The sequence below is a fragment of the Blennius ocellaris genome (assembly GCF_963422515.1).
Source record: "Blennius ocellaris genome assembly, chromosome: 2".
Taxonomy (NCBI): domain Eukaryota; kingdom Metazoa; phylum Chordata; class Actinopteri; order Blenniiformes; family Blenniidae; genus Blennius; species Blennius ocellaris.
Window position 1 is genome coordinate 2,948,289 of NC_137651.1, and position 72,089 is coordinate 3,020,377.

Consider the following 72,089-nt stretch of genomic DNA (forward strand, 5'->3'; position numbering starts at 1 on the left):
TCTGCAGGCGTTCAAAGGCCGAAGTCATGAGGGGTAGTGGGTAGCGGTTTTTAATAGTTATCTCATTGAGGCCCCTGGAGTCAATGCACGGCCGAAGAGTCTTGTCCTTCTTTGCCACAAAGAAAAATCCCGCCCCTGCAGGGGAGGACGAGGGTCTGATTATCCCAGCCTTTAAGGCAGACTCAATGTAATCTTTCATGGCCTGATTCTCGGGTTGTGAGAGAGAGTAAATGCGACCCTTGGGAGGAGTGGTACCTGGCAATAACTCAATGGCACAGTCATAAGGACGATTCGGTGGCAGGGATGTTGCCTTCCCTTTGTTGAACACCTCTTTTAGATCATGGTAGCAGCTGGGAACTCGCTCGAGGTCCGGATACACAGGAACCTCCACAGCTGCCACCTTAACTCCCAACGCTGACCGACAATGCTCAGCACAGTCCCTTCCCCAACTCAAAATAACCCCCGACTCCCAGTCAATATGGGGCTTGTGCAAACATAACCAAGGAAACCCCAGGATAACTGGGTAGGACGGACTTAAACCTAAATGAAAAGAAATATCCTCAACATGGGAGGGACCGAACAATAACTGAACAGAAAGTGTCTTTTTATCAATAGAAAATATTTTGCGCCCATCTAAAGCAAAAGCCTTTAAGGGCACTGAAAACAATTCAGTGGGGATCTTGTGTCTCTCAGCCCACTTAAGGTCCATAAAGTTCTCATCTGCACCAGAGTCAATGAAAACATCAATGTCCAAGGTGGTGTCGGCATACCTCAGTTGAGCCGGCGTGAGTCTTCTTAAAGGCGCAGTAGAGGAGTGCTTAAGACTCACCGGGGCCCTCCTTAACCCAGGTGCGCCTGTCCCTTTAAGAGGACACGCTGCAGCTCTGTGCCCGTGCTGACCACGGTACAGACACAGGCCGCTGGTCAGTCGCCGATGCCGCTCCTGTGTGGAGATGCTGGTGCGGCCAAGCTGCATCGGCTCCTCCGGAGGTTGTGCAGCACTCGGAACTTGCTCCTGCTGGGAGGCGGGGCGGAGAGGGGCATGCTCCTCCCGTGCTCTCCTGGATTCTCCTCCCTGCGAGTCAGTCTGCCTCAAGCGATCACGGACCGTCAGACGATTAATCTTGACCGTCAGGGCAATGAGGGAGTCCAAGTCGTCGGGGAGATCCACCAGGAAGAGCTGGTCGTGAACCGGGCTGGCCAGCCCGTAGAGGAAGGTGTCCCGCAGTGACGCATCGTTCCAGGTGCAGTCTGCGGAGAGAGTGCGGAACTCAATTGCGTAATCGATCACCGACCTCCCTCCTTGACGCAGCGCTGCCAACGCTCGAGCCGCCTCCTGTCCGCCGGGACGCAGATCGAAGGTCTTCGACAGCGCCTCTGGGAACTTGTCCACCGAGTCACACAGCCGAGATTGGCGGTTCCACTCAGCGGTGGCCCAAGCCTCCGCTCTGCCGGACAGGTGGGAGATGATGTACGCGACTCTTGACCTCTCTATTGGAAACGCGCCCGGCTGCATCTCGAAGTGGAGATCACACTGGACCAGGAAGGGTCGCGAATCCCCGGAGTCCCCCGAGAAGCGCGCTGGGCTTGAGAGCGGTGACGGCGGCATCACGACGGGGGCAGCAGCCGGCGGCACCGCGGCGGCAGCAGCAGCAGCCCGAACCTCTGGGACCGAGAGACGAGTGATGAGCTGCTGGAGGTGACCGGTGAGTTGGTTCAGGTGAATCTCCACTGACGTGTGTCGATGAGACAGGTTGTGGAGACCCGCCGTTAAACTAGCCAACTGCTCATCATGTGCCGTGAGCCGGCTTCCCTGCTGACCAACTGCTCCTAGCAGCAGGTGACCAGAGTCCGCTGGGTCCATAATGGCTGGTTTGTTCTGTCAGGGATACGGACAGGACCCAAGTGCAGGACTCTGGAGGCAGGCTGGGTTCAAACAAGTCTTTTATTTGAGGACAGCACAGACCGATGAATCGCAGGTTGCTCCTTGACACGAGGAGCACAGCAGACGTGACTCCAATGCCCTGGACAGACCGGATGAGACATGGACGACTAACACTGGACCGGACGGACGGGACATCGATAACAAACAAACCAGCACTGAACAAACACACAGACAGGACATATATAGAGCAGGGTGATCATCGAAAGTAGCCACAGGTGCGGTGCTGGAGCGCCCAGACCTCTGGCCCGCCCACTCTTAAAGGAGACCTCAAGCCTAGTTCCTGACAAAGGGGAAGCAGGAGAGAGGGAAGAAAGAGAAATAGGAAAATGAAGGAGTGTATGAATATAATCGGGTGCCCAGTTTCTGAAAAAGATAAAAGGTATGCATAATGCTTTCATGTCATCTTTATGGCAAATTGACTATTATGTATGCAATGAAACAGATAGCCATAACTCCATGAATTAGTGCTTATTCGCCTCTTGTTATGTTGCTAGCAATTGTATGGTAATTTATTGTTTAAACAAGCTCTGATGAAAACAAAGAGTGTCAAATACATTTTCCCCAGAGGAAAATCTTACTGCTCAAAGCTTGCTCTTCTCCAGCTCCAGAGACAAATTTGAGATTCTCATTTCAGCCTCGTTTTAGTTTCCATTTTGTTTAAAATGGTTCTTATACGCTTGTTTCTGGGTGGTGGTCCCTCTCTTCAAGAAGGTGGATCGGAGGGTGTGTTCCAACTACAGAGGGATCGCGCTCCTCAGCCTCCCCGGGAAAGTCTGTTCCAAGGTGCTGGAGAGGAGGATCCGGCCGTTTGTCGGGCCTCGGATCCAGGAGGTACAGTGCGGTTTTCGTCCTGGTTGTGGAACACTGGCCCGGCTCTATGCCCTCCACCAGGTGCTTGGGAGTTCATGGGAGTTTGCCCAAGCTGTCCACGTGTGTTTTGTGGATCTGGAGGGGGCGTCCTGTGGGGGGGTGCTCCGGGAGTATGGAGTCCGGGGCCCTTTGTTAAGGGCTGCTCGGTCCTTGTATTCCCGGAGCAGGAGTTTGGTTCGCATTGCCGGCAGTGAGTCAGACCTGTTCCCGGTGCGCGTTGGCCTCCGGCAGGGCTGTCCTTTGTCACCGATTCTGTTCCTCATATATATGGACAGAATTTCTGGGCACAGCCTCGGGGCAGACCCAAGACACGCTGGAGGGACTATGTCTCTCGGCTGGCCTGGGAACTCCTTGGGGTGCCACGGAAGAGCTGGAGGAAGTGTCTGGGGTGAGGGAAGTCTGGGCAACTCTGCTCGGACTGCTGCCTCCGCGACCCAGCCCCGGATAAGCGGCAGAAAATGGATGGATGGATGGATGGATATGCTTCTCCTAGGAGAAATTCGAGGGAGTCATACTTGAGACTTGTGGGAGATACCTTGCTAATCTCAATTTAATGCTTTTAATGGCTCCTTTGTTTCTCCTTTGGAAAGAAAATGACTAATGTGTCATGACCTCCATCTCTGGCTCTGCCTAGTGGCAGCATTTTTCCCTTCCCCCTCCCTCCTTTCCTTTTTTCGAGATGGGCGTGTGCTGCATGCTGTGTGAGGTGTGGAGGAGTGCAGTCGCTGATTACCTGAGTGCACTCACCTGCGGCAGGGCATGGCTTCACCAAACAGTGCACCTCTCTCCCTATAAAGCTGGCAACAACAAACTACCTACAGTTAGTGGTACCCTGCTCTGCCTTGCCTCAGTCTGTGTTAAATCTACGCGGCTCCGGAACACGGGAGCCTTGAGCTTTCTGCTCAGCCACTCCACTCAGGGGCTGATCGCGGTCCGGCAGCTCCGCACTGGAACACTGAGGCTCCGAGCTCAGGTGCGGGCATGTCGCCGGAGCGTTCGCTCTCTCAGAACAAACACGGAAGTTGCGGCTGCAGCTCTGCGGGTTTAGTTACCGGTAACTAAACCAGTGCAAAGTGGAGGATGTAAACAACAGAGGATTCATAAAATCTAGATCTGCAGCCAAGCTGAGACGACTGGTGTAACATCACATATCTGCAGAGCTCTTAAGCCCCGCCCACTTTTTAAGCTCCTCTCTGCGGTGGAAATGGGTACCGGAGCCGAGCTCCGGTTTCGCTTTGCCGTATCGCTCCGTTCCGTCCTCGCACGTGGTCTTTAGTTCTTTCTCGTTAGAGTTCTGCTTTCTTGTGTATTTGGTTTGAGTTCTTTGCCATGTCGCTTATCAATAAAGTGTTTTGAGAGCATTTCTGATTGCCATTGTTGGGATTTATGGTTGGTAATTAGCATGAATCATTACTGTAAGTAATGGATTACTGAAAGTAATTGATTACTGAAAGTAATTTGGGAAAAATTGGAATTACTAATGAAGTAAACGGTTAGTTACTCATCAGCAACTCCTAGAGTAATTGAGTAATTACTCAAAAGTTAATAAATTATCAAAAATAATTTATTAATGAAAAATTATTAATTTGAATAAATTGATTATTTATCAAATAATAATTGAATCGGGGCACCACCAGCTAAGCTGGAAATAGCTAATACCAAATTTCAGTCTCGCTTGTCAAAAGGTTATTTAAGTAAGTTAATATTTCTGTGTAAATATAACAATCTTAAACAACAAGGAAGGTGTGAGATTCGAGCACAGACTGTTACAAACCAGTGAATTGTCAACACTAAATACACAATGATTACCAAGAATCGATCAATTCAGTTAAAATGCGTTTATTAACAAAAAGGTAATTATTCAAAAATAATTCAGAAATTATTTATTCAAACAACACAATTAAGTAATAAACATCAAACACGGAGATCTAATCTATTAAACAGCAAACACTGTGTACAAAGAAAGAGTGTGTGTGTGTGTGTGTGTGTGTGTGTGTGTGTGTGTGTGTGTGTGTGTGTGTGGAAGCCTGAGTGGGGGTGTAATGACCACGAGTGTCCACCAGGTGGCGGCGGACCTTGGAGGGTCAGTGTCAGTGGATGTAATGACCTCGAACGTCCACCAGGTGGCGGCGGACCTTGGAGGGTCAGTGTGAGTGGGTGCAATGACCTCGAACGGACACCAGGTGGCGGCAGGCGTCTGGTTCGAGGCAGTGACCGTAACAACCACTAGGGGCGCGGCGGCGCACGGAGGGAGAATGCAATGACTCGACGTGTCCACCGAGTGGCGACCTTTCAAGAGACTGCAATCACCCACGCGGCCACCAGAGGCGCTCGGCGCACTCTTTCTGGACGGCGTGACGTCACTGTGCTCGTGCACAGCTCGTGAGCCTGCTTGGAGCGCGCCTGGGGGCTCGTGTCCGATAATTCCCAGGGACCATGAACTACACACGGTCTCAGATGCGCATGGGGGAGAGCTGTTGCTGAGCTGCGATCGTTTGTGAGGAGAGGAGAAGAGAAGAAGGAGGGGGAGAAAGGAGGACATATCCTACTGTGTGTCCAGCTCTGCACACTGTCTCGGCCTGCACAAGCGTCTAAAAATGGTCTGTGCAGGTTGAGAGAGAGAGAGAGAGAGAGAGAGAGAGAGAGAGAGAGAGAGCGAGCTGCACAGAGCGGAGATTCGCGTGGATGTAAATCCAACGCGCAGACACAGATTGGTTGAAACATGGGATCGGCGTCCCTGAGTTCAAACACAATAATAAAACACACAGCAATATTAAAGTCACGTTATTCTAACTACCTGCCCAAACTCTAAGCCTTACTCAGTTGGACGAGGGTGAACGTGCTTCGGCGGCCGGGGAATGTCCGTTGATTTCCCGGCTGCCGGCTGGTTTCTCTGGTGTCCCAGGGAAACAAGCTCAACTGATCTGTGGACAGGGAAAAGTCCACAGGATGATCCGAGGATGATCAAGCGCTTCTTTTGAGGAGGGGGGAGAAGAAGCGGCTTCAGGTCTGTATGCGTGAGGAGTGTGCGCTGCCACTGCACACTCAGATTCGGTGAAGAAGAGGAAAAAAAAGGAAAAACGAAAAACGAAAGTATTTCCACGTTGGTTCTCGGCTCATCCAGCAAGGTGAGGAATTCCGGCCCGGTCAGCGTTAACACATGCAGTACTTTTTCTCCGTGCGAAGAGGTGCGTCCGGCTCGGAGCACATTCGGCTTGGAAGAGGGAGTTTACCTTCGCCGGTGGGTTTTTATACCTCTTGTTTTGGTTCCGGTTTGCGCTGGGGTCAGGGCCATATGGACCAATCCTGAAGGAGGGCCCGCCCCGGACATTCCAGCTGGTGAGGGAGCTCTCAGGCTCCCCTGCTGTTGGCCTCCAGTGTTGCACCTTGAAAGGGGGGGGGGGGGGGGGGGGGGGGGCCCGGGGGAGGGTCACATGACCAATGGCGAACTTTTCCAGTTCTGACCATGTGGTCTCTTTGTTCTCAAAACGTGGACCCCCTCCCACCTTCCATGAGGTTGAGTGGCCCAACACCGTGTTTCTGTCCACACCTGAGTCTGAGTGTGAATCGTGACATAATGTGCACACGCACACACACATGAAGGAATTTCCTTTTGGGATGAGTAAAATAATCTGAACAGATTGATTCTGAATCTTTATTGAAATTCAAAACGGCAGTACTCAATAGTTACTTACAATGACTGAGTAGTTGAAGTAGCTGTAATAATAATGATAGTTAACTCTAGGGTGGGGTCAAAAGTGGGTGGGACCCAGCTAATTAGCTAGCAATCTCTAACCCTAGCCCAAGGTAGGCCATCCTCCAAATATCGGCTCAATCGACCAAACTATGTTGGCATGCGAACTAGCATACTAAACATGGTACCCATTATCTAGCATACTACCTATTATCTTCCTGAAAATGACACGGGTTACTCCCCAGGGGTTGCTGACCTGGAATCTGGTCTTATCACAGATGCTAATCTGCTTAGCTAACTAGCATGGCATTAGCAGTCCAAAGCATTGAGAGCATTAGCTTTAAACTAACCAACGAACCTATAATTGAGCTAATCTCTAAATATTGTTAGTATTGTATTTCTTTTAATAAAAAGCGGACCTTAGCATGTTAGCAAGTTTATGTAGCACATGATAGCACATTAGCTAGTTCACTACTCCACAAACTATAGTTTGTGGAGTAGTGAACAAGCTAATGTGCTAATATGTTAATGTGTATACACATTAACATATTAGATTATTTATGTCACAGTGCACATTAGCATGTTGGCTAGTCATCAAACCACACATTAGCATATTAGCTTCTTTATGTAGGACACAATAGCATGTTAGCTAATCCACAAATCACACGTTAGCATGTTAGCTTGTTTATGTAGCTCATGATAGGACTTTCATGGTATTGCGCAATCCTGGGTGTGAATGATGCAACAGTGTTCTGACCACCTGCAGTTAATGATGTCATCAGAGTAGGTGAGAGGATGGATTTTACCAATATATTTTGGAAACGACTCCTCAGTATCCGTGGTTTTTGGGAAAATATTTTGATAAAATTATCATTTCTTGAGAGGAAAATTTATTGTCTTTCAGTCTGTGTGGGTTCTGAAGCAGTCAGACGTAAACTTTAGACACTAGGAGGCATAATTTGATGCAGACGCATGATTTTGTTCCATCTGACTCAGTGATAAATGTCCCTTGATATCGCGGGTGAAAAGAAAAATGACACTCTCTCATCAAAAAGGTAATGTTTTATGGAATTTCCCCCCATGTTTTACATCGTCCTGTTTCGCAGGTTCTTGTCGCGATGATCTGCTCGTTTTGTCACTCAGAGTCACGGTTTTGCCACAGTCGCCACTTGCTCAGGGTTTTCTGTCATGGCTGTTTTTGAGGAGACATTTTGGTTTTCCCATGTATTTGAATGAGAGGATGGAGGAGGAGGGTGGAGGGAGGAGGAGAGAGGAGGCGGGTGGAGGCGTTTAGAACTTTGACGGCTAATAATATGAAAACCGCTCGACTGCTCAAAAAAGTGAACAGAATTATTAAGCAGGAGAGTCTCTTCAGTCAATTTAATCTTGTTTTGAAGCCGACACGATATTCGCCCTCAGAGGAGATACCGTTTGCAAATCTTATTTTGAAACGCAAATTGCAGACTTCCTGTTGGATTTAGGCCAGGGGTATCTTTGATTTTTAGGTCTTGAGGAGACGAACACTGGAGTTTTGGTTTGATCTCTCTGTGAGATTCCTATGGACCGTGGTGGCATTTTTAGTGTTTTTTTCTAGGTGGCGCTAAAGAGCACATTTGGGCACCCTGGGGTTAATTTTTAGATTCCTTACTTTTTGGGGTCAAATTTGGGCTCAAAGCCGCTGCCTCAGGTGCCTAACATACGAAACACAATAGGGTCCGGGCCCTTTGTGCTCAGTCCCTAATAAATTCACTGTCATCTGTTTTATATGTGCAATGCCAACGCTTAACAGTCAGTAATAAACTAAATTATAGAACCCTATTTTCTTTCTCAAAAGAAAATAAAAAAGCAATGTGACATTCTCACCAACTGCACCAAAGTAAAATTAGTCAGATTCAAACTTACCTCACTGTTCAAGATTTAAGAGATCACAGATTTTTCTTGAAAACTAGAATTAAATGAAATCAATAATACCAGTTTAAGATACTGAACCTATTTGGAAATATTCAAAAAATTATGATGAAATGGATGAGCGTGAGTCACTGGCCATACTTGACATTTGAACCAACCACAGGGGCGAACAAGCTTTGCATCACTGATCAGAATCAGTAAAGGAGAACACAGCATGATTCCCAACACAGTTTTGTGTGATAATATTTTATTGATGTAACATCTTCACCAGCATTTCCTCCAATGCAGCTTTTGACAAAACACTTGGCAAATGAAACCCCTAAAATCTAAAAGTAAATCATGAAATCGGGGAGGTAAAAATCTCTATACACGTACAGCGGAAACTGCTCAGTGTGTGTTGCTTCACTCCTGCGAGGCAGTCACGATGTTAGAAAGATGTTAATGAGAAACTAATGCGGGAGTATATTTGTCAGGACCTTTTCATGCACTCTCTCCACACCATTTTGTTCCATCTACAAATCAAGTAAAACCAAATTTTTTTTCTCCAACGTTTCAGTTTAGAAATGTAGCTTTTTTTTGTGTTGCATCCTGCAAAAAATTGCAATCAAAAAAGTAAGCATTTAAGAACAGCAACAGATTGTCACACATTTGACAATAAATTCTAAATGCCTTCATGTGGAGGCAATACAATAAATACATAAATTATAACAGAAGGCTTTGCTTCATTTGGGATGTGGTGCTAAATAAAATGCTTTCATTGTTCAGATACAGTTACTTCTCATTTATTGTAAAGCTTTTTTCTGAACAATTGCAAGTAACCTCATTCACAACGCTCCCTTTGTTTAATCTTTAGAGGACATTTTTTCAATCATATGATGGTTGTGAAAAATAAAGGTTGGCCACTCCTTAAATAGTCTCATTGTAGCAGCCTCGATCTTAATAATAAGTACAGTTTTATGTCTAAAACTCAGTGCCTGACAGCATCCTTGAATATCCCCCATCCTACTCTTGTTCTGCAACTCTACTGATGAGTTTCAGAAAATATACAGCGTTGTCCTATTTTTTTTTTTTTTTTATTGTTGTTTTTTTTTTTTGCAGTTTACAGTCAACACATAAATATAAAAGAAATTAGCAGCAGGTCGGCCTAAATGTTCAAGAGCAGAAGGTCACAGGTTTGATCCCCACAGCAAAAAAAAAAAAAAAAAGTGTCCTGTTCACACACTATTTCTGGGAAACAGCACCAACTAAATGCATCATTATATCAAAAATCTGTGGCAAGAATTGAGAAATAGCCTATAATCTCAAAAAGCTTATGCTTGTCCTTGAAGACAGACAAAATGATTTAGTAGATCAAAAAAATCCGTTCTACTCCTGACTCAGATAAATATGATGCTAATTACATTTGAATTGAAGGGATTATTCAGAAAAAGCAATTGTATACTTATATTTACAAAACTATTACTCTGGCCTGTATTATGTTGAAGAACAAGTGAGGACATTTGTGTTCAGAGTGATTATTTCTTTGTTGTTCCATCGCTTCTTGGAATAGTATATTACAAATGTAACAATTATCAAGACCATGCATTTGTGGGACAAGCTGACTGTGTCTGTTGCCAAATTTAAAAAAAAATGTGTAAAACGGCAAACGGATTTTCATTGCCCTTGCGACTGACTTTTGTTCTAAGTATTTTCCAGCTTTCCGATAAGAACTGGAACTAAAGAATTAAACATCTTCCAAACACTAAATCCCCTTACAATTGTGTTCTATTTATTCTGAACGTCATGGTCTGATCCATGATGCTGATGTGACTCATTCTAGCCTGTTTTCAAAACACACAAACAACAGATAGTAACGAAGCAACCCAACATGTCTACATTCAGAGGAAAAGCTTTAAAAACCAAACAAAGTCAAATAAAATATCTCAGACCCAAACTAACAAAACTCAAAATACAGTAGCAAAAGAATAATGACATGTAAATTGAAAAAAATAAGTAAATATTACTCTGTTGCTGTAATATTGACAGTCATTTTGATTGATGATGAAACGTCATCACATTCATACCTCACTTATTAAAATATAAAAGACTTTTACTTGGCAGAGGTTTGCCAGGTTGCAGGCGTAGCTCACAATGACACTGCAACCTCAAAACAACTAAACAAAAGAGAAGTTAAAAGACAATGAAGTCATTGTTACAGCATCCTCAGTAGTTAAAAGTCAGTCAGCTGGCGAGTGGCGGTTGTTTTTGTCGTTGTCGTGGAGGCTTCACCTGTCCGTGTTTCCTTGGTGACCAGTTGCTGGGTGACCCTGGTGGTCTTGGTGACCATGGTAACAGTTCCCTCCTCGCTGGAGGAGACTCGGTGCTCTTCGGACGTTTGCTGGGTGGTGAAGTCGAGTCCTGACGTGTGGAGGCAGAAAGACCCCGAAACATCGACCTCACCTCCCACCTCGCCCCCTCGCCGGGCCTGGGGAGAACCCTCAGGGGTGATCTGCAAGAAGCCTGGGGGAAGAGGAGGAGGAAGAGGAGAAAAGATGAGGCAAACAAGGAGGTTGGGGGAATCCAGAGGGAAAAGGAACTCAGTTTTATACAGGAAAGACAAAAAATAAGAGATTTCATATTTTTAATCTGTTGAACAAAAACAAGGCTAAACAAGTAAAAAGCTTTAGTGCCAATTCTGTTTATGACATGATATAATGATATAATGAAAAAAAAAAAAAAAGGTAAAACATTTAAAGAAGGTCCCACGTCCCCAAATCACAATTTCTTTCAGCTCAGGTTCATGAGCTTCTTTATCAATGGTCCCTTACAATATTTTTTTTAAAACATGTTGCAATTTCTTAGTGTTTGACATTTTGATCAAAAACAATGTTGTTGTGTTAAAATGTCAAAAACAAAATTGGGATTTGGAGGTCAAGTTGAGACCAAAGACAAATATGTACATAATATGCTATGTTATTCCAAATTAACGAGATATTAATGTAATGATTTCGAGAGAAACAATTCTCCAAAAAATAAAAAGTAAAAATTTTTTTCTAAAAAAAAAGCTGCTTTTTGTTGTCCTTTAAAAAAATGTATTAGGTTTTTAACAAAATGCACACATACTTGCCTCATATATACATTCTGATAAACAGTCAAGGTCAAACAAATGTCAGGCTCAGGATATATATATATATATATATATATATATATATATATATATATATATATAAAACTGCAATATAAAAACTGCATCAATATAGAAAGTGTGAGTGAATGCAAAATGAAAAAAGAACAAATAAAAAAAAGAACAATAACAATCTGTGTCTATAGCACAAGGCCTCTTGTAAGAATAATGCAAATATTTAGTCCAATACCTGCCAGAAAGGGTTCATCATCATCTTTGGAGTGTAGCTTATATGTTAATTAGTCCAGTGGAATATAATCAATTATGACTCTCTACCATTGTACCAGCTCTGTTTTTTCACTTAACAAGATCATTTTTTTCTGAAAAACATCTGCTGATTGCATCTAGGAATAAACTTAAACAAATATATATAAAAAAATATATATATATTTTCGGAGAGATTAAACAACAGGTGTCTCAATGGAGGTAAAAAAAAAAATGGAAATATTCCATTTCACCTCTAATCAAACCATTTATAATGGAGAACAAAGAACATATGTTTGGGTGTGCCCCGCTAATCAAGATTCAGCTCACATTAGTGATGTTAAAACAACAGCTTGGGGAAGGAAGACACTTGGTACTGTAATTATAAAAGTAAAAATGTGATCCGTCTCATATCATACACAGTTCCTATGAAACTTAAATAGAATATCTTGTGGTGAAGTTATTTCTCTGCGTTATTAAAATAAAGATGGCCTCGGTCTGATTATCAGTGCAAATATTTCAAGTCATGTTGATTTATTTGCTCATTTTTAAATGGATTGTAATTGCAATGTTATTTATTTCCTCCTTACCTGTAGAGTGTGGCTTCAGGTACCGAGGGACCTTGAACCAAGGGGCGGACTCTCTTTCTTCAGACTCCTGACTTGTGTCCGCTACTTCACTCCATGAATGAACCTGCATTGAGCTGAAGTCCAAACTGTAACCGGAAGGAGACTCTGAGCTGTCCCGGTCCAGCATTTCTGTTCTAGCATGAGACGACACCACTTCTTTGGAAGACTCCTCATTGAAACCAGCAGGTTTGCCTGGAGATAACTCCTTTCCCAGTTTCACATTTGTTTCTGACTGTTCCTGTCCTGTTGTCATCTTGCCGTACGGACTGGTTAACTCCACTTTTGGAAGTTTGATTTTACCACCCAATGTCCCTTTATCGTCCTTGGTGCCCTTGTGAAGACTTGTGTCTTTTTCACTGTTGAGGATTGAGGTTGAACCTTCATCCTTGAGAGACACATGAATTGACCCAGACTTGCCTGGTGAAAATGACATTTTGGGCATTTTCAGCTTCTCAGCCTTCTCCTCTTCTCTGTCCTCACTTGCAGCTGCTGATTTGTCTTTGGACTTTCCAAAGCTTTGCTTGATTTGGATTTTGGGCATCTTCACTCTTACATCTTCCTTATGTTCAGCCTCATTGGCTGTCTCACCTTTTGGGTGGCTTGTATCTGCAGCAAGTTCATCAGTTGGAGGATTCACCAGAACAAAAACAGCTTTTTTGACTTTGGGCATTTTAGGTCCCTCATATTCAATGTCTGCACCATAGATCCTTCGTTCAGGAGAAGAGACTGATGGTAATGGGACACCAAATTTAGGAATTATTCCCTTTTTTCCCTTTTCTGCTTTGTCATCATCTTCATCTTGAGATGTGCCAATGTCAAAATCAATGTCCGGTATCCTGGGGACTTTAATGTCTGCCGTTATGGTTCCAGAACTACCACTTGGTGGACCAATCTCAGGAACAGGGATGTTCATGTGACCTTTGCCATCTTTATATCCATTGTGAGCTCCAACTTCAGCATTCTCTGATGTTCCTTTGGCTTTGCACTGGTGTTTGATGTTGCCCCCTAATGCCTCATGGCAAGTTTTGCATGTTCTTGCTTCTGCACCAACATCACCACTAATGTTCTTTTTTGGCATTCCGATGTTAAATTTAGTTCCTTTGACTTTAGGCCCTTTCACTTTGCCGCTTATTGCTGCTTTGTCAAGATCTACAGCAGGTGCCTCAACCATTTTCTTGTCTTTTTTGGCAAATCCTCTATGAAGCCCTAAATCAAGCTCAATGTCTGCTTTTGGACCTTTGATTTCTAAAGTTGGCATTTTGAGTTTGAGACCTTTGTTCTCTCCCTTCCCATGCAAATCGACTTCTCCATGAGCCCCTATGTCCTGATCTGGTATTGTGACTTGTGGTACTTTGGTTGCACCAGCTGATAAACTAATCTCTGTTCCAGCTGATGTATGTGCTGGCTTTAATAGTTTTTCCTCAGGATATTTGACATCTGGACCAGTGACCTCCATCTCGATAGAAGGTGTTTCAATACCTTTACTTTTGCCTTTAGGAAAAGCTATGTTCACTTTTGGCATCTTGAACTTTCCCCCCTCCCCCTTGATTTCAGCTTGGGGGCCTCCAACTGTTCCATGTGGAAGTAGAACATCTACTGATGGCAATGTCGTATGTAACTTTTTAGCATTGCTTCCCTCCCCCTCAAACTCCAGCTCAGGTCCTTGAATTTTGCCAGATGTTCCTTTTGGTAGGGTGATGTCTACATGTGGCATTTTCATACGAGGCATTTCAAAATGTCCTCCTTTTTCTATTGCTACATCTGGACCTTCAACTTTTCCTTTTGGCAAAGAGAGATCGATGTCAGGCATTTCCGTCTGAGGCACTTTGATTTTTCCTCGAGCATCTCCTTTTATATCCACATCTGGACCTTCAACCTTTCCTTTTGGGAGTGAGATATCAACTGAGGGCATACTGATATTTGGCATCTTGAATTTTCCTCCTACTCCTTTAATGTCCACATCTGGACCTTCAAGTTTTCCTTTTGGCAGTGAGATATCAACTGAGGGCGTGCCAAATTGAGGCGTCTTGAATTTCCCGCCTTCACCTGTAATATCAACATCTAGACCTTCAATTTTACCTGTCGGCAAATCTGGCAACTTCATGTGAGGCATTTTGAATTTTCCACCAACATCTCCCTTCATGTCCACATCTGGACCTTCAACCTTTCCTTTTGGGAGCGAGATATCAACTGAAGGCATACTGAAATGAGGCATCTTGAATTTGCCCCCTTCTCCTTTAATGTCCACATCTGGACCTTCAATTTTACCTTTAGGCAAAGAGAGATCAATGTCTGGCATTTTCAAGTGAGGCATTTTAATTTTTCCACCAACATCTCCTTTAATGTCCACATCTGGACCGTCAATCTTTCCCCTTGGCAGTGAAATATCAACTGAAGGCATACTGATATTTGGCATCTTGAATTTTCCACTTTCTCCTTTAAAATCCACATCTGGACTTTCAACATGTCCTTTGGGAAGAGAGATGTCAAAATCTGGCATTTTCATATGAGGCATCTTGAATTTGCTCCCTTCTCCTTTAATGTCCACATCTGGACCTTCAAGTTTACCTTTCGGCAAAGATATGTTAAAATCTGGCATCTTCATGTGAGGCATTTTGAATTTTCCACCAACATCTCCCTTCATGTCCACATCTGGACCTTCAACCTTTCCTTTTGGGAGCGAGATATCAACTGAAGGCATACTGAAATGAGGCATCTTGAATTTGCCCCCTTCTCCTTTAATGTCCACATCTGGACCTTCAATTTTACCTTTAGGCAAAGAGAGATCAATGTCTGGCATCTTCATGTGAGGCATTTTAATTTTTCCACCAACATCTCCTTTCATTTCCACATCTGGACCTTCAATCTTTCCCTTTGGCAGTGAAATATCAACTGAAGGCATACTGATATTTGGCATCTTGAATTTTCCACTTTCTCCTTTAATATCCACATCTGGACCTTCAACATGTCCTTTGGGAAGAGAGATGTCAAAATCTGGCATTTTCATATGAGGCATCTTGAATTTGCTCCCTTCTCCTTTAATATCCACATCTGGACCTTCAAGTTTACCTTTCGGCAAAGATATGTTAAAATCTGGCATCTTCATGTGAGGCATTTTGAATTTTCCACCAACATCCCCCTTCATGTCCACATCTGGACCTTCAACCTTTCCTTTTGGGAGCGAGATATCAACTGAAGGCATACTGAAGTGAGGCATCTTGAATTTGCCCCCTTCTCCTTTAATGTCCACATCTGGACCTTCAATTTTACCTTTAGGCAAAGAGAGATCAATGTCTGGCATTTTCAAGTGAGGCATTTTGATTTTTCCACCAACATCTCCTTTAATGTCCACATCTGGACCGTCAATCTTTCCCTTTGGCAGTGAAATATCAACTGAAGGCATACTGATATTTGGCATCTTGAATTTTCCACTTTCTCCTTTAATATCCACATCTGGACCTTCAACATGTCCTTTGGGAAGAGAGATGTCAAAATCTGGCATTTTCATATGAGGCATCTTGAATTTGCTCCCTTCTCCTTTAATGTCCACATCTGGACCTTCAATTTTACCTTTAGGCAAAGAGAGATCAATGTCTGGCATCTTCATGTGAGGCATTTTGATTTTTCCACCAACATCTCTTTTCATTTCTACATCTGGACCGTCAATCTTTCCCTTTGGCAGTGAAATATCAACTGAAGGCATACTGATTTTTGGCATCTTGAGTTTTCCACTTTCTCCTTTTATCTCAATGTCTGGCCCTTGAACATTTCCTTTGGGAAGAGAGATGTCAAAATCTGGCATCTTCATGTGAGGCATTTTGAATTTTCCACCAACATCTCCCTTCATGTCCACATCTGGACCTTCAATCTTTCCTTTAGGGAGCGAGATATCAACTGAAGGCATACTGAAATGAGGCATCTTGAATTTGCCCCCTTCTCCTTTAATATCCACATCTGGACCTTCAACATGTCCTTTGGGAAGAGAGATGTCAAAATCCGGCATTTTCATGTGAGGCATCTTGAATTTGCTCCCTTCTCCTTTAATGTCCACATCTGGACCTTCAAGTTTACCTTTCGGCAAAGATATGTTAAAATCTGGCATCTTCATGTGAGGCATTTTGAATTTTCCACCAACATCCCCCTTCATGTCCACATCTGGACCTTCAACGTGTCCTTTGGGAAGAGAAATGTCAAAATCTGGCATTTTCATGTGAGGCATCTTGAATTTGCTCCCTTCTCCTTTAATGTCCACATCTGGACCTTCAATTTTACCTTTAGGCAAAGAGAGATCAATGTCTGGCATCTTCATGTGAGGCATTTTGAATTTTCCACCAACATCACCCTTCATGTCCACATCTGGACCTTCAACCTTTCCTTTTGGGAGCGAGATATCAACTGAAGGCATACTGAAATGAGGCATCTTGAATTTGCCCCCTTCTCCTTTAATGTCCACATCTGGACCTTCAATTTTACCTTTAGGCAAAGAGAGATCAATGTCTGGCATCATCATGTGAGGCATTTTGATTTTTCCACCAACATCTCCTTTAATGTCCACATCTGGACCGTCAATCTTTCCCTTTGGCAGTGAAATATCAACTGAAGGCATACTGATATTTGGCATCTTGAATTTTCCACTTTCTCCTTTAATATCCACATCTGGACCTTCAACATGTCCTTTGGGAAGAGAGATGTCAAAATCTGGCATTTTCATATGAGGCATCTTGAATTTGCTCCCTTCTCCTTTAATGTCCACATCTGGACCTTCAAGTTTACCTTTCGGCAAAGATATGTTAAAATCTGGCATCTTCATGTGAGGCATTTTGAATTTTCCACCAACATCTCCCTTCATGTCCACATCTGGACCTTCAACCTTTCCTTTTGGGAGCGAGATATCAACTGAAGGCATACTGAAGTGAGGCATCTTGAATTTGCCCCCTTCTCCTTTAATGTCCACATCTGGACCTTCAATTTTACCTTTAGGCAAAGAGAGATCAATGTCTGGCATTTTCAAGTGAGGCATTTTGATTTTTCCACCAACATCTCCTTTAATGTCCACATCTGGACTGTCAATCTTTCCCTTTGGCAGTGAAATATCAACTGAAGGCATACTGATATTTGGCATCTTGAATTTTCCACTTTCTCCTTTAATATCCACATCTGGACCTTCAACATGTCCTTTGGGAAGAGAGATGTCAAAATCTGGCATTTTCATATGAGGCATCTTGAATTTGCTCCCTTCTCCTTTAATGTCCACATCTGGACCTTCAAGTTTACCTTTCGGCAAAGATATGTTAAAATCTGGCATCTTCATGTGAGGCATTTTGAATTTTCCACCAACATCTCCCTTCATGTCCACATCTGGACCTTCAACCTTTCCTTTTGGGAGCGAGATATCAACTGAAGGCATACTGAAATGAGGCATCTTGAATTTGCCCCCTTCTCCTTTAATGTCCACATCTGGACCTTCAATTTTACCTTTAGGCAAAGAGAGATCAATGTCTGGCATTTTCATGTGAGGCATTTTGATTTTTCCACCAACATCTCCTTTCATTTCCACATCTGGACCTTCAATCTTTCCCTTTGGCAGTGAAATATCAACTGAAGGCATACTGATATTTGGCATCTTGAATTTTCCACTTTCTCCTTTGATATCCACATCTGGACTTTCAACATGTCCTTTGGGAAGAGAGATGTCAAAATCTGTCATTTTCATATGAGGCATCTTGAATTTGCTCCCTTCTCCTTTAATGTCCACATCTGGACCTTCAAGTTTACCTTTCGGCAAAGATATGTTAAAATCTGGCATCTTCATGTGAGGCATTTTGAATTTTCCACCAACATCCCCCTTCATGTCCACATCTGGACCTTCAATTTTACCTTTAGGCAAAGAGAGATCAATGTCTGGCATTTTCAAGTGAGGCATTTTGATTTTTCCACCAACATCTCTTTTAATGTCCACATCTGGACCTTCAATCTTTCCCTTTGGCAGTGAAATATCAACTGAAGGCATACTGATATTTGGCATCTTGAATTTTCCACTTTCTCCTTTAATATCCACATCTGGACCTTCAACATGTCCTTTGGGAAGAGAGATGTCAAAATCTGGCATTTTCATATGAGGCATCTTGAATTTGCTCCCTTCTCCTTTGATGTCCACATCTGGACCTTCAAGTTTACCTTTAGGCAAAGAGAGATCAATGTCTGGCATTTTCAAGTGAGGCATTTTGATTTTTCCACCAACATCTCCTTTAATGTCCACATCTGGACCGTCAATCTTTCCCTTTGGCAGTGAAATATCAACTGAAGGCATACTGATATTTGGCATCTTGAATTTTCCACTTTCTCCTTTAATATCCACATCTGGACCTTCAACATGTCCTTTGGGAAGAGAGATGTCAAAATCTGGCATTTTCATATGAGGCATCTTGAATTTGCTCCCTTCTCCTTTAATGTCCACATCTGGACCTTCAAGTTTACCTTTCGGCAAAGATATGTTAAAATCTGGCATCTTCATGTGAGGCATTTTGAATTTTCCACCAACATCTCCCTTCATGTCCACATCTGGACCTTCAACCTTTCCTTTTGGGAGCGAGATATCAACTGAAGGCATACTGAAATGAGGCATCTTGAATTTGCCCCCTTCTCCTTTAATGTCCACATCTGGACCTTCAATTTTACCTTTAGGCAAAGAGAGATCAATGTCTGGCATCTTCATGTGAGGCATTTTGATTTTTCCACCAACATCTCCTTTCATTTCCACATCTGGACCTTCAATCTTTCCCTTTGGCAGTGAAATATCAACTGAAGGCATACTGATATTTGACATCTTGAATTTTCCACTTTCCCCTTTAATGTCCACATCTGGACCTTCAACATGTCCTTTGGGAAGAGAGATGTCAAAATCTGGCATTTTCATATGAGGCATCTTGAATTTGCTCCCTTCTCCTTTAATGTCCACATCTGGACCTTCAACATGTCCTTTGGGAAGAGAGATGTCAAAATCTGGCATTTTCATGTGAGGCATCTTGAATTTGCTCCCTTCTCCTTTAATGTCCACATCTGGACCTTCAAGTTTACCTTTAGGCAAAGAGAGATCAATGTCTGGCATCTTGATGTGAGGCATTTTGAATTTTCCACCAACATCTCCCTTCATGTCCACATCTGGACCTTCAACCTTTCCTTTTGGGAGCGAGATATCAACTGAAGGCATACTGAAATGAGGCATCTTGCATTTTCCACTTTCTCCTTTAATGTCCACATCTGGACCTTCAACATGTCCTTTGGGGAGAGAGATGTCAAAATTTGGCATTTTCATGTGAGGCATCTTGAATTTTCCACCTCCTTTAAGAGCTACATCAGGGCCTTCAGTTTTTCCTTTCGGCAAAGAGATGTCAATATCAGGCATTTTCATCTGGGGCATTTTGAATTTTCCTCCAGTATCTCCTTTTACATCCACATCTGGACCAGTAACTTTTCCCTTTGGAAGTGAAATATCAATTGAGGGCATACTGGCATGAGGCATCTTGAATATCCCTCCTCCTTTAATGTCTACACCTGGGCCTTCAACTTTACCCTTTGGCAAAGAGAGATCAATGTCTGGCATTTTCACCTGGGGCATTTTCAATTTACCTCCAGAGTCTCCTTTTATATCCATATCTGGACCTTCAACTTTTCCTTTTGGTAGTGAAATATCAAATGAGGGCATACTTATGTGAGGTATCTTGAATTTTCCCCCTTCTGCTTTAATGTCCACATCTGGACCTTCAATTTTACCTTTAGACAAAGAGAGATCAATGTCTGGCATTTTCATGTGTGGCATTTTGATTTTTCCTTCAGCCTCTCCTTTTATATCAACATCTGGACATGCAACTTTTCCCTTTGGCAGTGAGATATCAATTGAGGGCATATTGATGTTGGGCAATTTATATTTCCCCTCTCCTCCTTTAATGTCAACTTCTGAACCCTCAAATTGTCCCTTTGGAAGCGAAATGTCAATATTAGGCATTTTCATATGAGGCATTTTGAATTTACCTCCTTCGCCTTTGATGTCAACCTCTGGACCTTTAATCTGTCCTTTGGGCAAAGGAATGTTAATATCTGTCATTTTTATATGAGGTGATTTAATTTTTCCATCACCTCCCTTCAGCTCCACTTCTGGACCTTCGGTCTTTGGGGACTTTCCTTTTGGCAAGGACACATCTAGATCTATTTTAGGAATGGAAAGATCAATTGTTGGCATTTTTGGTTTTTTGAGGGTGCCTTCATAGCCCTTTATGTCAGCTTCTGAAATATTAACTTCCACATTTGGTAGAAGTACCTCAGTTTCTGGTGTTTTAGCTGCTGGTAGTGATAGCTCAATTGATGGCATTTTAACCTTGCCCTTTGCTTCAATGTCACCACTTGGCATCCCTAAATCTTTTTCTTTTGAACCAAATCCTGGAATGGAAAACTTTGGGAGTTTGAGAGTGACATCCGGTGCATGGAAGCCACTTTTCCCTTCAACATGTGCCTCCAATTTAGCATCAGATTCCCCCTCTGGTAGTTGACCCTTTGGTGAAGACATTTTGAATTTGGGGAACTTTACTTTATATTTAGATTTGTCCTCTGGGAATTCAACATCAATTTGTGGTTTAGGAATGTCAATTTTCCCCTTTTTTACATTGATGTCCACATCAGGACAAGAGATTGATGCATCTGTAGTCTTCTTGGATAATCCAAATGAAGGCATCTTGAATTTGGGCTTTTTCATTTTTACTTTTCCATCTCCATCAAACTCTACTGATGGTGCCCTCATCTCTCCTTCTAGTTGTGGGAGACTGAGTTTAATATCTCCCTTTGGACCAGATGCTTCAAATTCACCACACTTTGACTTCGCTCCAAACCGAGGGAGAGTGAAACTTGGAGCTTTGAGGGAGATGTCAGGTAGGTCAAAGCTGACCCCTGAAGAAGGTCTGCCACCTTCAGCTTTCAGAAGCTGCACTTCCACATCATCGTGTTTTGGTTTGTTCAGGCCAAAGTCTAGATCCACCTTTGGTGCTGAGATATCAACTGTCGGTAGTTTGACCATGGGGACTTTGAGGGATGCACCTGGTCCTTCAACACTGCCTGTCTCAATTTTAGGTACCTCAAATTTTCCCTTCCCAGATGGCCCTTCAATATTAAGATCTCCCTCTACTTTTCCCACTGGAACTGAAATGTCAACAGCTGGCATTGTGAGCTTTCCACCCTTCATTTCTGGTCTTTCAACTTTTATATCTGCCTGCGGCAGGTTTATTTTTGGAAGAGAAACATCTACTCCAGGCATATGGAATTTTCCTCCTTTCACCTCTGGACCCTTAATACTGAAATCGCCTTCAATCTTTCCTTTGGGGAGTGAAAGGTCAGTGTCTGGCATGTTGATTTTTCCTCCTTTAATTTCAGGGCCTTCAATATTCATCTCTGGTTCCTTTGTTTTAATTTTCGGCAGAGAGATATCAATAGAGGGCATATGGAATTTTCCTCCTTTGCCAACATGTCCTTCAAGTTCAATGTCTCCTTTGGCTTTTCCTTTGGGGAGTGAAATATCAATGTCTGGCATTTCAATCTTCCCAACTTTGATATCAGGGCTTTTTAACTTCACATCACCCTCTGGTAGACTCACTTTTGGTAACGAGACATCAAATTTGGGCACTTTAAACTTTCCACCCTTAAGCGCAGGGCCCGCGACATCGAGGTCACCCTCAATTTTTCCCTCAGGGAGTGAGATGTCTACAGTTGGGAGGTTCAACTGGCCCCCTTTGACCTCAGGACCTTTGAGAGTCACACCTACCTCTGGAGATTTAATTTTAGGGAGCTGTATGTCACCTTTGACTTCAGGTCCTTGAACGTCTACATCGCCACCTTTTCCTTTGATTTTTGGAAGAGAGAGATTAACTGAAGGCATGTGAAACTTGCCTCCTTTGCCAGAATGTCCATCAACGTCAATGTCCACACCTGCCTTTCCTTTTGGAAGAGGAATATCAGCAGTGGGCATTTCCATTGTTCCTTTCATATCTGGACCCTCTACATTGACATCAACCTTTGGCAGGTTCACTTTAGGCAGTGAAACGTCAATCTTAGGCATTTTGAACTTTCCTCCTTTCATATCAGGCCCTTCAAAACTGATATCACTCTCAACTTTTCCTTTGGGAAGTGAAACATCAACTGTTGGGACTTTGATATCTCCTCCTTCAATTTTAGGGCCCTGGAGTCTGACATCCACATCAGGTGTTTTTAACTTGGGAAGAGAAATATCAAATGATGGCATGCTTAGTTTTCCACCTTTGACATCAGGACCCTCAACATTTATCTCTGCACCCTTGGTTTTCATTTTAGGTAATGAAATATCAAAAGATGGCATTTGAAACTTGGCTGTACGTCCTTCAATGTCACAGCCCACTTTCTCTTTGGGGAGTGAAATATCAATATCTGGCATGTCAATCTTTCCTACTGTAATATCTGGGCCTGTTATATTTACATCCCCTTGTGGGAGACTCACTTTAGGTAAAGACACATCAGGTTTTGGCATTTTAAACTTACTGCCCTTCAGTTCAGGACACTCAATGTCTAAATCACCCTCAACTTTTCCTTTGGGGAGTGAAAAGTTAATGTCTGGCATGCTGATTTTTCCTCCTGTAAGTTCAGGGCCTTCAATATTCACCTGTGGTCCCTTTGTTTTAATTTTTGGTGCAGAGATGTCAATGGAGGGCATGTGGAACTTTCCGACTTTGCCAGCATGTCTTTCAAGTTCAATATCTCCTTTGGATTTGCCTTTGGGGAGTGAAATATCAATGTCTGGCATTTCAATTTTCCCTACCTTGATATCAGGGCCTTTCAATTTGGCATCACCCTCTGGTAAACTCACTTTTGGCAAAGACACATCACATTTGGGCATTTTAAACTTGCCACCCTTAAGCGCAGGGCCCGCGACAATTTTTCCCTCAGGGAGTGAGATGTCTACAGTTGGGAGGTTCAACTGGCCCCCTTTGACCTCAGGACCTTTGAGGCTCACGTCTACCTCTGGAGATTTAAATTTAGGGAGCTGTATGTCACCTTTGACTCCAGGTCCTTGAATGTCTACATCGCCCCCTTTTCCTTTGATTTTCGGAAGAGAGAAATTAACTGAAGGCATGTGGAACTTGCCTCCTTTGCCAGAAAGTCCATCAACATCAATATCTACATCTGCCTTTCCTTTTGGAAGAGAAATATCAGCAGTGGGTATTTCCATTTTTCCTTTCATATCTGGACCCTCTACATTGACATCAACCTTTGGCAGGTTCACTTGAGGCAGTGAAACATCAAAATTGGGCATTTTAAACTTTCCTCCTTTCATATCAGGGCTTTCAAAACCGATATCACTCTCAACTTTTCCTTTGGGAAGTGAAACATCAACAGTTGGAAATTTAACATGAGGACGGTCAATACTGACATCCACATCAGGAGGTTTTACTTTTGTCAGAGAAACATCAACTGATGGCATGCTTAACTTCCCATATTTGACATCAGGACCCTCAACATTAATCTCCGGCCCTTTAGCTTCCATTTTTGGTAGAGAGATATCAAGAGATGGCATTTGAAACTTGCCTCCTTTGCCAGCATGCCCTTCAATTTCAATTCCTGCTTTTCCCTTAGGGACTGAAATATCAATGTTTGGCATGTTGATTTTCCCACCCTTAATATCTGGGGTTTTCAGCTTGACATCAGCCTCTGGAAGACTCATTTTTGGTAAAGAGACTCCAAATTTAGGTATTTTAAATGTACCACCCTTCAGCTCAGGCCCCTCGACATCCAAGTCACCTTGAACTTTTCCTTTGGTGAGTGAGATATCGACTTGTGGCATAGCCACAGTGCCTTCTGGCAGGTTTGTCTTTGGTAGTGAAATATCAAATTTTGGCATTTTGAGCTTGCCTGCTTTTACTTCAAGACCTTCAGCATTCAGGTCCACATCAGGATTTCTTTGGAAGAGAGACAGATCAACTTCTGGCATCTTAATTTTTCCACCCTTCAAGTCAGGGCCTTCTATGTTGACCTCTAGTTCCTTGGCTTTGACTTTAGGAAGCGATACATCAACAGAGGGTATGTTGAACTTCCCCCCTTGTCCATCAATTCCCAATTCTGTCCTTGCTGTACCTTTTGGCAGTGAAATGTTGATGTCTGGCATCTCAATCTTTCTACCCTTCATCTCAGGCCCTCTCAATGAAACCTCTCCTTCTGGAAAGTTTACCTTTGGTGATGAAATATCAAATTTTGGCATTTTCATCTTCCCCCTTTTCCCCTCGGGACCTTCCACATTTATCCCAAAATCACCTTTTCCTTTGGGAAGTGACATATCCAGACTTGGCATCTTGAAGTCTGGCCCTTTGAAGCTGACATCTGTCTCAGGGAGTTTTATTTTAGGTCCTGAAATGTCAAACGATGACATTTTCCCTTTAATATCTGACCCTTCTACTTTAATATCACCTTCTGGCAAGTTTACTTTTGGAAGGGAAACCTCAAAGTCTGGCTTTTTAAGTTTCTTGCCTTTTATTTCAGGACCTTCAATATTTATGCCGGCATGAACTTTTCCTTTAGGAAGTCCAGGATCACAGGATGGTATTTCAATACTCCCATCAGTTCCTGAGTGAATGTCAATATTAATGTTACCTTCTGCTTTTCCTTTAGGCAGTGATAGGTTGATTTTTGGCATTTCAAACTTCCCACCTTTGACTTTTGGACCTTGAACATTCACATCACCTTCTGGTAATTTTACTGTAGGAAGATTGATATCCATACAAGGTGCCTTGAATTTTCCTTTTTTTCCCTTTCCTCTGTTGTCGATATCACCTTTTATTTTTATGTCAGGAGGTGAGATATCTATGGTTGGTTTAGTAATACCATCACCTCCAATTTTTGTCCCCTTAATGTTGATGTCACCTCGTTTTGACTTTATTTTTGGAAGAGAGACATCCACTGAGGGCAAATTAAAATGTCCTTTACTTTGACTCTCTCTGTCACCCTCAGCTTTTCCCTTTGGAACAGAGATATCGATTGATGGTCCCTCAATCCCAATTTTTGCCTCTGGTATTTTCATCTTTGGTTGGTGGACATCAACTGTAGGCATCTTGAACTTGCCTCCTTTCCCTGAAGTTCCTTCAACTTCTATTTTGGCTTCTGCTTTTCCCTTTGGTAGAGAGACATCCATTGTTGGTATATTAATTTTTCCTCCTTTGATGTCAGTTCCCCTCAAGCACAAATTTGACTCTAGTGAATCAACCCTAAAATCAGGTGCTTTAATTCTGATGCCACCTTCCTCTGTTTTCACCTGTGGCACTGACATATCTACAGAAGGCATCTTTAATTTTCCTCCTTTGACTCCAGATCCTTGGAAATCTACATCAGCAACTGGTGATTTCACTCCTGGAAGACAAATGTCAACTGGTGGTATGTTGATCTTTTCACCTCCTTTGATGCCAGGTCCTTCAATATCAACTGCTCCTACTTTGGTTTTCACCTTTGGAAGTGAAATGTCAAAAGTTGGCATCTTAAACTTGCCACTACCACTTGACTCTAGCTCTATGTTGCCCTCAACTTTTGGCTTGGAAATAGAAATATCATCACCTTTAGGTCCAGAAATTCCTGCTGTTCGCAACTGAATTATACCCCCTTCAATCCCAGGTCCTTGTAAGCCAACATTAGCTCCAGGTGTTTCCATTCTAGGGAGTTGGGCATTTATTGAAGGAAGTTTGAACTTCCCCCCTTTGGCAGATGGACCTTCAAGTTCTATGTTACTTTCCAATGTTCCTCTTGGCAGTGATATATCAACAGATGGCACCTCAGGCCTCTCCATGGTCACATGACCCTCTGGTTGTTTTAACTTCGGAAGTGACACATCAAAAGTAGGCATTTCGAATTGTCCTCCCTTATCCTCAATGCCTCCTTCCATTTTGCCAGGAGAGATATCAAGTTTTGGCATTTCAAATTTACCACCTTTAACTCCAGGGCCTTCAATGTTGACATTCACTCCACCTGTCTTCACTTTAGGGAGAGAAATATCAAGTGATGGTAACTGAAAACTCCCTCCCACTTCAGTGTCAGCTGCTCCTTCTTTGCCTTTGGGAAGGGTCAGGGATACATTAGGCAACTTGAAACCTTCCATTCCTTGTACCTTTATGTCTGATCCTCCCCCTGGATTTATTTCTGGGGGGGCTATGTCAAAGTCTGGCATTTTGAACTTCCCATCTCCACCAACATAAAGATCCATTTCCACATTGCTACCCTCTACCTTTGGCAGTGAGATATCAACGTCTGGCATTGACATTTTGGGCCCTTTGAAGGTGCCTTCCACCTCATCAGGAAGTCTTCCTCTGATATCAATGGCAGGCACGGCCACTGTTTTCTTCCCGATTGTCACACTCGCATCAGACTTTCCCTTCACTTTTGGTAAGGAAATATCAACTGAAGGTATTTGAATAGATGCTTTTCCTGAGAGGTCACTTTCCATCTTTGGCTTGGTAATTGTTCCTTTTGGGAAATCCCCATCACTTTTGATTTCTACTTTTGGAGGTTTGATATCAGCTTCAGACATTTTTATTCCACCACCTTTCACCTTGATGTCACTGTCTATCTCATCCGAATGACGCGAGAGTCTAACTTTGGGTAATTTCAACTTTGGCATCCGTAGTTTTGCATCTCCTTTGCCTACGTCGACATTCATTGTCCCCTCAGCTGCACCTACTCCTCTTTTGTTGTCCATTTTGGGAGCTTTGATTTCTGCTGTTCCCTTTACAGTGGGAAAAGAAGCCTCAGCTTTTCCAGAAGAGAAGACAAACTCCACATCTGGTGGGTCACACTGAGGTTCTCCTTTCTCCACCTTAATGCCTTCAATACCCGATAAACCAAACTCAACAGATGGTGGTTGTATGCTTGCACTTGGAGGCTTCATTTCCACAGATCCAGCTTCAAAACTTGTGCCTTTTGTGTGTTTGCTCTTTGGAAATGTGATCCCAAACTTGTGTCCTTTGCCTTTGGTTTTCACTTTAGCTCCATCAACGTCAGGATGGGAGATAGTCACCTGTCCCTCAAGTTGCCCGATTTCCAGTTTTCCATCTGTGTCTCCTCCAGCGTAACCTTTTGTTTTCATGTGGGGAAACCTGAGAGAGGGCCGCACAGAGAGGAAAAGATAAATAAAGTTAGTTTTACTAGCCATCCATTGATTGATGAACCTCTTTACACTGTGATTGTAACAATTTTAACCAATAAATTGAACATAAGAAAAACATTATCACAACTAACCTGATCTTCCTCTTTGCCTTCCCCATGGCTGATGCTCCTCCAGTTCCTTCCACCTCCACCTTCCCACTCTTCTTCTGTTTCAACTTTGGGAGAGAAAATTCTACATCGACGTCACCCATCTCCACCCGGGGAGGAGTTCCTTCAACCACCACCTCCTCCTTGCGCTTCTCCTTCAGCCTCTTCAGGCCAAAACGACCGCCTCTCTTCTTTTTGGTCTTAAATGGTTTGGTGCCCTTCACACTCTGAAACAAATGCAATGATAGTACAACTGTATTTGATATGCTGGTTGAGATCCTGTTTTTGAGCATTGCACAACTTATTTTAGATATTACCCAGCAGGTGCAATTACAGAGAAATTTGTGATTACCATTTTGGCCATCTTGGCTTTGGGACCTTTGACCTCCACACTGGGAACTCGAGGCCGCACATTGACCTCAGCTCCTGGTATGGTCCTCCTCAGCAGGAAGCTGACCTTATATGGCTCTGCACATTGAAGGATCTTTAGAGCGTCTTCATACTTCACATTGTCGAAGTAGACCTTGGCACTCAGCAGCTGGTCACCTTCACAGAGAAATCAATTTGTTCTTAATTAGAGGCCATACAAGTGTCAGGAGTTGTTAGGACTTTAATCCCAATATTTAAACACAAATGTTACTTCAGTCTATTAGAGCTGCCAGAAATCACATTTTAAATGAGCAGTAAGTAAATGTTTTAGTAGAATATTTCAGTTAAATGGAAATTGAAATGTTAAATCAATAGGTTGGCAAATAACAAAATAAAAACTTTATTACCTCAGTACGAACTAGAACTAATCTTAAGGAGTGGAACCTGTTAGAGTTAACCAGAATCCTAGAACAGTTTCATGGTCAATGTATGTTCTCTAACACATGGAAGCCTTGGTGAGAGAACATCTGTATTGTGAATTAATACCTTACATTTAGTGCCCTTGTAGAAATAGGATAATAGGATGTTGGACATTGCTTTATGTACGATTACTAGCAGCCACTTTTCTCTTCAAAACACTGGATTGAGTGATGGCTCTACATTCTTGTGACTCCTGTCACCGAGTGCTTCAACTTCTGTCTATTTTCACGACAAATTATTATCAGTATCAGTCATTTATGACCTTTTTTATTTGAAGCACCTCAGACTGAACAAATGAAGCCAGATACTGATGAACACACCCACTAATACTAAAATATATATGAGAAGAAACTCTCAAAATATAAGCAATGGATTCTCAGGTCTGTTATAGATTCCAGAAAGTATTTATTTTTGTGATAATTTCAACAATGTCAGAATAGTCAAAGCCTTTAGCCCCCATGTTTACACCATTTAGCCACAACATTATGGGCTTCGACAGGTGAAGTGAATAACACAGATTTTCTCTCCATCATTACACCTGTTAGTGGGTGTTGTAAATCAGGCAGCAAGTCAACATTTGCTCAAAATTGATAAACAAATGAGAAGCATATTGATTTTAGGACATTTTACAATGGCTGTCAAAGCATCTCCAGCTCCTGTGGGTTGTTTTTCCCCCCCAGTCTGTCATGGTCAGTACCATGTTCAGACCATGTGGTATGAAACTTCTTAAGAAGTGAATGATGTCTCTGGTGGAAAGATATCAGAGACCTACACAATGTTAGACAGGTGTTTCGTAATGTTGTGGCTTTTCTGCGCTTCCGGAATGAATGAGCTGCGACTGCAGGTACCTTGTTGTAAACTGAGGTGTTTGGCAGCCGGAGAGTCTTTGAGGACGTCTTTAACAAAGATCCCTCGCTCGCCTCCACCAGTCACGCTGTAGCCGCTGGCTCCAGCACCTGCCTCCGTCTCCACCATGATTTCCACATCCTGAGAGGCTTCCTCCTCAATCTGAGACACAAACGGAGAAAAAAACTCACCTAAGGTACGCAAACAGTAAACATCTTTGTTCATTTGTTATGGATTGTGGCTTGATTGAATTTTATCCTGCAATTTATTAGTTGAAGATGCATTTGGTCATTTTTATGCTTCTGAAGGAATACTTTTAAAACACAATGTTTTTTGTTACTCTACCGCACAGTGCTGGATTACAATAAAGAGGCAGGTAAAACCGCTCAGTCTGCAAACTGTTCATTCACCTTTTGCGTTACATAAATTATAATTTTTTTGTCTCCCTATTTTCTTTTCTGTGTTATACTTTTATATGTCTTCTTCCAACAGAATCAACTGTCTGGTTATTTGTCCATTCGCCCTCTTTTTTAAAATCCATTTGTAGCCCAGTGAAAAATATCAATAAATATTAACATATTAATAAATGTGCCCATGATAAATAATTGGATAAATAGTTAAAAGTATATTAAAAAGGGATAAAACATTTTTTTTTAAAGTGGGTTTGTTAACAATGTATGAAATGGGTAAAGGTTTATTTGAATGTTTCATGTATTTCATTTTGTTTATTTTGTAAAACAAATGTTAAATCTGAGTTGTCTGCGTGGAGAGATGTCTGTGGTCCTGCTTGTCGCTTGCTTGCTGCTGATTGGATGATAAGGATCCTTGAGGTGAGCAGGAGTGAGGTGCAGTTGAAGAGGCGTGTGTGTTTTGGACAAGCTGAGAAAGAGAGCAGCGAGAAGGTGGTGTAAGAGAGAAATGTTTGGAGGAGTTTGGAACTGGAGCTTTAGCCCAAAGCTCCGCCGCTCCTGAACGGCTCCAGAAAGGGGATTTGTTGACCAAGCAACCTGTTCAATGACACCTTGGCTGAAGCTTTAGCCAAAAGCTTCACAGTTGATGAACTGCTCTTCTGACTGGGGTTCAGTTACCGAAGTAGAAACTACGTTTGACTGCATCCGCTCACCACCGCTGGTCCCTGGACACTAGATACAACACATAAATAAATAAATAAATACATTAGAGTAATTTTCCGTCTTACTTTCTGTTCCTCTGCCGGTTCCGGGTCCATCTCTGGTTGTGCCAGTTGGCAGGTCGACTCTCTCAGATGACTTCTCTTCTGACTCAACACCTGCTTCAGCTCGGCATGGAGCTTCTCCTTCTGCACCTGGAAAAGCAGACGGGTGGTTGGATCAAGATGGAGGTTTTGACAAAAGTGCTCTCCAGAATGTTCTGCTCTCCTGCATGTTTCAGGTCTCTCTCAACTGCAGCACCCTTCATTGCAGTGAGTGGTTTGGGGGTGATTCCATCAATAGGTTCTGGTGTGTTGAAGCAGGAAAACATCTAAAACACGCAGGACATCGGGATCACCAGGGTTGAAAACCACTGATTGAGACTATCTGTACAAGAGATGTGACATTTGCAAAAGAGTCAGTCGTCTGAATGGCTCTTCTAACTGAAGAGCACGCTCCATTCCCATGACCGCAGCTATGTCATGCGCAGTTAACTTGGAAGAGGAGGAGTGAGGGGAGAACCAGTCAGGACATTATTGCGATGAAAAACCAAAATATCCTAACATAAATAGAGCCAGAGTCAAAGGACACGTATCAGGATGTCGATGCACCTTTCTGGGGAGGACACAATGGATGGAAGTTATCTTTAGCCTGCGTCGTTTTTAATAATGTCACTAAGGCGAGAGAACATAGAGAATAGTGATCTCACTGTCAAAGCACAATGATATGGCACCACCTTATGGAACGTTTACAATGAAAACTCAAGCTGAATTAAATCATAATCAATATTTCGGAATCATTTCCACCAATAGTGTATAAATAGGTGGGATGTGAAAATGTGAATTATTTGAATACATATCATATCTTGTTACCACTACAAGTAATTGCTTCCTTGATAAAAAAAAACAAAAAACAAGTTGCCTGTCGTTGACTTCTAAAAAAATATGAGTATAACAAAGTGCCAGTCTTTTGAACGGGTCTTTGAAAGAAACGGCTCCTCCGGATCTTGACTCTGAAGCCAGTAGAGGTCACTGTTTTACGACAACCAGAAGCAGCCAAGTTCCATAAAATCTGTAATGGTAGCAAATGTTCTGCTTTCATCCCTCTGGGCTGCTGAACAAGTGAACACTTTTGGCTTCGACAAACTCAGATGGGTTTTATTTGTGTTGTTGTTGAGTTTGCGTCTGGCAGCTGGTGATCACCTGCCGCATGAAAAAGGTCATGACGGGCGTTTGTGCTGAGTCGGGGAGAAATGAAAGGTTGTTTATGTGGCGAACAATGACCTCAGCGGATCAGTGCAGAGCTATTGTGGTCTGATTTGTATGGGAGCTGCCGGCTGCTTGGGTCAGACAGTCAGTCACAACGCTGACTCTTCCTGGCTAAATATATCCAAATAACGATGTCGCTTGTAAACACTTTCTGAATGCAGTTGAAACTTTGAGGGCCATGAGGTCACTGTCCGAACAATTGTGCTTGATCCAGATTAGGCGCATTACTACGGAGCCCCTCAAAGGACATCGGAAGAAAAAATTAAAAAAACGTATCTTTCTTTCAGTTTCACGTACATCAGTGACAGTGTTTGTATCTGAAACAATGAGGAGTAACAACCAGTGCGTTGTTTATCACGTCATTCATGTGTTTTTTATGGCATCCACATTATCAATGCTGAATATAAGCATTACTGAAAGAAACAGTGATCGTCTTCGTTTCCTTGTTATTCTTTCCCATGAAGTTCCACATCATGGTTATGTTGCACTTTGAGCCACGTTCTGTTGAACCATATTAAAAAAAGTCAGATATTAACAGTCTAATTCACTCTGTATTGTTTTGGATGTATGTCGGCTACTATCAAATCCTGTATAAGATAATTTTCCTTTACATTAAACAGTATAGATCTACATTTCCCTGTCAGTACAGTTTTTGTGATGTGGTTATATTCATAATCGCAAATAAAAGTTACTGATTCAGACACCTTTATTTATCCCACAAGGGGCAATTCATTTGTAGTTCCCAGTTGTACATTCACACGCATGCATTGGTCATCACTCATTCAATTATTGATTATGATTGCGATTGCAAGACGTCGCTTACAGTGCATTCATGTTATCATTGATACCCATTATTTTCAAAACAAAGATAACATTGTCAATCGGTCACTGTGAAAACGTTTTGTTTTTGTTTCACAATTGTTTCCATTTTGTGACGTCAACTAGACAGTTGTTTGAACACACGCGTGGCTGACTTTTAGCTATTTACAAAAGATGGACAGCAAGTGTCACCGTGAAAAAACGTTACTGTCTGCCAGACTGCAAAACTCAGAAGTCTGCCAGAATATGTCTCCCAAGACAAAGACCGAGTGCCTAGTTAAACAATTTATTTACTCTTGATACTGTTGGTAAAAAAAAAAAAGAAAGCTATGTATGAGCCATGTGTCTCTTTTACTGCAAGAAATATATAGACGGGTGCAAATTCTATCATTCTGCTTCAGTATGTATCCTGCCAGAATTAGCACACCCCATCCCAGATCCTTCTTTTTACCTGCAGCCTACCTGAACCACCTGGCTCTTTTATTAACAAAGTTAGCGGGATGTGCAAATTATATCTGCCGATTCTGGCAGCCGAGCTGTTTTTGGCACGTGAAGCTTTTGCGTGCGCACGAGAAAGACGTATTTTTAATTTTTTTCTTCCGATGTCCCTTTTCGGGGCTCCGTACATTACAGCGGAAGTTCGCAAGAGTCCAATCCAGGTAGATGTAAAGTGAATTCTATGACTGTCACCTGTTGGGGGTACCGTCACACAGCTGAAAGGCTTTTGCCATAAACACCTGTCAGGCTCTCTTTAGATCTCCTCTCACAAGAGTAACACTGGTGTGAACAGGTGAGCTTTCAACTTAAACGCCACTCTGTCCAAAGCAGAATTCATTCACCACATCTAATCATAAAGTAGAAGAATCCTTTATTTGTCTCATATATATAAGCCCATTTTGAGGTTGTCCAAATCGAAGAAAAGCACAAGATGCAAATCGAGAGCAGACAGGAAATTCCCCATTGCATTCATTTTGAAGGCTATTAATTATATGTTGGATAGAGTGGGCGTGCCTGCCGGTGTTTGGCTTCGCAATCATGGTTTGACAAATCATAGATTCCCACATGATGTCCGCACACCTTTGCTTCGAGGTAATCAGGGGTTGCAGAGAAAGAGAAAAACTATGGATCAATTACTTGAGAGAATTCTATGATTTGGTAATAGCATGGACATCTGGAATATATCATTATTTTGATAGATTGACCAGTGACATTGCTCCTAAAACGAAGTCGCTTTCTGATGCCAGAACTGCATAAATGTTCAAAATATTGCCGAGAAACTCCAATTCGTTTTGAAAGAAGAGTTTGAAGACACGTTTAAAAGTCGGACATGGGTTGTATTAACTTTGGTCATGATGCAGTAAATGAATATGAACTGTGTGTGTGTGTGTGTGTGTGTGTGTGTGTGTGTGTGTGTGTGTGTGTGTGTGTGTGTGTGTGTGTGTGTGTGTGTGTGTGTGTGTGTGTGTGTGTGTGTGTGTGTGTCTCACCACTCTCTCGGGGCTCTCCTGTTCGTCTGTGGAGCCGCTGTGGTGGGGGTTGCGTTGTGGAGCTGAGGGGGATCTGGCAGAGGGGGGCGACCGCCTCTTGTCTTTTACCTGCCAGCAGAAGAGACGACGGGGGACGGTGATGCTTTAACCCTTCAACTCAACTAATAAGACACCTTGAGCCTCCGGAGCCGCTCCGTGTTGCAGCCGGTGGGAAACTCCGGTGGGGGGATTGAAAGGATGTGATGTTTTGGGGAATTTCAGCCGCTGCTTTTCTAAAACTACTTACCAGATAAAAAAAAAAAAAAACTTGTCAAAGGACAACCACAGCTTCAGTCACAATATAACATCAGTAAATAAGCATTTATGACTTCATCCATCCATCCGTCCATCCATCCTTCCTTCTCAGTCTATCTTTCATGCTGTTGCTGGTCGATGCCCATAAATGGAGCCCATAAGGTCAAAGTACTTGTGGTCAGTTTTAAAGGTTTTCTTGACATTGCTTTCATTAATCTGCTCAGTGTTCTCCTGTTAGAGGATTAATATACATTATGAACTCCTCCACTTGGGGAATTCATCTCAACTCCATCCGTTTCTAGTGGCAACCTGTTGACTCTGACGTGGAGGTGCAGCTGGGTGCCCTCATGTGTTGCAACCACAAGGCATCATTTTGCAAAAAAATCAATCACTGCATTACTTCTGCAGCTTGTCCAAATCTGCGGCTGATGCCAGAGTCCTCCTAAAAATGTTCTTGCTAATAAGACCCCAAGACACCGGAGTAAACTTTCTATAGCCTCAATTAAAAAACAAGTACTTGCGTGACGCTCTGCATGCATGTCACGTTCCTTTGACCGTTCATTTTACATGTGAATGTGGTTCTTAAAGACTGCAGTTTAGGATCCAAAAGTATAAATATGAAGTGGTTATTGATTTCACTCTGAACTGTCAGAATGCAGCGGCAGTGTGAAACTGCTACAGAAGCTGAACCCCTATAATTTCCCCAGATGGCTGCCGGTTCTGTTGCTGGATTTGAATTCTCCTGCCGTAGCAGACTCTTTCAGGAGGGAGCTTTAAGGAAAGCTGAAGGGATAAATAAAACATTTGTTATCTCCTGTGAATATAAATTCAGCTATGGATTAAACTCTCAGTGGCCTCCTTTATTACATTTGATCTAATTATAAATCTCCTCGAAGCTCTTGTTATCTCCGAGTTATCTTGGCTCTTCCCTTTGTTTCATTTACTTTGTTCGGATTCATCCAAACTGAACCGGATTCACGTTCCCTCGCTTTTCACCTCCTTTCAGGAGGAAACATGTCATACCTCGTCTTTCCACATCTTCTTCCTCTATTTGTTCCACAACCTCTTGCAGAGATAACTTGTCAAAACAAACTCATGTGACCTCCGACCTCTAAATTTCCTGGAAGCACTGTAGGCTGAATGCCTGTGACATGGACGCGTGCGACAAATATTCCTCCAGGAAAACCATGTTGTTGCTATTTTTACCCCAAAGAACACGATTTTCTATTAGCAATCATATTTTACGCTCAATAATCCAATCAACTGCTGTTGCAAAATAATGAAACTTGCGTGCACGTTTCTGAGCCAGTAAACAAAAGCTTAAAGCTGGAACAAATTAGCTCCCTGTTCATGAAGAGGAAGAACATCATTAAAAGCGACACACAGCTCACTTCGTGAAATGTAATAATGCAGGAATAAAATGATATGGATTTCATTAGAGGACCATAATATCCCGGGGAAATACACTGTTGTGCCTCCAAGAAAATATTACATCGTGATCCTTTAGTTATTGAACTGAATTTATATTAAAACAATCACCTCACTGAACTCGTGTCTAATTATTGACGCTTGTAGTGTGTTTGTGTGTGATACGTGCCAAAGACATGGATTCTGAGTTTATGTTTCTAAAAACCCATTTACAAGCTGACATTGAACATCTTATCAAACACCATCGATACCAGACCGATCTAGAAACACCCAAAAGACCTCAAAGTAACCAAAATATTCTCAAATGATAAAGAATGAATCGGAATTCTATTCAAATTATAAGGAAAACTTGTAAGTTTGGTGATTGATACAGGACCAACCACTTAGACAAATTGAATGCAGTGAATCCTGGAGCTAATCCTACGCTGTCAGTCTTTTTCCCGAAACAGCCAGCTGGTTTAACAGTATTGATCCTAACATGGTTGGTTGGTGTGAAATCGAAGAAGAACTCAGGTTTCTTACGGCTGGATCTCTGGTTTGGTTGAAAACATGGCTGTCCTCTTGATCTCTGTCAGAGTCTGAAACAAGAGCAAAGCACCACCACAGGTTATTGCAAGAACGTAAGAATCAGATTTTACAGGGCGTGTTACAATCCTGTCAAGCATAATTAAGACTGGAATATAAAATCAGAAAGCCATATCATGTACTTAAAAAAATTAAAATCCTGCAGACGTACATGTACAACAACAGTAGTGATGAAGATAATCATACATTTTCCATGAAGCCGTGTCAGTAGAGAAAGTTTGACGACATAAAGTATCGTTCACATGAAGTAAAGTCACCAGCCACTTGTGACATGACATCCAAACGTCTTTTAAAAGCAAGTACTCCCCAGTAGCACTGCTGAGGAAACGTCATGTCAGGTATTCACATCAGGCCTGAGCATGTGGAGTTAAAGGGTCTGATATGGCGGCAGACCTGGCAGTCTCAAGCTCCTGACAGCCCTCGCATTCTTTCCCTGGTCTCAGATATTCAGCTGCAGCGGCTGGCAGAGCCCAACCTGTGTCTCCATTCACACTTTCAGAAAAATGACAGACCTTAACTATTACCTCAGAACAATAAGTGTCAGGACTGCGATTCAATCGCTGCAAGGTGAAAAGCAGAACCGAAGTAAATGAGAGAGGAGCTGAATAGTCGCGGTACTTTTCATGATCTCACACACACACACACACACACACACACACACACACACACACACACACACACACACACACACACACACACACACACACACACACACACACACACACACACACACACACACACACACACACACACACACACACACACACACATACACACAGACATACAGACTCATGGTGAAGGCTATAAATCTAGATGCCAGATGCTATCGGGAGAAATTCAAGGTTTAGTGTTTTGCACTTCAACTCAGAGCCACAGATGGAGATCGGAATTGAAATGCCAGCCTTGTGAGTAAAAGACATCCAGCTTTAGACTCTGAGCCACACTTGGCTCAGGGAACCACAAACCGACCCTGCAAGCGTTTCTAACGAGCGTCACCATCATTCAGGAGGCAAAAGCGATGCCAGCAGGTGGTCACAAGGACTGTTTACACATGCATTCATTTCATCACACGGCTCTCATTTGCCTGCGTTTGGTTCAGAATACTGTCAATGCAATACATTTCCAAACTAAGGATGTACAGTGTGTTTTCAGAATCCACTTTAAAATGCTCAATCTGACTTCCAGATTCCTTCATGGCCAAGCTTCACAATAATTTATTCACCAATACAATAAATACACCAATCTATTGACAGTCTGACTCTGAAGATGGATACATACCAAAAACATAGAAGTGTATTTATTCTGTCTGTCAAGGTTGTGAGAACCCAAAGCCGTATGTCTTTTGTATGTCGCTGGCTTTTCTTCCACAGGTGGTGCCTGAAAACTACTGGGTGATCGTTGAATTTGAACAATGTGGGACACTGACATTCACACTTTGTCTTTCCATCTCCTATCAGGACTTTTGTACTTTTCATGAATCGTGATGGGCAAGGTCAACAAAATGAATGAGTATGTGTCCCAATTAAATACACTGTATGTTATTGTGCTTTACCACAAAAAAGATTCACTTTGATTGAGCTTTTTTTTCCTTTTTCAAGACAGCACTCTTATATCCTCCATTAAAGAAGGTCTTCGCTCCCGACCTAGTGCAATAATCATGAACTGGACATAGACGGTAAGTATGCTTGAGAATCCTGGATGCTCAGATGTCACATGTGGTTGAGATATTATGCAGGTACTATATGGACCTATGGGTTCTTATCCACAGTTGATGCCCCTGCACCTCCGCTTTACTTGAAGACTGACAGTCTTCAATTTATGCAGAAACACTATATTGATGATGACGAGAGGGCCTCCTTTTTTTTTTTTTCCAAGACACAATAGTTTTTGATAGGATGCAGCATTACCATCTACATAAAGTGAAACTGAACAAAACAAACAGTGAAGAGAGTGAAAAGAGTGAAAAGAGTGAAAACGATAATGGTGTATCGTGAGCATTTTCCACTATACTCAGTCAATTAAGCTCAGGAAAAAGATACAGAGTGCCTCTGTGTAAACACAACCACTACAAACATCATGCTACTTGCATCTAAATTAATAAACCAAAACGAGGCAGAGCTGCAGCAGCTCCCCGAGGCGCCGCTGACCTGCTGAGCATGTAGAATCGTCATCACAGCTTGTTTTACACTTTCAGTTCATTTAACTGTTCCTAACCTATTCCCATTGCCTCTGTGTTTTATATTTATGACTGTATTGACTGTATTTTTACTACCTTGTACGATGTCAGTCAAACAAACAAATGAAAAAAATGGAGTGGGTCTTTGGCTCCACTTTAAAAAAAAAACCCTCATCAGCACCAGAAGACCTCCTACAGCTTTATATCTGACCTTTGAGATATTGAAAAGGAGCGAACGACCCTGTACACAAACTATGAGTCGGCATATCGGGGTTTAAAAGATCATCCAGAGCAGCCGTGCAACGCTTATATGGGATTTTTCTCTCACTTGATCATGTAGCCAATAGAGAGAAGCCGGCAGTGGTAATGTGCAATTATTTACCCACTATGGCTGGAGCATAAGTGTGATAACAGCATGGATTTGGACATTAGCATCTGGAAAGTACAGACTAGGTCTAAGATTTTTAGTTACTTTAGTTGCCAACTTTATATAAGCATCAAATAACAATATTACATCAAAAAATATATATATTTTTCAATCTTTGCAATGAATGATAACAAAATCATTTGAAAATAGAGTAGATTATTCAGGGGATTCAGTTCGGCAGGTCCAACCATCACAAGTGTTCAAAAATAATACACTTGTAGATAAAAAAAAATCTCCTAACAGCAACAGGTGAAGTTGGTCAACATCTGAATGATAAAAAAACAGACATAAATAATTACAAATCAAAGGCAACGGTACCAAATTGAGAATGAACAACCACAGTCCCAATACAGAGCCTGGAGGAACTCCATGTTTAACGACGTTGTTGATATTAATACACCGTGATCGTTCTGATATAATTAATAGTTAACTGAAGGTGAGTTTGACCACATTTTGGCTCTTCAGTGTCTAGTTGGTATTTCAAAAAACCTCGTTATAATAGCAACCACTGACTTATCAAAAGAATCACATTTGTTGTAAGTCCATCAACAGAACAACTCGGCAGGTTGAGGAATCACTTTCTGTCACCGTGGCCCCCCCCAGTAATCTCATTCCTCACAGTCTGGCCTTCATGTGGCCACTTTTTTAACTGCCTGAGCTCTGCTAAATGTGTTTGTATGTGTGTGTGTGTGTGTGTGTGTGTGTGTGTGTGTGTAGTGTCAGCATGGATGTCGTTCCTGTTTGGGTGTGTTGGAGGTATCTGGTGTCTGGCAGGTCACAGGAACACATAACACACATTCAGTGCAGCTGAGCCGTCAGTGTATCCGCCTCAGAGGAGAAGAGACAGCAGGCATTACTGGCATAGAACAGGGTTTGAGCGTACTTCATACGAGGGAGATACACTCAAAATTCAATTTTAATTTTATTTATATCTCTGACATTGTGTCAAGATGTGATGCCAATGGTTCACTCCCCTCAATGCTGGCAGAGATGTCACACGGTGGGAAAGGAAGAAGCTTCTTCTTCTTTTTTCTTTTCTTTTTTTATTAGCAGAAATAAACCTTGAACTGAAGCCAGTTCATTTGGCGAAATTATATTTTCCTGGACATACATGAAGACTTGGGATCTGAGAATTATGTTTTCTCTTTCCGTCTGAATTGATGGCCACATACTTTCAGATACTTGGGTTTATGACTTGAGTTTAAAGCCTTTTGATTAAAGGAGAGTGATGCTGCTTATCGTCCTTGAACTAAATGTACACAAAGCACTTTTATTAGCACAAAGTCGTTGTTATGATTTCAATAGACAGGATTTTCATTGACGATGACCTGATGTGTGACAGGATGAACTGTTGGAACAGTCTTAAAAAAACAAAAAAACAACAAACATGCTGTGGATCATGGGACTTGTCTAAGTTTGCACCTGGCAGCAGCTTTAAAAACTGCAGCTCTGTGCAGCAGACGGACGGCAGCAGGTGGAGGAGGTGGCACACCCTGGATCGAGCTGAGGAATGGAGTGAGGAATGGAGTGAGGAGGAGGAGGAGGAGGAGGAGGAGGAGGAGGAGGAGGTGAAGATTTGAAATGCCTCACAGCCCAGTCTTATTATAGATCCAACTCACATCTGCAGGCCTCCACATGCCTGTTGATGGCCCCGATCGGGTCGGACCACGACCCTGCTGCACAAGTGTGGAGCCATGAAGAAAATATATTTTCCCTTTTCCCCTCTAGAAAACCAGAATCTATCCTTAAAACCCATGCAAAACACAGACGTCTTTAAGTACTGTCTGTTATATTGATGCAATGGCTGTGAGCGAGAGTGTATTTTCAGTATGTGCAAAGAAAGGTTACGTGTATGAAATACACAACATAGAGTCACCAACGACGTCAAACACAGGTTCAGAAGGAAATCAGAGGAAGACTATGCAAAGTCCACACAGATAAACCCCCAACCAAACACTAACTGGAGATATTCTCACTGCTTTTATAGATTGTCTGGTTAAATAAGATTTGGTTCAATTCCCCATCAAGTAGAAAGAAGTGTGCTCAGGAATTGCAATCGCACACGTTTCAGAATAGTTGTAGTAGTTTTCTCCAGAGCTGCTTGTACACTGTGTCCCAGTCCCTTTAGTCCCGCTGCTGAGCTCCAGGAAGCAAAAGACAAGTTGTTTTTCTTTTTGACGTGTTGAAAACAATCCACCTTCACGAGAGTAAATAACTCTGGGATAAAGAAAAGTCCCCCGGGTTTGTGAGAAGACTGTGTCATCGAAAACTAAAAAAAAGAAAAAGGTATGATAAAAGGTAAATAAGTTGATTGTGAAGTGACTTTTGTTCTTGCAGCAGCACACATCGACGTCAGAGGTGCACGCGCTCCACGCCGAGCCTCACCAGGTGTTTTCACATGTTTGACAGTTACACCCGACTGCCTGAGCCGAGATGAGCGTGCAGACCCCAAACCTGATCAAAGCTCTTTGTACTGAGCAGCAGAGCAACACAGCCAGTCAAAACCAAAGAAAACATTCAAGAGACTCAATAGGCAAGAAAACAAACCTCCTGCTGGGAAGGCTGCACGGCACTGCACGAGCTTCAAATGCACAAAGTCCCATCGACGCCACGAAAACAGATCAATAATCTACAACTTGGCCAACGCGAAGTGTTCAATTCTCCAAAATATCCCCAACGGAGATAATATACAAAGACAGCCAAATGTTGCTCACACGGCAGCCGGACTTGGTGTCAACTAGGCTTTTCCAGACGAAATATAGGCAATCCTGATGATTTCTTTAACCTTTGGCGTAAAATCTGTGGTCTTATGTTGTGGCAGAAATGACACCGCTACAAGCTACAGCTCTGCAGAAAGTCTTCTTTTGTGACAAGCTCGGTTCTCCGTACAGAAATGCAACCAAAACAACAGATTCAGGTTTGCTTCCTCTATTGTTTTGACAAAGGTACCGGAGGCGTACAGAAATTATGTGACACTGTCATTGCATGAGATGACAGTTTGTCATTCTCCGTCCTGCCCCATTCTGCCTTATTGTGCCCTAAAACCAATCGATTTAACAGAACTCCTCCATAAAAACAAACAAACAAGCAGACGAATAAATACATTTATGAAGGTAAAAGATTCACTTTTGGAAGACTGTAATTACAAGGTGTAGTAAAAAGTAAAGTTTCCTCAGCTCCATTCAGTCAGAGACTGTCACAGACCAGCTCCTCACTGAAGAGGACACTCAGAGGCCTGAAACATGTAAGATTGAAAACACAAAGATTTATTGAAAGTAAAATCTAAATCTAATATCTGGATCTATGTCAGCTGGGAACCAAATAATATGAGAGGAGCACCTACTGCACTGCTAATTAAACTTAAATGAATTAAAGTTAACCACAACACTATTTCTATTTCTTCCATCCACACTTCTAAGAAAAGAAGACACAAGTGCTGATTTTAGATTTACCTTTGTATTTTGATTTTTGCATTTTACATCTATTTGATTCTATTTCCTTCTTCACTATTTATATTTGTGGCGTTGACCGGGCCTTGGGAACGGATTATTGTACCACTACATGTCAACACGTGTAACGCTATGTCCATGATGATCCTTGAATAACCTCATCTAAACTTCTGCACCTGGACTTCTTGAGACAATCAGCCTGAAGTCTCACACTGCACCCTGTCTGGTCCTCTGTCTGTTTGTCGCAGTGACAATGACACTGTCACTATGGAAACCGCAGAACGACAATTGTGAGGAAATCAGCTGAAGCAGAGATTTTTGACTTTTGAAGTGCGGCTGATCGCTGCGATTCCTCACACCGATGTTGTGAAATGAGTTGAATATTTTCTGGCTGTCCTCCAGTGACTTCTCTCCTTTGACCCTCGTGAAAGCGAGCCGGGAGCTGTAATCCTCTTGTGTGGCTGCTTTAGGCCCAACGGAGTGGTGCAAGTTAATGATGTTATAGTTGGCTCCGTAATGGATGGATTTGCGCATCAGGTGTCCAGCCCAAAGAAAACAAGCCTCCGTCCTTTCAAAGGTTGATAACATTTCTTTGACATAATGAGGTGAAGCAGCGTTGCAGCACATGACGGACAGCTGAGGCCTGTTTTTGTCGTTTATTTCTACTCAGCAGCAGCAGCAGCCACTTATAGACCAGAAAAACATCTCCTCATGCTCTTACATAAGAGTTCACTGTCAGAGGAAATAGTGCAAGCCTTTTGTCATAACTGCAGGTAAAACCTTATTGGATGTCATTTTAGCACCATCACAAGTCCAGAGGAGTGAAGCTGCTTCTTTTACCGACATCCGACTGGTTGTAAATACTTCAAAAGGCCCAAACAGAGGCCGAATGCAAAATCAAACAGAAGTTTAGAACTAGCAAAATACTTTCTGAAAAGTGCAAGCAGAGATGGGGAAGTGAAATCAGTTGTAGTATCAAGACAAAAGTGAAGAGGAGGAACATTCATTAAAATTGTGAATCAGATTGTAACACTGTATCTTCATGGGAACCACGACTCAGTGAACTGGACTGATGCTTCTGCATAACACTGATCTGTTCCAGTTGTTCTCAAGACGTGGAAGTTCTATAATCTGACAGGGACTCCGAGACAGAACTCTAAAGGCTTACATAAGCTAAAAAAAAAAAACTAAGCCCAGATAGAATAACATAAGCTAAGATAATTTAGGATAACTTAAGACAAGTAAAGAAAAGCAATACTAAGCTAGAATAAGCCGAAATAAGTTGTGTTTAGACAACTTATTTAAGTCCAGATATGATAAACGCAAGGCAAGGCAAGCTATATAAGTTAAAGGACGATAAGCTAAACCAAGCTGAGACAACCTAAAATATATAAGATATAAGATAAGCTAGAATAAGATAGGATAATGTAGGTTGATATTTACTGATGCCACATGAGTTAGTGTGGCTCAGGATGCTCAGATAAGAAGTGAACTGAATGACAATATAATTAATCCATAATAGAGAATAATTGTTATTGTTATTGTTAAACAATGGGAAGTATAAACCTTCAATTGCATCCTGGTTAAGCTTGATTATATAATAAATGTTTTATACAACTGTAGATTAAAACTGTTTTTGGGGAAAAGTGGATAGTTAGGTGTTGATTGTTCTGCGTTGATCGATACTTTAACTGAATGATCCCAAAAACAAAAAGAAAATGGCAGATGGCTCTAAGAGGACACGCTGCTGACAGCCTGTTTTGTTCCCACATGGCCTGAGACGTAAAGCATTGCCTCTGAGCTCCAGATTTCGGGAGTGTGACTGCTGCTCTACTGCTGCTGCTCTGCTGCTGCTCTGCTGCTGCTGCTCTACTGCTGCTGCTGCTCTGCTGCTGCTGCTCTACTGCTGCTGTTCTACTGCTGCTGCTGCTCTACTGCTGCTGCTCTGCTGCTGCTGCTCTGCCGCTGCTGCTCTACTGCTGCTGCTCTGCTGCTGCTCTGCTGCTGCTGCTCTACTGCTGCTGCTCTGCTGCTGCTCTGCTGCTGCTGCTGCTCTACTGCTGCTGCTCTGCTGCTGCTGCTCTGCCGCTGCTCTGCTGCTGCTGCTCGACTGCTGCTACTCTGCTGCTGCTGCTCTACTGCTGCTGTTCTACTGCTGCTGCTCTGCTGCTGCTGTTCTACTGCTGCTGCTCTACTGCTGCTGTTCTACTGCTGCTGCTCTGCCGCTGCTCTGCTGCTGCTGCTCGACTGCTGCTACTCTGCTGCTGCTGTTCTACTGCTGCTGCTCTGCTGCTGCTGCTCTACTGCTGCTGCTCTGCTGCTGCTGCTCTGCCGCTGCTCTGCTGCTGCTGCTCGACTGCTGCTACTCTGCTGCTGCTGTTCTACTGCTGCTGCTCTACTGCTGCTGCTCTGCTGCTGCTCTGCTGCTGCTGCTCTACTGCTGCTGCTCTGCTGCTGCTGCTCGACTGCTGCTGCTCTGCTGCTGCTGTTCTACTGCTGCTGCTCTGCTGCTACTGTTCTACTGCTGCTGCTCTACTGCTGCTGTTCTACTGCTGCTGCTCTGCTGCTACTGTTCTACTGCTGCTGCTCTACTGCTGCTGCTCTGCTGCTGCTGCTCTGCCGCTGCTCTGCTGCTGCTGCTCGACTGCTGCTACTCTGCTGCTGCTGTTCTACTGCTGCTGTTCTACTGCTGCTGTTCTACTGCTGCTGCTCTGCTGCTGCTGCTCTGCTGCTGCTGCTCTGCTGCTGCTGCTGTTCTACTGCTGCTCTACTGCTGCTGCTGTTCTACTGTTGCTGCTCTGCTGCTGCTCGACTGCTGCTCTACTGCTGCTCTGCTACTGCTCTACTGCTGCTCTGCTACTGCTGCTCTACTACTGCTCTGCTGCTGCTGCTCTACTGCTGCTCTGCTTCTGCTGTTCTACTGCTGCTCTACTGCTGCTGCTGCTCTACTGCTGCTGCTCTGCTGCTACTGTTCTACTGCTGCTGCTCTACTGCTGCTGTTCTACTGCTGCTGCTCTGCTGCTGCTGCTCTGCCGCTGCTCTGCTGCTGCTGCTCGACTGCTGCTACTCTGCTGCTGCTGTTCTACTGCTGCTGCTCTACTGCTGCTCTGCTGCTGCTGTTCTACTGCTGCTGCTCTACTGCTGCTCTGCTGCTGCTGTTCTACTGCTGCTGCTCTGCTGCTGCTCTGCTGCTGCTGCTCTACTGCTGCTGCTCTGCTGCTGCTGCTCTGCCGCTGCTCTGCTGCTGCTGCTCGACTGCTGCTGCTCTGCTGCTGCTGTTCTACTGCTGCTGCTCTACTGCTGCTGTTCTACTGCTGCTGCTCTGCTGCTACTGTTCTACTGCTGCTGCTCTACTGCTGCTGTTCTACTGCTGCTGCTCTGCTGCTGCTGCTCGACTGCTGCTACTCTGCTGCTGCTGTTCTACTGCTGCTGCTCTACTGCTGCTGCTCTACTGCTGCTGTTCTACTGCTGCTGCTCTGCTGCTGCTGTTCTACTGCTGCTGCTCTGCTGCTGCTGTTGTTCTACTGCTGCTGTTCTACTGCTGCTGCTCTACTGCTGCTGTTCTACTGCTGGTGTTCTACTGCTGCTGCTCTGCTGCTGACATAACGTCCGACCCGTCTGAGATGAGAGCGATAGATCCCGGCGACCTTCCTGCCCATTACGGACATCAGATGGACAAAACACGGCACACCCGCAGGCGTCTGCAGCCTCTGGACGGGAAACGCCTCCATGTAAACAGGAAACAGAGATATTTCTGATAGATTCACTCTCCACACAACTCAGGTCATTTAAAGGTGTAAAAACAAACATTATGTACTGAATTATGAACCATAAAGCGCATTTAAGCTGAATCCCACATTTGGAATGAGGCGCTGACTCCAGTCATGTGTCTCCTTTTCTTGTAAAAACGCTCCCAGCCGGCCGAGGGAAGTTCACCCCCGAACGTACGTCAAACGGTGTTTCCTCGGCAGGTCTCTCCACACCCTCGACCCTACTTGACCCGGTAAACGCTGGTCTAAAATTGCGCCCACTCTGCTCAGCAACCACCACCCAAAAGTTTGTCGCCAGGAAGCTGCTCTCGCCATCCATCACTGAACGTTCGCACAAATCAGACAGCCAGCGCTTGACCTGCTGATTTTTAAATTTACACACATTTTGCAGGACCATCACATTTTTTTTTTTTTTAATTCACTACAATTTCTGTAGAATTTCATGAAAGTCTGTCTTAAGCTACTTAATTTCATGCACCGAACTCACTGAAATGCTTCAAACCTGACGCTCCAACTTGGATTCAAACCTGTGAGGTGAGAGTACTAAGTCCCACTGCACCACTGTGCATCTTCAAAACTCTGTGTACATCAAATATATAATAAGAATGAACTTGACTGCCATACAAATCAATCTGAATCCAATTGTGTAGAATTTTATACTATCACAACTTCAAATGTGTGATCAGCATCAGTGACATTTGCTGTTTTTTTCTTTTTTTTTGTAAGATAAGTGGAAATAAGTCAAGTTTCTACCTCATCAATTCCAAAGTTTTAATGTTGCCAGGTCACAAAACAAACTATTCCCCTTCATAGACTTGGTCCTCCAATTGAATCTTATTATATTATTAAAAACATAGATAGTAGTTTTGGGATGAAATGAAAAATTAGTTTACGCCTAAAAAATGACAGAAATCCTTGCATATACACCTTGACTCATAACCTGATCACCTGGAGCAGGTTTAATGAAGAGGTGGACAGCATGTGGACAGGTGGAGATGGGGAATCGAGTCTCTATCAAGGTCAAGGTCAAGGTCAAATTTATTTCTAGAGCACATTTACAAACAGCAGCCACTGCCCCAAAGTGCTGTACAGATCCATAAAATAAAACAATCAACATTTAATACAAATAGAAAAAATTAAATCAACATGAGAAAAATGCTCAGCTCAGCTCGTGCCGAAGGCCAGTGCAAAAAAGTGAGTCTTCAGCGGGCGCTTGAAACTCTCCAAAGATGTAGCAGTTCTGATATGTAAAGGGAGAGAATTCCACAATTTATGGCCGGCTACAGCGAAGGCTCGGTCCCCTCTGCTCTTACGCTTAGGCCTGGGATGGTCTAGAAGATAGTGTTCAGCGGACCTCAGAGCTCGGACAGGAGTGTGCAAGGAAATCAACTCTGACAAATAAGGAGGAGCTAATCCATTTAGACATTTAAAAACAAACAAGAGGATTTTAAAATGTATTCTAAATTCAACAGGTAGCCAATGAAGAGATGCCAGCACAGGAGTGATGTGGTCATATCGTGATGCTCCTGAGAGCAGTCGTGCAGCTGCATTTTGTACCATCTGAAGGCGCTGAATCGAGGACTGGCTCAGGCCAAAATAAAGTGAATTACAGTCGTCCAGGCGACTGGTTACAAGGGCAAGGACGACCGTTTCGAATTGGTTAATCAACCGACTTGCCAAGTTGTTCTGCAGTTTCTAGCCAACGAGCACTTTCCCCAAAGAGACTGAGACTGCCAGAGGCTATGGAGCCAGAGGCTATGGAGCCTGTTACTGCGCATGCTCATCTTTCCCCAAAGTAAATAGTTCCTGCTGCTCATGCTGGAGTAAAAAAAACATGGCGGCCCATGTAGTGGTATGACTCACGGTCCGTATTCTAGTTTTAACGTCCATATCGGTAGTTTAATAATTGAGACTCAGCCCTGCTTGCATCCGATTAATCATCAGTCCATAAGAATGTCGGGTTCTGTTAAGATCGATCACATTTATAGCGTATTGTTCTCTGCACACACGTCTGTGTGGTTTCATAACAGAAACAAGCAACAGCGCCCTCCCATGGCCCGGCATACTAACCACATCGTTGTCGGCGTGTCCGCTGCTGCGGTGGAAACGCAGCATTTCTTTTTTAACAGATTAGGTGTTGTCACATGAAACGTTGCAGTGTAAACGGGGCCTGAGTCTGTTAGAAAGCACCCAGTCAGTAACACACTTAAACAAACCAGTCTGACCGACCGATTTGAAAACTGTCGTCTACGTTGCCCTGACGTTACCGGTGTGTGCGTTATGTAACACGGTGGCACGTACGTACGTATGCGTTGGTGCTCTTCCCCGGCTGGGCGGGTGTGTTTCGGCTGCAGGACTCCAGCACCCACTTTGAGCTGGCGTGCATACCAGGCTGAGGGGCAAGCTGGAACCGGGGGCTAAATGGATCCTGTGACCATCACACTGCAGCTGTCGCGGGTGTGTAACATTGAGACGGGGGGGGGGGGGGGGCTATTTGAAATGACCGCGCACTCCCACCCGCAGCTCCGACGTCCCTGTGTGTCCTGCAGTCATCAAGTACGTTTGTTGGCAGGAGTGGAGAAAAGACGTAAACTGTTCCTACATAATGAAGAAGTAAGAAGATAACATCCTTCTGAACACATCTGAGAGTACCTTTCGTGGCAATTCAAGTTTCTTATTTTCTCTAAGCATTGTTAGTGCACTTTCTGAACACTTGCAAACAAAACAAGCTGTTCATTAAACATAATTGGTATAAATGAGGACTTAACGATAAATTTGTTGGAAATTGTGACCAACATCACAGGTTTTTCCAAGTTTTCACAATAATATGCACAAAGTTATGTGTTATTAAGCTATAAAAACCATGGTAAACATGATGTAATGAACAAAGTTTTTATTAACATGTTAGTATCGTAAACTTGAATTTAGAAATTTGTTTAAAGTAGATTTGTGCGTTGCTAAATATAGGTGTTCACATTATGTCACTTGTTATCACTTAAAGTCATATCTGGCTTCCCCGTCTGCTTATATAAATGCTCTAAGTCCTTTTTAAATGTTACTTGACCCTGGTCGCATTACAAAACACTCTTATAAACTTGGAGCACAGTGACAAGTCACGCTGCAAATAGTTCCCGTCAACCTCAGTGAATACTCGAGTGTTTGTAACCAGCAACTGGCATGCTGGAATAAACACAAGCGGCAGCTGTCTGAGTAAAAGTGTCTTTGCATTTAAACAGCGTGCTATTGTTATGCTCTCCAAAGTCAGCAGTGCAGGGTCTGCGGGCTGCTCCTGCACGGCGCCCAGCAAGCCCAGAGTGTGGAAACCACACTTCAGAAAACAGGACGATCCACAGAATTACACAGATCCAGAGAAAACAACCAGTAAAGATGTTTAGCATTGAAATCAGGCGTCGCCAGATTCAAGCTGTTGACTATAAAGGGGAAAAACAATCGATCTGTTTTTTACTTTCTCATCGGATCGATTGGCAGCGACGCAAAAGCTCTCAGGTATGATGGGCCCGGCACGTCCACACTGCCTACCTTGTGTCCAGCCTCCTCCAGAGGGTCAAAGGTGACAGGCATGCGGCACTTCAGCCTCGGCTTCTCGTTCAGCTGCTTTCCTCAACGTGTTGTTTTGACTCTTACTGAATCTTTCCCCCCCCCCGTCTGCCTCTCAGTCTGACTAAAGCCTTCGCACCCCTCGTCACCAGCCAGTCTGTTGCTCCCCTCACTGAGACCACGGCCTGGCCCGGGACCAGGGCATCTCTGCACCGTCGCCTGATTGGCCGCAGGGCAGACAGATGCCCCCATATTAGGGCGGCCAGAGGCGGAGCCGCTCAAACCGCGATAAAGGAGGAAACAGAAGATAGATAAGAAAGTTTGTGACTGTCTGTGTTGGACTGTGTGTGTCTGCCTGTAATGCAACACACAGAAACAAGAAATTAAAATCAAAGTGATCTGATGGCGACTTAGAGAAAGTGCACTGCTTTTGCAAGGACAATCACATCAAGGCAAGAACTGTGTTTCTAAAATAAATACAAATAGGCCCTGGCCCAATCAGCAATATTGAGTCAGGGATAATTTCTAAAAACTTCTACTACAAGCCATAAAGTGAAATCTCAGAGGTCAGTCTTTCCACTCTGGATAATGTTCCACATCAACTATGTTCCAGCTGGTTGCTGCTGAGTTTGCACGACCAGCCCGAGAGTCCAGCACATTAACTTTTTATCACCTAATATTTAAATTGAAGGATTGGACAGTCGCCAAAATCATCACGCACACTCAGACAAAGACAGTTTAAAATACATACATATTGCAGGTTATATCATGAAGTGACTGAAACGCAGTGATCGATGACTAATACTGGTTATTTTACAAGGTAGAAAAAGAAATTAGAATTAGCGCCACAGTCTCAATTCATGTTTTTCTTGAACGATTCATTCAAAATGCATGTTTACAAATAATAATAATAATAATAATTGATATATCTGTCTCAAGTCAGCTTGTGATTTTTCTCTGCATCAGAACAAAGCAAGTTGAAAATGATACTGATTTATCCCTTGTTGCTTCTTTTTTTTTAAGTATTTGAATTACTTTAATAGTTTCAGAAAAAGTATGATATAGGAAGCAAGTAAGTAAGTAAGTAAATAGATGTCTGTAGCTGCAAAACACACAGAAACTGAGGTTGCATTCATGAAGTGTCATATACAAATAACATGCAATGTATTATTACATCTTTAGCTGTCGTGGCCATTTATTTAAAAAAAAATGAATGACCCTTTTTAAAGGATTTTCCCTACGTTAGCCATTTAGCTGTTTACAGTTGTGTGCTTCCAATTGTTAAAGCCATTTGAGCTGTACTAGACATTTTTATTTTGGGTTTTTGTTTGGAATAATTGTTTGGTTTACATTGTTCTTCTTTCTTCCTTTTTCCATTTTTATCTTTTCCTAAACAATAAAAGCCATTTTTCTTGAGTAGATTTACCTATTTTTTATTTCGGTTTCCAGAGCTGCAGATTGCAAACGCCTGAACTCGTACAACTGCATGATCCACATGAAGGCCAGGAACATCATCCAGGAACTGATACACATTCTGTATTTAGCAATCCAGTGTATTCCCTTCTACATCACACAGACTGTGGGACTAGAGGCAGTGTTCCATCTGAGCCAGTGGTAGCATGTAGACGTTAAACAGAAGTGGCCCCAGGACAGCGCCACGAGGAACTCCACATGTCGTTTTGTTGCATTCAGATATAAAATGACCCACTTGAAACATGAAAGTTCTTGTCCTGTTGATAGAATTGGTCTTGCAACAAAGTGCATGTCAGGTTTCATATAAATTGTACATATGTAGACATGCAGGTATGTGTGTATACATAATACTTTCAACACTTTTATATCTTTCACCATTTTTAATACTATCAGCTGAGGACTAATGAGATACTTCTCCTCCAGACAGCAGCTCATGCCAGTTAATTACAGTAATTAATTAATAATTTGCAACTGCCAAAATCATCGGTGTTACACCAAGACACCAACGTCGTGTGACATTTCATACATAGACTTTCCTTCCTGGAAGTGTTCAGCTGCGGGTTGTTTATATTTCTGTGTTCCTGTTCTGCAAATATAAACTAATAATAAAGTCCAGACTGCCTTTTCTTACAGGCAAGGTCCAAATGAATTTTCCAACAACTGTCTGTAAGTTATTTATATCACAAACAGTTGAAAATAGCAGCGGCCGGCCTTGGATCCTGTTTTATAGAACGTGTGTGTGTGTGTGTGTGTGTGTGTGTGTGTGTGTGTGTGTGTGTGTGTGTGTGTGTGTGTGTGTGTGTGTGTGTGTGTGTGTGTGTGTGTGTGTGTCTGTGTGTGTGTGTATGTGTGTGTGCGTGTATCTGCACACATTGCATCGTTCCCTTCCCAGTATTTACAGATGATTTGTGGTAAACCAACTGGATGTGAGCACAGTTAAATATGTGAGGGTTTAAGATGCTTGGTAACGAGCCACTGGTGTCCCAAGACCATTCTCTCTCTATACAAACCAGTACATCACGCGTGGCAAGCAAACCCTTTGTTGATCCCTGTAGCTAAACTGTGGCTGAAATCAGGTTTGCAACAAGCAGAGGTGCAGGAAATTCTTCAGAGCAACTGTTTATTGTATTATTAATAGCTAGAAACCTTTAGAAGAAACATTATGTTGTCTAACTGATGAGTTTCCCATTCGTTTGGTGTTTTTCACCAAAATCCCATGGACTCAATGCTCTCATTTTCACCAGTGGTACATTATTTGCAGTTTTAAAGGGGTTTAAAAAAACCTGACCTGGGCAAAAATCACATGAATTCCACTGTTTTCCACACCAGCGTTCGTTCAATGTCAAGTGGAGTCACACGACTTCAGTGAAGTGAGGTGAAGTTGAGTGCTGTTCACTCTAGTGAAAGAATTTCATTTGCATTAACTGAGCTTGACCAACCCTGAAAAGTCAAACTTAAAGAGATTGCTGCCAAGCAGAATTACCTGCAAGTTGTTGTCCTGCACGGCAGCTGGAAATTGCGTTTAATAGACACGTATCACCTGGAACTAAAGCTGTTCAACACAACAATGCACACTGACTGAGTTTTCTCTTTTTCTCATCATCTGTCGATGACGTCCGCTGCAATGAAGCCAGAACAGCAAAAGGAATACGTGTTCATTACAACAAAACTAATCAACAAATCATTATCCAACTGGAATCCGCCTATTACACTGATGGAGGCCGACACAAGCTGGATAAGACATAAGCAAATTTAATACAGCTAAAGCAATAGAAAACAGTATCTTCAGTCGTTTTGCATTTCTAACCTTGAATTATGGAATGCTCTTTAAAGTACCACTTTTTACCTTCTCATGAGTGTATTTCAACTCACATCTTTTCCATCAGTCAGCTTGACATATTTATAACTCCTCTCAAGAGTGTGTGACTGTCTGTTCCTGACCTCAGGAGTCGGCTTTTTAAAAACACTCTCCCCTGCTGATTATTGCCCCGCCCCCTGACGCATGACCCCCCTGCCCACAGATTCAGCCCTGCAACTGGGCAATAGATGTCTCTCTTTCCTACGAGCCAGGCGGAGGTAGGGTTGTTGGTTGGGGAGGCGGGGGCAGGGGTGGGGGTGGGGAGTGTGTGTGTGGGAGGGGGGGGGGGGTTGCTGTCAGCACAGACCAGGGAGCCAACACTGTGTCAGCTAACATGCTCATTGTTGCCTTCCATCTTCCATACAAAGAAAGGATTTAGATCTGGCAGCAGCCAGCAATCCACAAAACAAGGGCCGGTGTGGGCCGGTGAGGGCCGGTGTGGGCCGGTGTGGGCCGGTGAGGGCCGGTGTGGGCCGGTGTGGGCCGGTGTGGGCCGGTGTGGGCTGGTGTGGGCCTGTGTCGGCCGGTGAGGGCCAGTGGGGGCCAGTGAGGGCCGGTGTGGGCCAGTGTGGGCAGGTGAGGGCCGGTGAGGGCTGGAGGGAGAGAAAGGTATGGATGTCTACGATACAAGACTTTCTTCAAACGACACCTTGCTTAAATAAATAAGAAGGGTTGTAAGATTTAGTTTGATTGGCTTCAGTGTGTGTTTTAATGAAGGACTGAGGGGGTTCCTGCTGCAGAGTCGGGTGGGGGGTGAGGAGGAGGAGGGGTGAGGCATGGCATCGAGTACGAGGTCCGCTCAGACCGCAGCTATGTCCTCGTCAGCGCATACATGAGCGAGGAAACTGGAGCAGCCTGTGTGCGTGTGTGTGTGTGTGTGTGTGTGTGTGTGTGTGCGTGTGTGTGTTACAGTTAAGCCATGCCTGTCTGGAGGACATTAACTTTGACTCAAACCTGCCATAGTGACAGAAAACGAGCCCCTCTGATTGGCTGGCAGGACTCGTTCTAAAATGATGCATCATGTCGATTCTGTTTCTTTCTTCACCTATTGAATCAATCCACTAAATTACATCCTGCTGCTTGTAAAACTGTTTTAAATTCAATTTGCTGCAAGACCATGTTTTGTATTCGGTGTGAGATAAGCATCAAGAAATTATTCATGAAGTTGAGATGTGAGGAAAACTCCCACATGGTTTGCAGAGAAACTCACAGATTCTGATCTGAAACACGATTCACATTAAACCTGCCGTATATTCATGTTACTGATGGTCTCGCAGGAGGACGCGAGTTGGTAGAGAATTCAACAAGCGCTTTCTGTACTCTCGTTTTACCGACGGGCAAGTAGTGAGTGTAGCCTTCCTGAATAAACCAATCAGCCACAACATTTTGACCAGCCGAAGAGGTTCCCTCTCAAGCAGCCCGGGTCCATCAGGGAATGAACTTCACGAGACACTGAAGGCTCCATTGAGAACTGGAAATGCCACACAACAGCTGCAGTTTTGAAGACGCTCTGACAGAGATGTCTCGCCGCCACAGTGTGGTCAAACTGGCTGAAATCCTCACGCTTTGCAATTTTTCCACTTGTCACACTTCAGCTTTGAGATCAAAATGTTGGTTTGCGACTGAATGCAGATACCAGATTAAGTGGATACCACCGATAATCTCTCATACGCTCACCTTTATGTGTTCGGAATGTTATGGCTGATCTTATACATACTACTATAACCCAGGGACCTGCAACCTGCGGCTCTACAGCAACATGCAGTAGTGGAGTTCCTCTGTACTGGCTTTCTGAAGCTTATGGAAAATTATCTGTAGAACAATTTTCATCCTATCATCTTTTTTTTTTAACTTTTATTTGCACACCAAGCTTATTTTCAGAAACACTCTCTTGGCTCAAGTGGTTACAATGTGCTATTCAGAAAAGGCTGATAAAATTGCAAAAAATCTGAAAAAGTGGCAGAAGGACGACCGGCTAAATAGAAAACCCTTGGAAATTGATTCTTCATCGAAGGTTTCTGCATTGATATCCCTTTATTAACTTATGAAGTCTCTATTTTCATTTGTTGTATTGTTTCTGTGAGTGGATTAAAGTGGCAAAGTATGCAAAATAAAACAAAATAAATGGTGTCCAAAATGCAGCAAGTGGGTAGATAAAACTAAAAAAAAGATTTTAATTTTTGTTGATCCATCTGTTTGGTGTTGGAACAGTGTTTGGAGCTTGTATAGATTGCAGAGATATTCTTCTGTTTAAGCTGTTATTGTATCCCATGATTAGTGTATTGTTTTTTGCTGTTTGGGCTGGAGTTCTCTCTTCTACTGTCTGATTGGGATTGGAGTCTTACACACACACACACACACACACACACACACACACACACACACACACACACACACACACACACACACACACACACACACACACACACACACACACACACGCTCATCAACATGGGCAGAGAAACTAAACAGTCAGTGAAACCTGTTATCAGCGGTAACAATGCTGGCTTCCCCCCTGGGCTTCGCCTTGACCTGCACCTCCAGGACTTCTTGGCATGTCGACCTGACCTGAAGGTATTATTAGATATGAATGCGAGGCGTCGAGTTAACTGCATACCGCCACAAATACTGCTACATTCTGTAAGTATGGGAGCCCAGAAACTTAAAACCCAGAATACAAATGGATAAACTAAGAAAACGTAGAAGAAGTTTTTTGTCAGTTTCACAAAAGAAAAAACCCAACCAGGCGGAGCTTGTCATCATGTGAGGCAGGCAGCTGCTTGGTGCCCCAGGCCACTAGGGGGCCCCCAAGAGCAGACAAACTTGAGTTCACTGTAATGTCTTGAAATATTCACCTTATTCCGGGAGTTTGCGTGGGCGGCGCCATGCGCGTAATCACACTTCCGGTTTAGCTCCGCGCTACTTGATTTGCGATACCAGTCTGTTTAATTGTTTCCAATTTAAAGCTAATTTAAAGCTATCAGAGATGGCCGGCGTTAATTGCACAGTGTGTGGTTGTCATAGTAGCTGGAGAAAAAGGAACCTAACTCTGTCGCAGCATTGTTTTGAACATCAGAAGAAGAGGTCTGCGTGTTGTGGTCCTTTGTTTACCTTTTGCATTTCTGTTCCTGCAGCAGCTAAATTCCCGAGATGGACATGCTGCATATCTTTGCAAAGCATGTTTTGGGTAGTTTTTAGTCGCTGGGTTTGTTTAACAGATGCCTTAATTTCCTAAGCAAGACGCAGCTTAAGAATCGCTAGACCGGCTGGAAGCTAACTAGTTAGCAACATTAGCCTGTCGTCTTATAAACACTGCCAACTCCGCGATGCGGCACTATAATGACAGCATTTAGCACTGGACACACTCTGATTTAGACTGTAGTCTGTAATAAAGTCAGCTCTATATGGAATATTGTGTTTCCACACTGAAGAATCCTCCAGATTGTTGCTCTTTGCTCTCCTCAGTGAAGAGGAGCTCCGTACTGAGCACACAGCAGGGATGCGATCTGACTGGCAAACGGGCTCTATAAACACCTCAAAGTCGTTTTCAAACTATCAACAGAAGCAATGCATCGTTTACTCCTTGGTGTACATGATCATAGCACATTTGGTGCAAACAACCTACCCTATGATATTTTAGATGCAAGCCTTCCCAGTAGTTCTCCGTTGAAACAAATGCGATTTCACTGGAACCGGAAGTGCGTTTCAAACGGAAGTGTGGGACAGAAGTAAAAGCGGGCGGGGCGGAATAAGGTGAATAGCCACTGCAGTCACCGACTCCATTAACCCCATTGAACAACCAGCGGGCAAATTGCAATGACAGATCTGAGGGACGCCTCACGAAACGGCCCCACTACGTCATCTCTGACGCACGGCGGCGCTGCTACGTCCAGTAACTTCAGCTAAGTGTTTCAGTCAATAAAAGTCAACCATGTAAAATGCTTGTCAGGGAGCAAGAAAAGAAAGGTAAGGAAGAAGAAAGCAAGACAGCGGTTAGTGGAGCAGGTGACAACATGTGACACATTCTGTCTGTTTGTCCTGTGGTGGACTGAGGTCCTGTCCAGGATGTGACCTCTGTAAATAAATATTACAGTGACCCTATAACAGACGGTTTTGAAAGAACAATTGAGAAAAAGCTTGAAAGGTCCCATATGATACAGTTCCTCACAATTTCACATTCATATCATATCACGCTCCTCTCTGGGAGAAGATCCGTGTTGCCAGATTGGGCGAGTTTCCACCCAGTTGCCCTTCTTAAGGAGCCTGTTTCCTTTTTACTTTGCTTATTTTAGTGCAGCTGTGTGTTTTATGACATGTCCTCTGTCACGCATATTATAGTTTTATGGTTTTAAGGCATTTTTACAGAGGTTGATGTTTGGGTTGGTTTTGGCATTTTATGTTGTGTTTGAACTCAAAACAGTGAGTCAGATCTGGCAACCCTGGAGAAGATGCTGCTTTCCGGTACCATGCGCTAATGTTTACGGCACGTTTATCGCTATGGCTCACAGAAGTGCTGTCATTCAACCAGTTTGAACTAGAATCTGAACCAGAAGAGGAGACTCCTGACGATGGCAAGTAAAAATTATTGTGTGCCTAAAAATGTTCCTTAGATTGGTCATACATGTTTTTACAGTTACTAGCACATAGCTAACACGAGCTCCTGCTAATTGTGAGGCTAAATGTTACTGTTTTACCTACCACACTGAATTCATTCGGTAAATCGGTAATCTTTGTAAATCATCTAACTGCGGGAGTGACAGGGTGAGCATCAACATCACAGGGAGGAGTTATTTCCCCTCATGACATCATGAAGAGAAAATCTCTGAATTGCCTGTTTGAGCACACATCGACTGAACAGTGGAGCACGTGAGGGAAACAACAGACTTTCATCATTTCATACACAGGCTACGGGGACAAATATTGCTGTTAGAAAACCATTAGAAAGTGAATTTTGCATATTATGAGACCTTTAAGCCGAGAGACAACTAAAAAGAAGTCATTTCTGACATGCAGAAAATCAACATTGGGGCGTTGCAGTTCTGAGAGCGGCTCGTCCAGCAGCTACAGCTCATCCAGAGTCGTCACCAACACAAAGAGGCTGGAGCCCAACACACCTGAGCGCCAACCTCTGCACTGTGTGTCAGAAGAAACTCGGGGAAGCAGCTTTTAGTTTGCTTTACTTCCTGCTGACACACATTTGTTTTAAATCAGACCTGAAAACATTCTAATTTAATCCGGCTTTACAAGACATATAAGATTTGACCTCTTTTATTCCCTTTATTTTTTAGAAGAGTTCAGTTTGAATATATTTTCTGTTCCTTATATTTTTATTTCATTATTGCATGCTGTGTAAAGCGCTGTGAACTGCCTGGGGTTTGAATGCTGCTTCATCAATAAACTTCTCTCTTTACTGTTTGTTGTTGTTCATGATGAACAAGTGTTTTTATATCAACAACAAAATAAAACATTCAGGAGAGAAAGATTGTTTACAGACACTAAAGTGTGTCTGTTCTGGAGGATAAACCTGATCCCTCGTCACACGTAAGTGCCAAGTAACTAAGTACTTTAATTATGTCAGTTTTTCGTGTATCTTTCTATCATGTGTAGCTTATTTGAGCACTTCTTTTTCTGACTGTTTACAATCACTCCATGTCAGGCTCTCTAACACTTGAATAAAGTTTGCTTATTAATTGATAGTTCAGTAATTACAGCTCCTGTAAAATCTCCTGTTTGTTTTACAGCATCATTATTCCCGTTTTCTGTCGTTGTGCTCATGTGGTTTGGAGAGTGTTTGTGCAGCGGAGCGATTCATCCTGACCTGCATCGGAAGAGGGCGTCCAGGTGACTCTGAATATTCCACGCAGACACTCGCACATGGTCCACGGCGGCGGAGCCGGAGGAGGAAAGCACGCCGACGGTAAGCAGGCCGAGGGGCTGGCAGACCCGGGAGGGGGAGAGGCGGGCGGGCGGGCGGGTGCTGGAGGCGATCCGGGGGGTCGCTTTGACTGCTCGGACCCAACGGAGGCTGAACTTCACTGTCACCGTGATCACAAATAGAGAGGAAACAGCAGAGAGGACGGGCGGAGGGGTCCCCGGCCTGCGAGAGAGGGATGGAGGGATGGGTGGAGAGAGAGAGAGAGAGAGCGAGAGAGAGAGAGAGAGAGGATGGACGGAGGGATGGAAGGATGCACATATCAACATATGGACCACTGGACTTTCCAGTGTGTGTGTGTGTGAGTGAAGGGTGACAGAATGGGAGCGTATTAGCGCTACTGGACAGTCAGCAGTTTGCCGCGGCCTTCGCTAAAGCCCGGCTCCATTGTCTGTGGCGCTGGAGGCTTTAGCCGCCGCCCGGCTCGGCCTTGTCTCTGGGCTTAGAGGGGCCTGGACGCTGGATACCCGTCAGACACAACGACAGGCGGCACGGGGCGGAGAAACACGACATTTGTTTGTTATAGTTCATCACGGAGCAGTGAGAGCATTCATCTCCTGGCTAATTGACCGAAGCCAAGTTTCCTCTTCTGTTTGTTCCTCTTCAAATATAAATACCTCTTCTTTTAAAACTTTGTTTGGTTGTAGCGCAGAGCTCAAATTGATCACTGCTGAGGTATGAAACAATCCAGCGTGGTCATAATGATCAAATCATACAGTTGATCAAAACTAGAATGACTTCAGTATTTGGCGACACAGATGGTTCTCCTTCGTTCTTGTCGCTGGTGTTTGGGTGGGAGTTTGACAATAAGTTGTTTTGCAGCCGAGCAAAAGGACTATAGAGTTTGATTTATTTTAAGGTTGTGAAGTAATAAATAATTACTAAACAAAGAGTTGGAAAAATCTTGGAGTTGTTGTTTTTCTTAGCATTAACATCAGCTGTCTCCAGTGAAGAGCAGCTCTGTTGCTGTTTCACTAAACTTGTGTTTTCTGGAATAGGAGCTCATTGATCCTGAACTAACCCTGTTTTTAATTCCATGTCTGTTTTGCAGTCCTCCTGATTACTCCTGATTGTTTCCAGCTTTGTTCTTGCCATTTCTTCTTACCCTTGTTTAACTTCTCTTGATTGTTTTCAGTAAGTTCCTTGATTTTGTCTTTGGTTTTGATTCCCCGTTTTTGTGACGTGCGGAGGCTTCGTTCTGGAAACCTGGTCGTGCGTTCAGTTATTCCTCCAAAGTCCTAATAGCTTCAAATGAAAGGGGCCGTTTACACTCGGCATTAATTAGTGTGGAGTGTGATCTGATCACAAGTGGCGAGCCGTAGAGAGTGTGAACAAGCTCGAAAGCGCCGTCACTCAAACCACTTCCAGAGGAGGTCGGAGACACATTTGTAGCGTGAGCATCAGGTGTCACGAGTTTCTGGTTTGACTTCTTTGGGCCACAACGTGAAGTTTGCTGTGTGGAAACAAAGTGAATAGCGTACTATGAATGAACGTGATTGCACTAGAATCAAATCTATTTGAATTCATCACTAAGTCATTTCAAACTGTGTTTCTATTGACAGTGAGTTGATGTTCCGACACTGTCAGAATTTTATCGCAGGTTGCCTTTGGTCGCCATGACAACGGCCGTCCTTGATCCGGTCTCACAGTCCTTTCATAGAACCACACATTTAAGATATCGACAGAAATCTCTCTCGATTGTTTTCTTTTTTTTCTGGTAGGAGAAGTGGGTAAACACATCCTACTTCAGCCAATGTTGATTTTGTGAATGTGAATCGTCATGTCAAGTACATCCAGTCTCCTCAAGTGGTAGAATTCACTGAGCAAGTCAAAGCCTGTTTACTATCGTCTCTCAGTGCAGATTTGCTGTTAATTTCACTGCTCCCTCTTACAAGAAGTTTTTTTTTTTTCCTCTGTGATGTCTTTTTGAGGTGAGATCATTGCCTTCGTCCACGTCCTCCATCTGCCAGTTGCATCAGAGCAGCGTTTCAGCAGCTTCCTCTCTCCAGCTGCTGCCCTGCAGTCACACTCATCCTGTTCCACAGGTTTTCATGCCGGTTGATTGTTCCTTTTATGGTCGACGTAAATCGGGAGTCGTACTGCGCCAAACCAAATAGTCATATTCTTCAAGTCGTGAGCCTTGTGCCGCTTGTTCAGGTCAGCATCTCTTTTAAAACATGAAATGTCCCGTTCATTAACTGTGTGGATTGAAAACATCCCATTTCGTTGAGGCTGTGCATTGACCAAGGTGACGCGGGAAAACATTTTCCCCAGATTTTCAGATTTTTAAGCAGATTTTTCAATAATTTTTGTAGTTTGGTGGAGAAACAAACAAGATTTACTCGAAATGTGAAAAACATGTAAAGCTGCTTTTTTTTCTGCCTGATATCATCAAAATGAAGGACAATTGTTAGAACTTGTTAGAACTCTAAATATTAACTGGGATTGATTTATGAGGATTTGTTTAAATGATTTGGAACTCATAGTGACATTTACTGTGATTTAAAAAAAATGGATAAATATACAACATTTGTCTGCTTATTGGTCAAAAAAACATTATATGCAGTTTGTATGATTCAAGTAGTTGCTGTTGTTTTCTATAATACTGCTACTTCTTGTACTGTAGAGTAATATTGTAATACAAATTTTTAGTCAACTTTTCTTGATGTTGCTATCTTTTATCCGGCCCACAAGATAAAAACTGAGGAGGTGACCGTGAGCATTATCTTCTGTTTACTGGACGGTGTCTCATTAGTCCTGCAGTGGCTCCTTTCAAGTCCTTCTGACAGCAACAGGAAGTAATCCTCACCACCAGTAACATTACTATTAACCTGTTTCTAACTCATTCCATCTTGTGATGCATGAATAAAGGCCAGTTTCCCTTTCTAAAAGCAGCCTGCTGCTGTTTGTCTTTAAATAGCATCTAAAGCATTTATATCCTACGATCACTTAGGATGTAGTCGTAACATAATAGCATAATCACTTATAGATACTGACAGCTTCAAAGTCTATTCTCAGTTTTAAAGCAAATGAATAGAATTGTCTCCTGAACCTGTTCATTAATTCTCCAGTTCAGAAGTCTGCAACCTTTATGACAAAACGCGTCGTTTTCATCACTTTCCACAACACATGTTTAACCTTTAAAGGCCAACACAGCTTATTAATGTTTCATATGTATATAGTTTTTAAATACATAAAAAACTGTATCTCATGTGGCATTTAAGAACTTTCAATTATGATTTAAGATTGTGAACATTTAAGAATTTTTTTTACATTTTAGCTGTTTAACTATTTTTGTAGTTTTGCAGGTTGTCGTTCCCATTTCCAAGCTTTCTTTTCTTTTAGATATTCTACTCTTTTGTTTTTTTTAATGTTTTTTTTTTTAATCTCATTTCCTGTGGTTTTATCAAGTATTGTTTAATTATCCCTATTTCTTTTTTGCCAGCTAAGAGTTAAGAGCCCTTTTCAAAACAACTGTGTTGTATAAATAGAATAAGAACAAGTTAATAATGGTAATGCAGTAATTCTGTTAAATCATGTGTCTCCAGAGCAGGAGGTTTCAGACGCCTGATCTCAGTGAAAATCCTCCCCTGAAGAACCTGAAGTGTGAAATCCTTCCTGCCAAAGTGTTAAAATATTTTTCAGACGAATGTGGCGTAAAAGCCTGTCACATCTGGAACGACAGGATTTCTGCAGCCTGCAGCGATTCCGCAAAGGTCCGACTTTGACACATGAATGCTATTTAAGCTGCATTAAGTGACTGAGCTTTGGCTGCAGTGTGACTGATCTCTGGGCTCCAAGCGCTGTTGCCCTCTGCTGTTCACTTCTGCTGCTTTAGGACCAAATCTCCTTCTCAAACTGCGACACCAAATTAGTAGCAACAGTCACTTTACCCAAAACGTGGAGATAATATCTTGTTTATTGTATGTTTGACAGCCGTTTCACAGTCCTGTAAACTATTTCAGCTCAACTACAATCGTTTTCAGTGACTTGTAGCTTTGTCTGCCTGTAAACAAAAGGCCCAAATGCATTGAAATAGACTAGATCTGCTTTGAAAATGCAGCTTATTACATAATTTAAATATGTTAATCAAGCAAGATTCTTCTTTGTTTGAACTTATTTCTTTACATGAAAAAATTAAATCCAAGAAAAGTGAATTAAATTTCGTCTTTGTCTCTCTTCGTTCTATCCGTCTGTGGTGCTCAGGAAGGCTGACGGCTTATGAGTATTGTAGTATTTGTATATATGTAGTGTGTTGAAATACCCAAAGAAACACAGTAAATATGTTTTCTTGCGTGGATGAATCGAAAAAGATTGGCTCACATTGTTTAGATTATTTCGGTTCTGGAAAAAAAAAGTCAATGTCTTACTTCAATGCGTGATACTTGTGCAGAGATACTAACTTTAATTTTTTATTATGGAGATTCAATTAAGTTACATTTACCGTACTCCAGCAGTGTGGTGTTCACTCCCTGCCACATCTTTTTACCCTGGTGTCCTCTGATTCTCCACATTGTTTTCTGGAGTTCCGCCAAGCCCTGAGTGACCCCGAGTCCTGTTGGCCTGTTTGTCTGTTCCTGCTCTGAATTCTGCTTTCCTTTGTTTATTTGGTTCAAAGAAGATGAACGTTGCTCTGATTTAAGGTCAGTGTGGTTGGTTGTTCTGCCAATGCTTCGGATGAACATCGCGTTATGAGCAGACTAAAGCAGAACCAATCACACAAGCCTTTGTGTTCCACCGATGATTACAGGACGATCACATGTGGGGTTGTTTTTTCACGCATTAATAGCATTCTGGAGAAAAACAAACTTGAAATACAGCAAGAACTTGAAACGGCTCACCGAAGGACACAAACTGATTTCCGTTCACAAAAGAGCAAATCTCCCTTGAAGCCTTTTGAATCTTTTGCACATAGAAAGCAAGAACAACAACACTTGCATTATGTTCCAGTGAATGAGTGAAAGCAGCAAAGGGAGGAGCCCCAGATTGTACTAAACAATATGACGGTTTTTATGGAACTCTTTGAGTCGGCGCTTGCGTCCATCCGCGCACCACCTCCCATCCCTGACAGAAGGTAAATGCATTCTCTGATGCAATGAAATAAAAGATGTTTGATCAAAATATGTCAATATGAGGTTTATTTATACTTTATCTGGAAATTTCCTTTTGCATATTTGATTTAGCTTTTTTTTTTTTCAACTTGAAGTGTTGCTTGTAGAAAAATAAACAAACCGACAGACCTTGGATATACATTGCCTCCTTCGCCCTCAGAGTGTGGCAGTTTGTGAAAAGTGTGCTTCCTGTACTCATTAGAGGCGATGCTGGTCTGCCTCATGCCTCCGTTAATCCCTGCAAAGTGCAGAGTAGTCGTGAGTCATGGAGGATGGAGCCGGCGTACGCGCTCTCGCTCTCACTTCACTCAAAGCTTAAAGCCCTGAAAATCCTGTGGGTTTAAACACAAAGTGACTCAGAAGGATAACACAGGTTTTCTTCTCCGGATGCCCACTCACTTGCTCAGATTTTCTGCTTTCCCGCTGCGCAGACAGATGAATAATTTGTTTTGAGACGTTTCATCAGTCGCGGCCGCCGCCGCCGCCTGAACGAGAGCAAAGAAAACCGGGGGACTCTTGTCTGTCTGATGCTGCAGGTCCTCTCTGATCTGCACTGAGAGTCTTGAGGGATGAGTTTCATTAAGCCGTGAGGCACAAACAGGCTGAATCTTACGCAAGAACAGTCGTGTGGCTTAATTTTACTGCATTCGCGTCTTCTTGAATGCACACTGATATATTTCTGGTTTTTTGTTTCCTTTTTGATCTTATGTGGGATGGAATGGCCTTCTCTGCTCGGCCATCAGTCCCCTTCTTATTAATGTGGTGTTTCACAATTAAAGCACGCTTTCACCCTCAATCACAGATAAATTCAGAACATTTTGATTTGTTCAAAAAGGTCAAAGATGAAAGTCAGCGTGATCTGATATTCAGATACTTTGTTATTAAGTTAATCTGTTCAACACAGGAATTTATGAACCAAGATTTTACTGTGAAATTTCATTAACCAAACATTAAAGGTCTCATGTATACTGAATGTAATATCTTCAGCCAATGTGTTTTATTTGACCCATTTTGTGAACGATGTCTTTGAACAGCTTACATCTCATCACAGGACTCACTTCTGACTAGTCTGATCAGTCTTCTGATCTTGAGGTCGAGGGAAGTGGGGTCATGTGTGCATTCCACAAACCTGTCACATGTTTCTGGTGCATATAAATCAGTCTGATCAACTTCTTCAGTGTTCCATTTGACTCCTCCCACAATGAGGCAGCTCTGCTCTGGCACATGGCACCACGAGAAGAAGTACTTCCTCCTCTTCCCACAGATGGTCATGTGTGGGCGGAGCCAGTCCAGCTCACACAGACACAGCTGAACGCAGCTCCTATGATCCAATATTCAAATGGAGGAAAATTGAGGAAAAGAGGGATTTGGAACAATAAACTTTGAATACGTTTTTGGATGAGTGAGATCCATGTGAAAATGTTGAAAAGCTGCATAATATGACCCCTTTAAGGTACACATATATTGCGCAAAAGATTTTTATTGTAGCATTTAATATAATAAAAGATGTTTAGGTTAAGAACTTGTGAAACTCAAAGACAATGGTAAGAGTAAAACATAATTCTATTTTATTGCTTTTGTTTGGTATGAAATGGCTGATGGAGGGAGCACCGTATGAAAGCCCTCCTCAGTAGCCACGTTGGCCGTCTTCGTCCATCTGGTGAGAGAAAAAAGGAGAATCTTTCAGGCTGGTTGACCTCGTGGAGGCTTCAGCGTCATTAAAGATATTGACATTAATTCTCTTTGAAATGTATCGTGTGACAGAGGAGCATTGAAGGTCAATCCTTCCTACTCATGACTGACTTTTACAGCTATCCTCAGCAATAAACTGTTAACACACACACACTGAGACACTTTCACAAGTTTTAATATAGCATGCATTTGTTAACTTTTTGTAGTTAATCATTAAAATGACCTTCGGTCTAATTCGCTTTGGCGTCTGACTGCATTCACTGTTATTCACAGAAAGTCGGCTGCTATTAACGAGTCTGAAATACACTGATCAGCCTCAACATTGTGACCACTGGCAGGTGAAGTGAATAACACTCATTATTTTTCCACATGGGTCATGATAATGGGCGGGATACTTTCAGAAGCAAGTGAATATTATGGCTGTAATTATCAAGACGACAGGTTGATGTATAAGTGTGAAATATGGCCGCCTGTGAAGATTTGAATGTGTTTGACATGGCCTAGCCTGTAATAGTCAGAGAGGTGGGGAAATGGACAGAAGGTGCATTCAGTGAGGCCGAACAAAAGGTGAGCTTTAATAATACTGATTGGATCCAAAGAGAAAAGATTTGTGACAAAAAGGGGAAACGCAGAAAAAAAAACCCAGACAAGGCAAACACTGATGAAGATCAACAGACACACTTACGGGTGACGCATGTTGGCATGTATGTACAGATATATTGAGTGAGTGAGGTGACAATAAGGCATGGCTGACAGCAATCAAGGGGAACCAGTGGAGGTGAAGAACTTGACGGCTGCTGTGTTCACTTTGGAACACAGGGTCATCTTCCAACCCCAAGGTTAAAGGCTTGTCGACCAAGAGTCCTTAAAAAAGATCATGTAAATCAGCGGTCCTCATCTTTTTTTGCTCCACAGACCAGTTTAATGTCAGATAATATTTTCACGGACCGGCCTTAAGGTGTGGTGGATAAATACAACAACATAGAATGACAAGACGAAACAAAAACTGTGGTATTTTGTCAATATAATAATAAAGGTGAATCACTGTGTACTTGTATGTTATCCTTCTGTCTCACTGGACTTTTTCCTCTTTGCAAAGAAACTTTCCAAAGACGACTTTTTTTTACTCATTTTGCTGCTTGTAGGTTTAATATCAGCACTAATTTATCACGTGACCGAGACAAGCGTGAGTCATAGACGGATGTAACGGAGAGAATTTGGTCATTTTGCAAAATAAAAGCTTGCTCAGACTCGGATAATAAATAAAATGGAAATAATGTAAGTTATTAATTTTTTTCTGTGCGACAACAAGGCCATGTTTACACGTACCGGATGTTTCCCCCTCAACCTTAAAAAAAAAAATAAAAAATCATTAAAAATCCTTTATACGCCCTGCATATCCACCTGGTTCAGAGCTGCTATGAGCATGCCAAACCTGTAGAGGGCAGTGTAACAAGACGCATGGAGCCATGACAGGCAATCAGAATGTTGGAAAGAAAATACCACATCGGGTGCTTCATCCCCGCTCTGCCCATAAAGGAGGAGCCGCCCAGAGACACAGGGCTGCAGACTCTCTGTGTGTGAGTCTTTGTCATCCTTTTTAATTTAATAAAAGAAAAGCTTATCGTCGCTCTGCCTCTGTTGGTGGACCCGAGGGTGACCAGCTCAACTGCCACAGCATGTAACCTCACGGTGAAAAGAAATCTGATCTAGGCAGCAAATCCGATGTGAACATCAGGATTTGCAGCATGAAGGAAGACAAAGGGAAGTTCATTTAGCTTTTTTTTTGTTTTGTTTTTTGTCCAAGAGACAAGGGAGCAGGTAAATGTGAATATGAAACATAGCTTTAGGCAGTGTGGCGTCCAGTCGTGATTTGGAAAAGATGGCTGAAAAAATAGCGGACATGTTGCTCAAGGCCGTCTAAATATGTCTGCAATGGACATCATTAATTGTCAACGTCTAATTTTGCTCAAATTCATCTGTTTTTGCCAAAATATAGCGAATTATGGGCTTAAGTAAATAAATTGCGACTGATTACAATTTGTATTACGCCTAATAATGAGCAACGTGATTGGTCAATTTATACTATGTGGTATATAGCTTTTGAAAGGCGCCTTCTGATTGGTTCATAATTCTCTGACTCATCGTGACGTGTTCAAATGCCGGGGCAGAGGGGAGGAAATTGGGGCAAATTTTCTTTTCAAAATGCTGAGGAATTAGATCTGCAGAATATATATGGATTTATGATCAATCTAATTTGTCATTTCCAAAATGTTGACACGTTTGGATAACTGCACATCATTCGTGCTTTTCATTGAAGAATAAAATAATCTTTGCCGTGAAAATGCAGATTTTTATATAAGTATTGACAATCATGCTGGTTCCATCATCAATTTATGTGTGACTGTGACATTCTAAAATCTTCTAAAGACTTTGCTATAGGAGTCCTGCAGATGACAAATAAACATCTAATATTCATTTAAAAACTAATAATAGGATAATAGAAACTATTTCAGAGTCCAGAGTGTACAGGTTCTCAATTTAGGGGTGGAGATAGAAGCAATGTGAAACTACAGGGGGTTTACACAAGTACATGCAGTGAAGTTTGGAGGTACAGGTACAGGTACAGGTACAAGTGAAAACTATCACCAATGAAAAGAAGCTATTACCTTAAAAGAATAAATTATACAACTTTTTAATAAAGCAACAAAGTTTATTAGATGCATCACCAAAAAATGTCAAGGAGAAAAGGAAATGTATTTCTTTTAAGAAGCAAAATTTACCTGAACACCGATTTCTGCCTAAAAGCATGAGATGAAACCAGACAGGCTCCATCACAGCAAACTAAAACCAGAAGAACAGGAAGCACACTCAGGAATCTGACGAAAAAAATGAAATAAACTGAAATGCCAGAGCCACGACAGGCTTCGTCAGATTACAGTCAAAAAACTGCAGAGCTTGTTTGTCGTAGTCGGCATCGAGCAAAAGTCGTCCAAGAAAGGAAACTGTACACAGAGTCCTGGGTGGTCAAGGCTAATTGGTGCATGTGGCCCCACCTCAAGATTACAGTACTTAAAGGATCTCGGTGCCAAATATAACAGCAACCGTCCAGAGGTCTCGTCGGGACTGTTTGGGCAGCAAAAGGTTGACGAGTGCAATGATAGCCTGGATCATAACGTTGTGGATAGAGAGAAGCTGCTCTTCCTCTTCTCTCATGTGCACACATTCTCTCCTTCGCCCTCCAACATGTCGGCCTGCAGTTTCCCTCATCCCTTCCTCTCCTGCAGGTTCCAGTCCCCCCGACCTGAAGTCAACGCTGTCGGCGTCACGCTGCTGTGAAATTGCCGTCATTGGCGCCTTCAGTCAGCCTTCTGAGGAGTCAGACCCTTCATACTTTATTTCTTTCGAAGGAGGAAAATTGCAGCAGAAGTCTGCTTCCATCAGTGTCTCGTTGGAGGATGTGCTCAGCTGCTCGTCGTCCCTCCTCCTTCAGCCTCTTTCTTGAAATGAGTGCCGAGACGTCTGAGGCTAATCCGGGAAGTCTGCCTGCTCGCTGACACGTTTCCCCCACTGTACACACAGATTTCATACCTACCTTTCTTATTTCTCTCTCCACTTCCTGTCACTCTGCTGGCCAGCTCAGGTCCCAAACTTTCTGAATCACACGCAGTTTCGTTCCCCTTTAATCAGACAGGAAGCAGAATGACTTGCTTTTGATTTTAACATGAGCACCATTACAGCACAGGCCTCTCGTCTGTTGTAAGTGAAATAAATGCTCAATTAAGTTGAATTGTAAAGAGATTCCATTTCACCTTCTATACCATCTTCATCCATGGAATGGTTCCAGGGTCCGACGCAGGATTCGTACACTCCAGGCAGAGCGAACCGACACAGATCACATACTTTTAGATTGAAGGGCAACGCTGAAGTACACAGAGTACAGTAAAGTAAAGCATCATGTCAAGACACCAAATGAAAACATTTCCACAGCCTAAGTGAAAATATTAGTTCATTTTCCACATGAAATAAACAGTTATGGCCCATATTAAACAGTTTCTCAACGATTTGTCATCATCATCGTCATCAGAGGTCCAACAACGTATTTCCTCAAATCCAGCCATGGTCCTGAATTTCAGTCTAAAAGTCCCTCCAGTGAGCTGTACTGAGAACAGGTTGTTTCTCTGCCTGTCCACGCCAACTCCAAAGGGAAAGACGTAGCTTTCTGGTACCATATGCTAATGTTTACAGTGGATTTATCGCTATGACTCGGAGAAAAGCTGCCGTTCAACCAGCTTGAACCAGAATCAGACACAGAAGGAGAGACGCCTTAAGATGGTGCGTTAAAAACATTGTGTGTCTGAACATGTTACTTAGTTTGGTCGTATGTGTTGTTACAGCTACTAGCAAGTAGCTAATGCTAACTTCTGCTAACGGTAAGAAGAGCTGTTACTGTTTTTAGAATTATACTGAATTTATTCAGTATGTCAGTAATCTTTGCAAGTTTTTTTTTTATCTCCCTGTGGGAGGGTCAAAGTGAGCATCTACTGCCAGAAGGAGTAGTTATTTCCCCACATGATGTCACGAAGGGAAAATCTCTCCTGTATGAGCAAACATTTGCTAACAAGTGGAGCAAGTGAAGGAGATGACAGACTTTCTGGGGCCTTGTACAGGTTATTAAGTCACATAGTACTGTTGGAAAACCATTAGAAAGTGAATATTTGTATAATAGGGGACTTTGGATTCTTTAGTTTGTGCCACACTCTGAAGCTGAACGTCTTGCGAGTGTCGTGGAGCCTCAAACATCAGCAGGTACGACCTGAACCAGCCGTGGGAAGGAGGAGGACTCCACACCTTCACTGTGTGCACCCTCGTCACCACGTCTGTCCACGGAGAGGACGGCGTGGTAATTAAAGTGCACTATACGGAAAATCAAAGATAATAAGAAAACCCATACTTTCATCCTGAACTTCCTGACACATGGTTATCTCCTCATGCAGGTTATCACACTCACCTGTTCATTTCAATTAAACCTCTGGACCCGGCTCAGGAAGTCATGAAACAGACTTTTATGATTTCCCCCATCTCATCTACAGACAGTCTTTAATCATAGTTACTGTTTCAGTAGAGTTACATCACCTCTCTGCTTTATGATTCCTTCATTCTATTCAACCGATGTCAGTGCAGGATGGGATATAATGTATCTCCACTAAATTAACTCATGAAAATACATATATATTTCAATGAAAGTAAAACAGAGTAAAACACAGGATTAACATTTTTCTTGTTTTCATTGTGATTTTTCTCACATTTCTTTATAAAGTCTTTGTTTTTACTTTTCGTTTTGCTCTATTTTTTTGAAGAATGTACTTATCACTGCAGAATATTTTTGTTTTATTATTGTTCATATGTCCATGTATTTTGGGTTTGAAAACCAAAATCCCATGCATTTTACTCATTATTACAGTTTTTACTTCATTCATGTGTCTGTAATTCAATTAGTACAGAAGAAAATATGTATTTCTAATCCAATACCATCCAACTTTATTTAGAAAGCACATTCAAAAGCACCATAGTGGACCAAAGAGCTGCACAAAGAATACCTTTGTTACTGAATACAACACTTTACAACTTGAAGTTATGTTCTAACATCATTTTTCACATTTAACTCAGTTTGTGAGTTGTTGATTGTTATACTCCCTTCTGTTTAAAAAAGAAATTCTTTCAGAATTTGTATATTTGTTCATGTTTGTGTCGAGCACGTTGACCAGCTCAGATGTTTCTTTCATCGACTTTAAAAACAAAGAGGAGTGAAGTTTGTTTGATGGTGAGTCCACCTCCAGTCACTTATCTATTTAGAGGGAACTAAACATGTTTTGCTTTGCATACACAATTGTAAGTATTAATACTGTAAATTTGAAGTTCTCATGTCACACCGACTCTTCTGAAGCTCATATTTATAATACCTGTGACTTTAGGCTTTGCAAGAATGTGTCCAACATCTGGGCGGTAAAACATCTGTGCAAAAATATAGAGAAGAGATCAAAATCAGTCATAACACGGAATAGTAAATGAGCTATAGTGTGTTCAGATCGTCGTCTGTGTGGTCCACGCACACACACACACACACACACACACACACACACACACACACACACACACACACACACACACACACACACACA

At 42.7% G+C, this 72,089-nt stretch overlaps 1 protein-coding gene and 1 long non-coding RNA gene across 4 annotated transcripts in view; both read right to left on the minus strand.

Annotated features, from left to right (window-relative positions):
* Positions 1-8,647: 8,647 nt before the first annotated feature.
* Positions 8,648-49,990, minus strand: prx (periaxin). Of its 3 annotated transcripts, none has more exons than XM_080509040.1 (9): positions 49,824-49,990; positions 34,155-34,262; positions 30,610-30,735; positions 29,414-29,573; positions 28,069-28,262; positions 27,702-27,943; positions 19,080-27,559; positions 12,375-18,878; positions 8,648-10,916 (listed from the first exon to the last, which is right to left on the minus strand). In XM_080509040.1, the coding sequence occupies exons 1-9, from the start codon at positions 49,863-49,865 to the stop codon at positions 10,627-10,629; spliced, it is 16,146 nt and encodes a 5,381-aa protein (XP_080365166.1). In that variant the 5' UTR covers positions 49,866-49,990; the 3' UTR covers positions 8,648-10,626. The 3 variants fall into 3 exon arrangements, with proteins under 3 accessions (XP_080365166.1, XP_080365167.1, XP_080365165.1); XM_080509041.1 differs by adding an exon at positions 36,399-36,454 and having other exon boundaries at positions 12,375-27,559; positions 49,824-49,958; XM_080509039.1 differs by having other exon boundaries at positions 12,375-27,559.
* Positions 49,991-68,125: 18,135 nt separating this feature from the next.
* LOC308136502 overlaps positions 68,126-72,089 on the minus strand; it is a 7,676-nt gene continuing 3,712 nt past the window's right edge. Inside the window, exons 3-6 of the long non-coding RNA XR_013936830.1 lie at positions 71,871-71,922; positions 69,720-69,830; positions 69,503-69,587; positions 68,126-68,751 (exon numbers count right to left, since the gene is read on the minus strand). This is a non-coding gene — a long non-coding RNA (uncharacterized lncRNA). The remainder of the gene's footprint in view (positions 68,752-69,502; positions 69,588-69,719; positions 69,831-71,870; positions 71,923-72,089) is intronic.

Bases quoted from the DNA above. Each gene is read 5' to 3' on its own strand.
- prx (XM_080509039.1), bottom strand. From the start codon at position 49,865: ATGCCTGTCACCTTTGACCCTCTGGAGGAGGCTGGACACAAG. The intron at 27,560-27,701 runs GTTAGTTGTGAT...GCCCTCTCTCAG, and splicing joins AAGGCAAAGAGGAAGATCAG to GTTTCCCCACATGAAAACAA. The intron at 10,917-12,374 runs GTAAGGAGGAAA...CTCTTCCCCCAG, and splicing joins CCTGAAGCCACACTCTACAG to GCTTCTTGCAGATCACCCCT.